Consider the following 72,089-nt stretch of genomic DNA (forward strand, 5'->3'; position numbering starts at 1 on the left):
TCAACTCACGCAAGGACTTTTCAATCTCTGGATTGATCGGTAGTAGTTCACCACCCTGTGACCTGCGCATAAGAGGAAACTACAAAAAGAATATGAGAATAGTTTAAAGAAGGTCCCTTAAACTAAGAAACGGACTAAAATAAAACAACTAAAAATTAGAACAATTGCCTCCCCGGCAACGGCGCCAAAATTTGATACCCGTCGTTGTGAGTACCAAAAATAATATTTATAATTCCTATTAAAACTAACCTAGGCTAGTGGTAACAGGGTCGAACCACAAGGAGGCGAATGTAATTGATAATTGTCTAATTCTAGTCTAAGGTAACGAATGTGGGGGTTAAATTGATTTGGTCTATAGCTAAAGGCAATAAAAGACAATAAACTAGATAAACGGATAAAACAGATAAAAGAAGGGTACTAGGATGGTCGGTTCACTATAGTTTCGGCGGCAGCATACTAAGTAGGTCTAAATCAAACACATGAGGCGGGAAAACAAGAGGTCCTCTCGGTCCACTCTTAACAAATAGCATCTTTCGATCTCGCTACAAGTCCCTAATATCACTAATATTGACTCTCGTCCTAAAAAGTGACTAATAATCTAAACTTTACCTATCTTTCGATCTCAGCATAGTTTAGTCATTTTAATTGGTGATCTAACAACTTTCCCTATCTTTCGATCTAATGGGTCAGTCATATATTAAGCATTCAACTAGTCGCATGCATTCGATTCGTCAAATACAACATTTAAAGCAATTAAAACGAAGGTAAACCTCACGTGGTCAGTCGATCGACCAGGTATGGCGGTCGATCGACTGACACGCGATTTCAGGCCAAATTAATTCTAATGCCGCCTACGCTATAATTCCCCTACATCCTAGCACGAATAAATTAGCTACTCATACTAAGAATGATAACAACAATAAGTTTGGCTAAAAAAACTACAGAATTCATGATTGATACGGTAAGATAAACAATTAACATAAGATGGCAATTCGGCTTGGGAAACTGATCTAGCTATTCTATAACTATGAAAGAGAGCAAAATAACTTGAACAAAACAGGAGAGTACCGTGTGAATTGCGAAGGAAAAGAACAAAGCCGAATTATCAAAGTGAATTGTATTCAATCCCGAATTAATCCTTGAACCCTAATTAATGATAAACTAAAACTGTCTACTAAACTTGAATAAAAATTAGATATCTATTCTGGAAACTCAAGCTGCGTTATATAGGAAAAGTACGCAGCTATTATTCCTAAACCTAATAACTCATGGGCTTGATAAATCTCGATCTTTTAATTCTCGTCTGAAGTAGCGGCTTGGTCGACCGACTAAGCATGGCGGTCGATCGATTGCCCTGAGCTGAACAGTAGCTACTGGAACCCGCAGGTTGGTCGATCGATTGAAGGCAGTGGTCGGTCGACTGAAGTAGCTGATAGTTGACTTCTATAATCTCGTGGATTTGTCTTTTTAGGTCTTGAAACGCACACCAAGCTCGTTCCTTAAGTGAATTCTTCACGTCAAATGCAATGCAGGATACTCGGGGACGGATTTAGCTCAATTTCCGTTGAATTCTTCACATTTCTGCAATAATGTACAAAAACACGAAAGTAGACGGAAATTGGGGAAATGGTAGCTTAAAATACACAAATGAGCTCTGAAATGCGTGTAAAATGAGGTGTAAAACATCATATAAATGACACGCATCAGTGGTGTCGTGGGCGTGTCCCTGGCACCGGTGGTTGTGGATACGTCTGGACGTGTCCCGGTATTGTCGTGGTGGTTGTTTGATAGCGTTTCATTTATATCATAGTCATGTTGCATACTCACACACTTTGTGTCGTGTCTTACTTTATTTATTGAAACTGCCGTGTTGTGTGTTTGTGTAATTGGCACCTATTTCCGGGGTGGCCTGTGTTGATCCATATGTTATTTTCGATCATGTGGGGAGCAAGTTGAATACAGGTTTTGCTTGTTGACGTGATCGGGATATGGGCCGCGCCTTGGACTCGGAGTCGAGTAGCGTAGCATAGATGACATAGATGGTAGTCGACTTGTAATTTGTATAGCTCACATTTATCATTTGTTTACGTTTATGTAATCACTAAACTTGTTATTTATATAAAGAGTTTCTTAATTGTAATTCGGATTTCACTGCCTCAGGAAACCGAGACGGCAACATTCCTTAATTACCTTAGCCGGGTAAGAAGGGGGTGTTACAGATGTGTTATTGGAATCTTCTTGATATATAAGTATAGTTGAGAATTCATGTGTTTAAGTTTGAGAATTATATCATTCATTGTTGAGCGCTAAATTATTATAAGTAATTTAGCGTTATTTGTTAGATTACGCATCTACAACCGTGGCTCGAACCCTTGCATTCAAGGGTAGATCATAAAGTGTAGGAGGGTAGTTACGACCTCCAAGGTACCTTAAGGTACTAATCTTGTTTTCACACAAACATTGAGAGTGATACATCACGATATGAGATTTCTCGGGCTTGATGAGGGAATGGTGACGGAGAGGGCACAATGGAGAGCAATGATTCATGTGGACTTTTAGTATTTGACGTTATTTGATATATTTAATGTTTTTATTTAATTTTTAAAATTTATTTGTTCTTTTCAGATTTATTGCACATTTTTACCCACAAATTTCTTATATATTAATACTTGGTTCACTTTTAAGGTATTCCGAATCCTTAAGTTTTACTTCGGTTTTCAAATCCTTTTGATCTTTATTCTCGATTTAAATTCTAAGTTCTTATAAAAGAAAGGGTTTTTTGAGAACTGCTACCACAGGTAATCCGTACTCTTCTTTCTTCTTCCTTGACTTTGTCTTCGTCTGGTAGATCTGGTAGAACTGCTGCTTGCCGCGTAACCAGTTACTCTTGTTGTTGCTCTTCTTCTTCGACTCTGTCTTCGAATGTTTTTATTTGAGGCCTCTTTCCTCCTCCCTTTTCTGCTCACTCGTAGGGACTTTTTGAGAACTGCTACCAATGTAAAAAAAAAAAAAAAGTTTAAAAACTGCTACCTTAATCCTTCGTTCGGTTAACAATCAGCACCAATTAACACCAAAGCTCAATTAAAATGAATCTCAGCCATTCATTTCAAATCCTTAGATTAAGTCATAATTTATATTCCTATTTTACCCTTCCCCTCCTCTTTATAACATTACAATCATCCTAATTCCTTACACCCTTTTACTCCATTAACCCCTCTTTAAATCTTTTCATTCATTCCCTCTCTTTGAATCTATCCATTTATTCCCCTCTCTTTGAATCTATCATATCAGGTAACATTGCCTTCAATTCATTCGTTGTCTCTTCTTCTACTCCATTAAGTTATGTTAAATCTCTCATTTGTTTTCAAATAAGGGTGGTGAAATCTGGGTTTTGTTTTCAAATCTGGGTTTTGGTTATTTGAATTGTGCAGCAATGTCTTCGAGCTCCTTTTCTGGGTTCAATTATAGGGGAGTTAAGTAAACAAATCAATGGAACAACTTTCAATGAAACTAAAAATTCAAAAATTAGGGTTTATGGAATCTAATAAACAATTCAATCATTCAATCTAATAAAAAAAATAACTCAGGAAATCAAAGACCTTTATGAACTTTGTACTACTAAATTAAAGGTAAATTAAGAATAAAGAATAAAGAGTAAATAAGGATGGACAACAAACATGACAATGAGTAGAAAGTGCCGAGAAAAGGGCTTTTTCAGGTAAATCAAGTTAAGTGATGGAGGTGAATTCTGTTAGGTTAAATTCCTCAAATGAATAGGTTAATTTGATTGAGTATGAGTGATGAAGATGAAAAGTGGAGTGATGAAGGTGAATTTGATAGAGTGAGTATGAGTGCTAAGTTGAAAAGTTAGGTTAATTGTGTTATATGAATGGGTAAGAAGGGGGAAGGTTAAAGAGGGGGCATTTTAGTCTTTTCAACTAAAAAATGAGTTTCGGTATTAATTGGTACTGATTTTTAACCAAACCAAGGATTAAGGTAGCAGTTTTTAAACTTTTTTTACCTTGGTAGTAGTTCTCAAAAAGTGAATTACTTGTGGTAGCAGTTATCAAAAAACCCTAAAAGAAATCCGGATTTCGATTTTAAAACCTATAAGTTTACCTAACTTTTGTATTATGTTTCACTCCCCTTTTGTTTTTCACTTTTTCTTTTCTATTTTTTCGCTTTTTTGAGGTGTGCGTTCACCCATGGACGGTTCTAAAGGATGATTCATGGCAGCCGACCCAAATCATTTTGGGATTAAGGCTCTGATGTTGTTGTTGTTGTTGTTGTTGTTGTTGTTGTACAAGTAGATGTCACATTTGATATATTTTAGTCTTTATTTTGGATTTACTCACATATTCATATCACATAATTGATATGTTCATTAACAATGAGATAGTCACATTCATAGTTGACATATTCACATTACATGATTAGCATATTTACGTAAATTGAAAATTATATTCACAAAGTAAAACTTACATACTCACAAGATTAATAGACTAACAAACATATTTATTGTGCTACTCATGGATATTCATATTCTTTTAATAAAATGTACATATTCACACAATTATATCTGTGTGTAGTTACATATTCACAACATACAAATATTTATAAAATATAATTGCATATTTAACATGTAAGTTACATATGTGCAAAATTAAATCTCATATTCACATCACATAATTGACATATTCACATACTAAAAATCATATCTATATAATTTAGTTAAAAGGCTACTAAAAGCATTTAATTTAATTCCACATGTCATTTTTCTATTGGTTAATATTAATTAATCTACATAATATAATTAAAGCCTACACATTACTTAGCCACATGACATACTCTAAACCCTCTCCTAACTCATTAAACAACTTATTGTGAAAAAAAATAATAATTCAAAGTTTAAGCAAGTTAATAATTGCCTTTTGTTAATGGCATAAATGACAAAGAATTTCAATGGGCAAAGATACAAATAAACTGCTATAAATTTTGAATTGATTACATCATCTTTTGACATGGTTTCTTGAATACTAAAGTAACCACTCTTGTTTTCCGTTCCTATAAATTGCTGATTTTTACTCCATGATTCGTACTTACTTCACATATGCATATTAAAAAATTTTGAGTTGTCATCTCATGAAACCGCTTCCAAAATTTGATTTTGGTAAATATCACATCCTTCACCAATTAGTTTGTTTTATAAACCATTGTATTTATATATTATATATACTTTGTGGTTAATTTAATAGACTTTGCAGTGCATATATAATTGGTGATTTTTTTGGTTGCAGGTTAATGTTAAGGGTTCTTTATCTCAAGATTAGCCTATTCAACCAATTTTATAAATTTGACAGATCACTTACGCCTTTGGTACATGTTAATTAATCAATAGATTATCTCATTGTAATTGATAAATATACTTGTACAAGGCCCGTGGATTTCCACGGGTTTCAAAACTAGTTCTCACATTAAAACTCAAAAATCACAAAATTAATATAGATATTCACGAATTACTTATACATAAGAATTATAGCAAAAACATATTTATTGAGCTAATAATAAATATTCATTTAATAAAATACACATATTCACACAATTTAATATGTGAATATGTCACTTAAATTTTGTCAATATATATTTATGTATCATAAAAGAGACATTAAAATATATCAAATGTGATATTTATTAATAGAGCAAAAAAAGAACATTAGTAATTATTTTTTAAAAAAAATTAAAACTGAAATTTAAAATAAAGTAATTATTAATGAATATTTAATTTTAAAAACTACCTAATTAACACACTATAACTAACAAAACATGGGTGAGTACCGCGCACCATACACCGGGTCTATCCTATAAGAATTAGAGCAGAATGGAATAAATTAAGTCCATTCAAGTGTTTGCTTGAGTGATTTTGGAATTGAATTATAATTTATCAAGTATTTAACTACATTCTAACCACCCTAAAATTTCATCCCCTGCTCTCTAGACCTGACAAATGGGTCGGGTTCGGGTCGGGCAAATTCAGGTCTGTTCGGGTCACTCATATTATCGGGGTCAAGTTGGGTTGTTTAGGATTTCGGGTATGTTTGTCGGGTCATTTCCCGGTCAAGCAAGTCGAGTTATTTCGGGTCCGGGTCATTTTTGGATAAATGATTAAGAGAGAAAAAAGTACGTTTAGTATAATTACCTATTTTTAGTTTAGTTTTGATAATTGATTCTTTATTTTTAATGTAAAATAATATTAAGTATGCTTTTAATCTAGGCATTTCAAGTCTTTTTTGGCATCAATTAGAGTAATATTTTGTCGGGTCATTTTCAAGTCGAGTGGTTTTGGATCGGGTTATTTCGGGTCGAGTCAGTTCCGGGTCAATAAAGCTAAGGTCATATTCGGGCTGGATCAGGTCAATTTGGGTTTCGGGTCACATTCAAGGTTGTAGTTTGGGTCTCGGGTCAGCCTTTTCGAGTCGGGTTGGTTTTGCCAGGTCTACAACTCTCTACCTAAGGTTCCAACTTCATCCCCAAGTATAAAATATTATCAACCAAACAACTCTGATATGGTATGGTATCTAAATACATACCTCCCAAGTATCAAACTCCAATCCATTCCATTCCATCTTTATGAACCAAACGACCTCTTAATTTGAATTAACATTTTAGTTTGTTGAAATATCAAGGAGTCAAGAGTAGTGTTCCAATGAGCTGTTAATGGATGAGACACCCTTATGAACCAAACGACACCTTAATTCGGGGCTAAAACAGCGGACTTGGTGTAATATGCGGTATTTTCGAAGTTAATTAATTAGGAGATGGATATATTTAATGTGTTAAGACGGGGGAAAGAAGAATGATTAAAGGAAAAAGGGGTTAAGTATTATGGAGTAGGATGTGAATATATTAGAAGGAAATAAGAGGAAAAAGAAATTTGGTCTCGCCGCCTGTGGAGTGACCGGGGGCCTATTCACCGGATGGGAGGTATCGGCGAGGTCTAGCAACCGGTCCCCTATCCACACGGCTGGAGCAACATTTAGGCTTCGTCGAGTTCTTTTTCCGCGCCTTTGTTATATATATGCCTTATGTTGTATGCTTAGCCTATTTTCGTGAGTTTACAATTATACACTATAACTTTATAACTTTTATTCTTTTCTCTCTAAACCTTAAGCGAAGATTATTGTTCATCCTTTTTGAATCCGTATTTAATAAATTTTACGGTAAGTTAATCTTATCTTTATTATTAATTACGTTTAATTCAGTGATATCTTTAATTAGATTAATTAGAGAGACTAGTTTGTAATTATGCCCTAGTCTGGCGATGTTAGTAGAACACGGGCCTTTGAGTAGATTAAATAAGTTCTTTGAATTGATTAGTCTTATATGTGATTATATATTGTTATTGTAAATATGGATTATTAAAGGCGACATTTTGGGTTGCTTTGCTATATGATTTGCTATTTCATTACTCTTATAGTTATTTATGTGAATTGTGTGCGTAACACCCCATTCTTACCCGATCAAGGTAATCGGGAGATGTCACCATCTCGGTTTCCTGAGACAATGAATCGAAACTACAATTAAGCAACATTTTAAATAAATGCGATGGTTTGGGTGGAGCTGATGGTGGCTAGGGGAGTCGTGAAGGACGGGTTTTGGTGGGGGTGTTGGACTCGGTTTTACCCGTGTTTAATGGGTGTGTATGGTTGGGTGTTTCACGTGGTTGTCGTGGGATTTGGGTATGTGTACGGGTTGGTTTATTAAATTATTGAGACGGGTTTTTACGTAATAATAATTTAAGCGGGAAATAATTAATATAATTAAATTACAATTGGATAATTAATATAATGAATTGAATAATTAATAATTAAGGTATAATATTGTTTAGGTGACGGTTTTAAAGTGGAATATTTCGAAGTATCTTATTGGATTGCTATTTGGGAGTATTTGCTGAAAAGGTAGGATAACGATTCTACTAGACCTATTAATTATGTATCTTCTTATTTAATTGGATGTTGTGTTTATTGAATTGGACTGTTTTGGATAATTGGATTATACATATCTTGTATATTGTGATTGGAAGAGGTTGTATTGGATACTCTTGAGACGGTGTGGTAGGTAGCCATTGTTGTTGCTACTGTTGGTTTGATAATGGGTTGGATATCAGGTTTAGCCTGGCAGACATCATGGTAAGAGCCTTCGGGTGATGTGATATAAACTTACTGGCTGAGGTAGACATCATGGTAAGAGCCTTTGGGTGATGTATTATAAACTTACAAGCAGACACCGTTTAATACCTTCGTGGTGGTGTATTGGGAGAGTAGTTGATTTGGCATTTGTGTTTGAATCTTTGTAATATTTATATTAACTGTCTTGAGATTGTTATCCTACTCAACCTCGTGGTTAAAAGTGTATTCGTGAACACCTGTGATAAACTATAAATGGTGTGGGAAATCATCTGTATGCATCCCTTTAACTTTAAGGATTATAACGAATTTATTGTGATGATAACTAGTCATAAAATAAATTGTACAAACAAAAGTAGAGAATGAAGAAACAACCTTCGGTCCTAGCAAAATCGGCCTAAGAACAATATCGCAATGATATTCACCTATCAGTTGCACCCAAGACGATATGAGATATGCCCTTTGCTTCTTGCTAGAATCGATCCCCGAATTTCAGTAAATGATTTAGGGTTTATCGTTTTTGTGTTTTGATGAGAGGCTAGGTTAGAAAATTAGGTTAGAAAAATCCCCCTTTCCTATCCCTTTAACCGTGTAAGGGGAGTGATTAGGGTGGGTTTTTCTTTTTAAATTTTCGGCCCATTTATCCGAAAAATAAGAGGATATTTCTTCTTATTTTCGGTTTTAGCAACAATCACAAATTAGGATAAAATCCCCTTATTTTTGGTTATTCTAAAATTATATATAATGTGTACATTTTATTAATTGTCATACATGTTGTCCCGTTTTAATAAGTCCCTACATAACTGATTGTAGTCGATTATTAAGTCCGACCTGACAACATATATTATAACAATCTCATGTAAAATATACTTTAAATATAAATATCGCATATTTATAATTAGCTAATTAAATATAACCGATTACATTTAATTACAAATTAACATATTAATTCGTCCAAGCTAACATTATATACATTAATTAAATATAACATATTATATTCAATTTACGAATTGACAGTTAATTCGTCACAGCTAATATTATTTAATCGGAATTAAATAATCGTCCCATCAACACGTTGACTAACTGTTTAGTCATATATGGCATCAATGTGATTACATATCCATAATCACATCTCTCAAACACATCCTTTAGGTGTGACTTTTAGGGACCAGTTGATCACCGCCATCTGTATGATAATAACGTCAAACTTTCTAGAAAGCCAACCGTTATTAGGTAATCGTTAATCAACTGATAAAATACGAAGTATACCCTTGTGAACCTGCAAGAGATTTACAAATGTTATCACACTAATTTGTGGAGGACACAAGCTCCAACAAACTCCCACTAGTCCTCACAAGTGTATGTGCGATAACCGATTCTCATATCCTAAAATTTCTCCCACTCAATGTAAAACAATTTGTAAAATCCGTATTCACAAAGGTCGTATTTTACAAGTGATCTGTATCAAGAGTGGTTTCCCCGACTAGAGAGTAACTTAACTGATAAACGAATCATCATTCGAGCATGGCCATGCATTTCGATTCAACTCCTCGAGTGGCCCCGAGAAATAACTATACCTGATAAAGGTTGGATATTTTCCTCAACTCGAATCCTGCAGATGTAAGCACAATATAAAATGACCCAGAAAAAATCTACTTAGCCTCCAGTTACGGCAAACCGTGAGAAAGAAACCAAAGTCACCCAAAAACTGCCTTAATCTCAAGAGACAGTCGATAGTCAAAAGAATCGACTCTAGGAATACAATGGATGTTCTATCCACGACCTGGCACCGAATGTTGTTAAACATTTAGGACTCCATTACGTTGTCACAAAATTTGTCCTACGAGGTATCGTTATAATCTCGCATTTATGATCGATCAGTCAACCGTTTGACTTATGGCTCGTTGAACCCACCATCAATCGACTGCACAATATAATAGCCAGAGTTATCAGCTCATATGGGCGATTACGGACCAAACAAAATATAATGTAATTCAGTTCACTTTGTGGCGTTCAAAGTTGTTAGTACAATCCACATGAAAAACAAAATATTATATTAAAACGATGAAGTTATAAATAGTATATGAAAAAGATAATGTATCAAATCCATAATCAACTACTACAACTCAGGAACGCGTTTAATTCCCATGGAAATAACGTGCCCTACATGCTTATCAAAATTCAACGGTTTAGTGAGAGGGTCCGCGATGTTATCATCCGAAGCTATCTTGTCAATCACTATCTCTTCTTGCTCCACGTAATCACGGATCAGGTGAGCTTTCCGATGTACATGTCTAGATTTGTTGCTAGACTTTGGCTCCTTAGCCTGGAAGATGGCACCTCTATTGTCACAATAGATGGTGATCGGGTCATTCGAACTAGGAACTATCGTAAGTCCTTGTAAGAACTGACGCATCCATATTGCTTCCTTAGCTGCTTCCAAAGCGGCATAGTACTCGGATTCAGTGGTAAAATCTGCTACAACACTCTGTTTGGAACACTTCCAGCTGACCGCAGCACCATTAAGAGTGAAGACGAACCCGGACTGAGATTTTGAATCATCTCGATCCGTTTGGAAGCTAGCATCTGCGTAACCGATTGCGCATAGTTTAGTATCGCCTCCATAAGTCAATACCCTATCCTTAGTTCTCCGTAGGTACTTGAGGATATTTTTAACAGCTATCCAGTGTGTTTCACCTGGATTCTTTTGGTACCGACTCGTCATACTCAATGCATATGCCACGTCTGGATGTGTGCATATCATGGCATACATGATTGATCCAATTGCAGATGCATAAGAAACACGACTCATGCGCTCAATCCCTTCAGGCGTCGTGGGTGACTGAGACATGCTCAACTGCATCCCAGACGTCATTGGAAGGTTCCCCTTCTTGGAGTTGGTCATGCTGAACCTCTCAAGAATCTTATCCAAATAAGACTCCTGACTAAGTGATAATGTCCGTCGTGATCTATCTCGGTAGATACGGATTCCCAAAATGCATTGTGCCTCACCCAGATCTTTCATCTGGAAATGGTTCTTCAACCATTCTTTAACCGAAGATAGGAGAGGAATGTCATTTCCAATCAAGAGTATATCATCGACATACAATATCAAGAATACAATCTTGCTCCCACTCAACTTGATATATAAGCATGGTTTCTCGACCGATTGAGTGAAACCATACTCTTTTATCACCTGGTCGAAACGATGATTCCAACTCCGAGAAGCTTGCTTAAGTCCATAAATAGAGCGCTTAAGCTTGCATACTTTCTTAGGATGTTCAGGATCTATGAAACCTTCGGGTTGCACTATGTACAACTCTTCCTCCAAATAACCGTTTAAGAAGGCGGTTTTCACATCCATTTGCCAAATTTCATAGTCATGAAATGCGGCAATCGCTAAGATTATCCGAATGGAACGTAGCATGACTACAGGTGCAAAAATCTCATCATAATGCAATTCGTGCACTTGAGTGAAACCTTTTGCCACTAGTCGTGCCTTATAGGTATCTGGTTGCGCGTCTACATAACGCTTTATTTTGTAAAGCAATTTGCACTGTAGAGGTTTTACCTTATTAGGTAAATCAACAAGATCCCATACGTCATTCTCTTACATGGAGTCCATCTCGGATTGCATGGCTTCGAGCCATAGCTTTGAGTCGGAACAGGCTATAGCACCTTTATAGGTAGCGGGTTCATTACTCTCTAGGAGCAAAACGTTATTCTCCTCGACCATACCAATGTATCTGTCCGGAGGATTAGAGACTCTACCCAACCTCCTAGGTTCCTCAGGAATATTAACCGTATCATCAGTTGGGGGAACTACTTCCTCCATCTGTTCCTCGGTTGTTGGTTCTTGAATCTCCAACAGCTCGAAGGTTCTATTACTTGTCTTGTTCTCGAGAAATTCTTTCTCTAAGAACGTCGCACTAGCCGCAACAAAAACTCGATGTTTGGTAGGCGAATAGAAGTAATGACCAAATGTTCCTTTTGGATAACCTATAAAGTATGTCTTGACCGATCGCGGGCCGAGCTTATCCTCGTGTCTCCACTTGACATAAGCCTCGCAGCCCCAAACCCGAATAAAGGACAAGTTAGGGACCGTTCCCTTCCATATTTCATATGGAGTCTTGTCGCTTGACTTTAGTCGGACTTCGGTTAAGTATAAGAGCAGCTGACAAAAGAGCAAAACCCCATAATGAATCAGGTACTACCGTGTGACTCATCATGGAACGAACCATATCAAGTAAGGTTCGATTTCTCCGTTCGGACACACCATTTAGTTGAGGTGTTCTAGGTGGAGTTAACTGTAAAACGATTCCACAGTCTTTAAGGTGTTGATCAAACTCATTTGAAAGATATTCGCCACCTCGATCTGAACGGAGTGCTTTAACCTTTCTACCCAGTTGGTTCTCAACCCTGTTCTGGTATTCCTTGAATTTCTCAAAGGACTCACTTTTATGCTTCATTAAGTAGTCATATCCGTATCTACTCAAATCGTCCGTGAAAGTGATAAAATATCTATAGCCATCTCTAGCGGTAATTGACATAGGTCCACAAAAATCAGTATGTATGAGTCCTAATAGGTCACTAGCGCGCATTCCAACACCTTTGAAGGAAATTCGAGTCATTTTGCCAATGAGACATGATTCACACGTGCCATATGTAGAAAATTCGAATGCGGGAATAGTCCCATTATCGACGAGTTTCTTTACACGTTTCTCATTTATGTGTCCCATTCGACAATGCCATAGATAGGTTTGATCTTTGTCACCAACCTTTAATTTCTTATTATTCACGTGTAATACTTCTGTGGTTTGATCTAAGATGTAAATTCCATTCATGGAAACTGCTTTGCCATAAATCATTTCATTTAAAGAGAAAATACAGCTATTATCCTTTATTAAAAATCAAAATCCATCTTTATCAAGTATTTAAATCGAAATAATGTTCTTAGACAAACCGGTTACATAGTAATGTGATTATTTAAAAATAACTCAAAACCACTAGGGAGTTGGATTACATATGTTCCCTTCGAGACAAAGAAGAACTCGGCTCCATTCCGACTAGCAGGTCCACATCACCCTTTCCGAGAGGTGTGATGTTTCTTAGGCCCTGCAAATGATTACACAGATGAGAACCACAACCAGTATCAAGTACCCAAGTTCCGAAACTTGCATGGTTAATCTCAATCATATGAATATGAGATGACATACCAACAGGAACGACGCGGCCTGCTTTTATGTCCTCACGGTACACGGGACAGTTCCTCCTCCAATGTCCAGTCTTGTGACAATGGTGGCATTCAATGTCACCGCCCTTGCTCTTTGCCTTGCCCTGTGAGCCACTAGTCTCACCAGTCTCACTCTTACCGTTTCCTGGCTTCTTGAATTTTGGCTTACCTACAGTTAGGTCGCCTGGAGCTTTGCCCTTACCTTTACCCTTGTTGGAAATCGTGAAAACATCCCGCTTCATGCTCCCACTCAATTTCATATCCTTCTCGGTCGTATTTAAAAGTGAGTGTAGCTCATGAGGACTTTTCTTTAAGTCATTCATGTAGTAGTTCGCCCTGAAAAGGGCAAAACCATCGTGAAGAGAATGAAGCATACGGTCAATGACTATGCTCTCACTGATTTTACAATCAAGTGCCTCCAATTTCTCGACATTCTCAATCATGTTAAGAATGTGTGGGCTAACCGGTTGGCCCTTTTGGAGTTTCGCATCAAATAAGCGACAGGTATGCTCATAAGTAACGATTCTCGGTGCTTTTGAGAACTCGTTAGTGAACGTGGTGAAAATCTTGTTTACACCCTGGGCAATGAAGCGTCTCTGGAAATTGGTTTCCATTGCAAAGATGAGTACGTTCTTTATCGCACCCACTTCCATGACGAAATCACTATAAGCGAGTGACTCGTTAACTCCCGCATTGGGGCCTGGGTTTACCGGTATTGGCTCGGTTAAGTACTTGAGCTTACCGTCAGCAATGGCAGCATTCCGTAGTCTTGCCTCCTCGATCCAGTCCGCAAAGTTGGACCCATCATTCTTGATCGCGTGTCCGATTCATGTTGTCCATAAAAACTTTCAGCCATGACTCGCGTCCAAGTGTTGCACTTGGCATTGGGATTTCGTTATTTCCAGCCATTTGTTGTAACAGTAAAATAAACGTGTTCTACACTGCGAAAAGAAGAATAAATAATAAGCATGTGCATCGATTTTAATTTAAGTCTAATGCAATACTGTTATAACGCGAAGACTCAAGCATTTATACAATTGACCTTCCTCAAGAATTATATAAATGATCCCAAGACTCGATTATCATAATTGATTAGAACTTTTGTTAAATTGAGTTATATGCCAAAAAAAACAGCAAAAACAATTCATCAATCCGACAAAACCGATTTCCATTTACATCTCGATTTATTAAATCGAAACATCTACAAATTATCATATTATTATCTTAACTGATTAAAACAACAATATGAAAGAATCAAATGAAAATAAAACAACAACAAAAAAAACAAAACAACTCGGCTGTAAAAAAAATTTGTTCTCGGCATAAAAAAAATTTCAGCCGAAAATTATTTTTTTTTTCGAAACCTTAATGATTGTTTACATCCAATTTTATGAAAATCATCAAAATAAAATTCGTGGCCTTGGCTCTGATACCACTTGTGGGAAATCATCTGTATGCATCCCTTTAACTTTAAGTATTATAACGAATTTATTGTGATGATAACTAGTCATAAAATAAATTGCATAAACAAAAGTAGAGAATGAAGAAACAACCTTCGGTCCTAGCAAAATCGGCCTAAGAACAATATCGCAATGATATTCACCTATCAGTTGCACCCAAGACGATATGAGATATGCCCTTTGCTTCTTGCTAGAATCGATCCCCGAATTTTAGTAAATAATTTAGGGTTTATCGTTTTTGTGTTTTGATGAGAGGCTAGGTTAGAAAATTAGGTTAGAAAAATTATCCTTTCCTCTCCCTTTAATCGTGTAAGGGGAGTGATTAGGGTGGGTTTTTCTTTTTAAATTTTCGGCCCATCTATCCGAAAAATAAGAGGATATTTCTTCTTATTTTCGGTTTTAGCAACAACCACAAATTAGGATAAAATCCCCTTATTTTTGGTTATTCTAAAATTATATATAATGTGTACATTTTATTAATTGTCATACATGTTGTCCCATTTTAATAAGTCCCTACATAACTGATTGTAGTCGATTTATTAAGTCCGGCCTGACAACATATATTATAACAATCTCATGTAAAATATACTTTAACTATAAATATCGTATATTTATAATTAGCTAATTAAATATAACCGATTACATTTAATTACAAATTAACATATTAATTCGTCCAAACTAACATTATATACATTAATTAAATATAACATATTATATTCAATTTACGAATTGACAGTTAATTCGTCTCAGCTAATATTATTTAATCGGAATTAAATAATCGTCTCATCAACACGTTGACTATCTGTTTAGTCATATATGGCATCAATGTGATTACATATCCATAATCACATCTCTCAAACACATCCTTTAGGTGTGACTTTTAGGGACCAGTTGATCACCGCCATCTGTATGATAATAACGTCAAACTTTCTAGCAAGCCAACCGTTATTAGGTAATCGTTAATCAACTGATAAAATACGAAGTATACCCTTGTGAACCTGTAAGAGATTTACAAATGTTATCACACTAATTTGTGGAGGACACAAGCTCCAACAAATGGGGAGCAGACTTGCAGGTGCTTAAGATTAGCTGACTTGGAAGCATTGGGACGTGAGCTCGACTTGGACCATAGTTGCTGTCTAGATCACTTAGTTGAATTATACAACTTTATTTATGTAATTTCCGCTGCGTAGTAAATTGTAATGCTAAGGTTTAAATTTAATCGGTTGGCACTGTAACACTAGTAAAAAAAACACCTATTGCGTCACTTGAATTACGTCAATTTTGGAAAACACGACGCAAAAAGTACTCACTTTTAGCGGGAATGCAATTTCGTCCTATAGGTAAGCTTAATGCGTCAGTTCTTGAAAGAAACTGACGTTTATAATGCGTCAGTTCTCAGCAAAACTGATGTATTTGATCAAATACATCAGTTATGTAACTAAACTGATTTATTTGATATTATTTTTTTGCATCAATTATATTTAAAACCGATGCAAATGATGTTTAATTATTAAAAAAACGACAAAACACTCGTATACCTAAAACCTTTCATCACCAAACAAAAATCCAGTTATCAGCGCTCTACACCTCTATTCCCTTGGCTCTACTCATTCCTTTTTTCCCTAATGATAACCAGGGCGACCACCATAACCGACGACGAGTGTCTGACGGCGGCTCATCCCGCCTCTGCAATTGTTCTTTCTCTTTCCCACCACGGTATAGTCTCTAACTTGAATACATTTAACTAATTAGGGTTTTTAGGTGATTCGATTTTTTTAATTCGAATTATACAAAATTGATTGTTGTGTAATGCTTGTACTGTGATTTGAAGTTAAATATAACATAATTTCTTTTTCATTATAAGTATTTGGCTTAGACGGAGTAGATTTGATGATTAGGGTTGATGAAATTAGGGATTTTCTCTTCAATACAAATTAGGGGTTATTAAAGTACTTTGGTTTGTTTTAATTTGTATCATTTACCTCGGGCAACCGAGATGGTAACAGTCCTATTTATTGGGAATGTCTTGCTAAGGGCTCCTAAATAAATGGGGGTGTTACAATTATGGTAAAGGATGCATGTTTGTTATAGTATAATGTGTGCTTATATATAACATGGGATATGATAATTTGTGGAAGTTGCATGAATACATGTGTGTTGTGATTCGTAATAGGTTTATTGCATGATAGAATCGTTCATGTGGAATATGATAACGTGTGATAGATGGATGAGTGGACTAATGCGTGTAATATGTTTTAGAAAAAAATTAGTGCGTGATCGTATGAGGGACGTTATTCCCGAATCTTGACATGTAGATATCATATGCGTGTTTGAACTTATTAGTGATATCGTTAAAGCACGAATGTCAATGATTGTTGGTAGAGTAGTTATGAGTATGAAGGTAATGTGTCAAAGACGGTGAGTATGATGCCTTATGAGCTAATTCGGGATGGATCACCGGTAATCGGTGGACTCCCGAACCTTTCTTTGTGATGCAGGGAATACCGTAGTTCAATTTAATAGAGAATTGAAAGCCGTAGAGGATCACTCGAGTGAGTACGAGGCCACACTCTGCCGAGTAGAGTAGTACTCGACCAAGTAGATCAGTCACTCGACCGAGTGGGCAAGTTCCAGAAACTGGAAAACTTCTGAAAAATTGCCACTCGACCGAGTAACCTGTCACTCGACCGAGTTGAGCTGGACTCGACCGATTGAGTCTGATAGGCTGGGAAACTCATGAAAATTTTGTTTTTCTCTACCTTATCTTCTTCATTTCTACCTCATAACTTCGACATCGGTTTATCTTAGAATAATTCCAAATCTCCATTTGTGATTTGTTGTCTGAATTATACATTACTATTCCACTTTTCTTCATCCGTCTTCTCAAATTTGACCATGTATGAGTGTTGACCTTCTTCATTTTCCCCAACTTGATTTGGGTAGACCTACACATATTTGTTCGAGTTTTATCAAGACTTTTATGTTGAAATTTGTCCACCATGGACGAGCATAAAAACTTGTGTTCTTGAGTCAATAATTGAATTTTTGTGTTTGTCGTTGGGTCTAATTGAACAACATAGGCTTAACATTATTTATTATTAATGTTGGATCTTATCTTGTATGCGAAAATTTCATCTTAAAAGTTTACCTTAATATTTGGATTTTGGGATGTTACAGGCCAAAAATTTGATTTTTTATAAGTGAAACTTGTTTTAATCGTCTTACAAGACTACTATCTTCACTAGTAGTGTGGTATATTGTCTTAAAAACGAAGATTTCATCATCGATTTGGCCCAAAATTTTGAACTAAGTGAGGAATATGAACAATTTTTGATTTTATCTTAAACCTGGTTTAATAGTATTGTAAGACCATAATATTATTTGGGAATTGCTATAAAATGGTGTGAATCAAAATTTTTTCTGTCTTAAAGGTTGACAAATTTCCCGAAAATGTTGTGACAAGTATACATAAGCTTTGATTTTACGCTCGTGACATACTTCATTTACTCCTTATTATCCTAATCCTTGATTATAATGCTTTGTGAAGTCGTGCATAAGAGATTTACCTGTCTTAAATTTTTTTGAAAATGGGTGGTATACCTACCCGGATTTTGACTTTTCCAAGTTACGTTTTATCCTAATCGATTCGTAATGCTTTGAACTTGCCTTATAGTGACATGTGCCATCTTACATCGGCTTATTCCGTATTAAAGTTTTCGATAAATTTAAGACAAATGATCGTTATGTTAAAGTTTTAATATAATAATAATTCGCATTTTAGTCAAGTTTGAGTAAAATTGCATAATAAGGAAGAACATTTTACAAAGTTGCTATAGTTGATTTTTGAATTTGCACGATTTTATTACAAAGTTCATCATATTTCAAGTGTGCTATTAAGACAAGTTTGTGGTTTGATTAAAATACAAAGGAAGTCATGCCATAATTTTTTTAATTCCATTCTTCGGGTTAAGTAAACTTTATCTCAATGACAAGCTCGTGTCAAGGTTTATTTTAAAGTGTCTGTCATTGATCTAAAGCGTTGGTAAAATTTTATATCCATTCCATGTTATTTGATTTCCTACCTCTTATGTATCCGTTCCAGATTGTTTTAATTCTCGTCACTTCTATCCGGAGTTTGACATGTGAAATGGTTTCGCGGCGTGCCGAAGCCATCGAGGAACGCGAGGAGCAACCAAGCAAGGAAAGTTCGTCAAGAGCTGGTGGTACCCTCGGTGATTGAACCCCCGGGATATCCGGCCATAGAATTTGTGTGTGAGCCCAATAGATTTATTTTCTCACCCGCCTTAGGTCCATGATCCCGATAAGGTATATGGTATTATAGTCATCGAGTTTGAGAATTTGGAAACGCTAGGAAGATATGTTAGTCTATGCAAAGTTTTGAGTTGGGTGAGTTGATCATGAGAGACAACCTATAAATGATGATTGAAGTGCGACCAAGGTTGGATATTTTGCGGTTGTTTGGACTCATAGTTAGCAAACGGAATTTAAAGGACATGTGAGAGTGACCTTATTAAGTATAACTCGAGTATTTTGGGATATCATATGTTTGAGTTGGGATTTATGGAATGATGAGAGAATAGTGAGGTACCAAGAGTGAAAAGAGAGTGACGACATGAGTTGATAAAAGTTTTGGAAGGCGTGAGATTTGACTTAAGGAATGGTATGAATCGAATAAATGGCGACAAAGATTTATGAAACCGGAATATGAGAGTGAACACGAGAACGAAGGATGAGTTTGAGTTTTAATAATTAAGATATATGATGGTGAACTTAGTAATACCAAGCTTGGTTTTCGCGGTCATGAGAGAAAGAGTGTACCATGTAATGCTTGAGAACTCAATCATATTGTTGGGGTATTTGATCATTTGTGTTATATAGTATGATCGTTTAATTTAATTGTGTATGCATGGAGTGTAAAAGTAGTAGGGTGGAACTTTGGCCTATGAGTGATAGTGTAGATGTTGTTTGTGAAGTTGCCTCCTAATCGTTAAGTGAAGCGCCCACGATGTACATCGTGATCTTGTTGTAGTGCTTAATTGAGTGATGATGTTGTTATTATTCCTTGAGAATAATGAGTGGTTAGGCCGTGCCCATGAGATAGTGTAAGTGTTGTAGATACCGATGTGACTATGGTGTCGCACTACGGTGCGGTTGTTGGTGACGGTATGGTGATACCGCCACCGGTTGTAGGGGAGGAGATAGAACGGTTGCAAAAAGAACTACGAAATGGTATGTTTGTGTCGGTAGTATGTCTCGGATTATCTTAATTGTGTAGTAATGATGGCTATAAGGCCAAGAGTTTGTGTTTAAATTCGGTTATTTAATGGTATGTTAGTCACCATCGGAATTTATTAGCATTTGTGTGATGAAATAGGAAAGCTTGAAAACAGGTTTGAGAACGAAAACATTCTATCCAGGTGACACTCGACTGAGTGGCCGTCTACTTGGCCGAGTGGCCTTCTACACTCAACTGAGTGACCTGCTTTGACCCTTGTTTTGTCAATACTCAACCCAAATATTGGGTGCATACCCTTATTTTCACGATTTATAATGGTTGGTTTGTGTCGGATGAACATGTTGACCCCTTATAGATGAGACCTTGTGAATTGTTTGCGTTAAGTGGCCTTTGCTATCTAATAGTGTAATTTAAATGAAAGTTGTTAATTAACATGTGTGATTGGATGATAAAGATGATGTAAAAATTGTGTGTGGTGCACGTTCATTGCCATGAGTCCATTTTATCATGATAACAATGTCCATATGGTGTGAAGCTTTGTCATGATGTGTGTGTCGCATAGTAATCTTGAATGTCTAATCGGAATTGTATGATACTAGTAACGGAAATATTTTTGATGGATGGAAACGGATGTGGAAACACATATGTGATCATGTGGTGAATTTGACGCGGTATATGCGCGGCGTGGTATCTGGAAATGGGAATGTTGAGCATGGTTGAGTCACATAACGAGAAATTTTGCATTATTTGATTGTTTCATGGAGTCCGTATATTCATGATTGATGTGCATACATGTGAATGTATGAGACTTTATGTGATATAGATACGTAATAATAATCGAGTTATACCCCGCGATAGATACGTATACATAACCAACTTGAGTTGGGAGTTGTTGTGGGATTAGAGTTTCGAACCATAGGCTAGACTTTGTGCTTTGACATTTGGGGGCTCGTTGAGTGGGATTAGATCGATGACGTTATGACTATATTGTGATTTAATTATGGATTTGCAATAAGTAAGAGAAAGTCTTGAACCTGGAACATAGACATTTGTGGAATTTAGTAATGAGCGTATGAGACTGCATTATGAAGTTTGATAGTTGAATTTCGGGTTGAAGTTCTCTTTTAGGGGGAGTGGATGTAATAATTCAAAAATTTAGGAAAGAGAAAGTACGGAATGAAAGGAAGTAATGAGAGTTGCGCAAAGCACCTCCCTTAGGAGGAGTACCTGGGAATCGGTGATGATACTTCAGAGTACTTGAGAATCAGTGATGAAACTTCAGGAGTAGTTGGAAAGGAGAGAGTGAGGTGAACTTCGGGGACAAAGTTCGTTTTAATGGGGAAGATTATAATACCCCGTATTTTATAATTATATTATTTATATTATATTTACGAGTTATGTATGAGATGGATAATAAAATAATAATGATAATAATAATAATACATGATATACATTTTTATACATATATATCATTCACCTCACCTTATCATCTACACTCACCTTATCTCACCCTATCCATAATATCATAATATCACATTTCCACCATACAAATTAGAAGAGAGAAAGAAAGAAAAAGGAAGGGAGATTTGAAGATTTTGTCCCTCCGCCTCGAGATCGTAAAGTAAGACCGCCTTATACTAATCTATATCTTAATTACTTTATACCGTTTACTCACCCGCAACTTGGACCCACCATGTGACCCACCGTGACTGACCTTGACCGCCGTTTACCACCATATAAGGGGTTTGACCGAAATTTGCAATGTACTTGTATTGCTGTTTTTATACCATCTTAAGACGAGTTTTTACCCTTATTTTCGTGGCTGACTTGGGCTGGCTTTTGGTGGATATGGTCATGGGTTGAGAGAAAAGTCTAGTGGTGGTCATGAGTGCTGGTTAGGATGGCTGTATGTGGTGGAAAACATGTGGTTTTGGAGGGTGGACGGGTTTGTATGTGTTGTTGTTAGTGGTTATTATTGTTGTCATATGTGGGTGCTTAGGGCGAGTGTTGGTGGCGCCACTGGTGACTGGGCAGGCCGTGGTCCACTATGTCTAGGTGGGAGTGGTGGTGGCCCACGGTGGTGGCTATTATGGTGGTTTTGGTTGTGTTTAAAGGTGTGTGTCGTGTGTGTATGTTGTTGTTGTTGGGCTATTTTGTTGCTGCTTTTTGTTGGTGTTGTGGCGGCTAATTGGGGGTCGTGTGTGGTGTACGTTGAGGGTGAGGGTGGTGGTGTATGGTGGTGATGACGGGTGGTGGTGTTGGCCGTGGATGTGGCGGTTTATGGGGCTATTTTGGAGATGTCCAAACGTGGTTTAACCACATGTGTTGTGTGTATGTTACGGGTTTCGGGTAGAATCTCAAGACGGATTTTAATTATTGTATAATGGGTATGAGTCGGGATTTGAACCATGTGGTTGGCGAGTAATTGATTCGGGATTTGAATTTAATTATATTAAATTATATATTATAATTTAATTAGATTAGTTAGTAATTAGACGTATTTAATTATTTTATTTAGGTGACATTTTTGTGGAAGATTATTATTATTCGGATTGCTTATGGAGTATGCTTAAAGGTAGGTTAATCCGACTCACTTTTAATATAATTGAATGGTCATGTGAGTCGTGTTTTAGTGGTCAATGCATTATAACATGGTATTGGTTAAGACGACTTGATAAGTCGATAATTGACATATTGTGTGGTACCTTGCATTTATTGTGTTTGTCATGCATAATGGAGAACATGACGGTTTATATTGGTTATTTGTTAATGACGAGACGCGAGGCGGTTGAGAGACCGTCTCATGCTCGAGTCGCCTCTTGGAGCTTCCCACTCTGAAGAGTCTATCGATCTGAAATACTCAAGAGGGGAGGGGGGTGAATTGAGGATTAAAACTTTTACCTACTTTTACGATTGTGTATGTAGAATTAATTATTTAAAGTTTATTGGTTAAACTTTAACTAATTAACTAATTAACGAATTAAAAGAAAAGCAAATAAACGAAAGAAAGAGAGACACACGGATTTTTGAAGTGGTTCAGTTTCACAAGTCAAAATCTACATCCAATATTCTCGATTAATAAATTTAGTACCTTTCTGCGGATTACAAATTTACTAACCCAACTCGTACAACTAACTCTAGTTGTAACTCAATGAGTATCGTTAAATACTCGAGTGACTAACTTACGCTAATAAGAAAGCACTAATGATTCATGCAAAGGTTCACGTTAATGAACAAGTAAGAAATCGATTGAGCACTATTATCTTATAACGATAACTAACAAACGAACATACGAGTTTATAAACACACGACCTTTTTCGAAAGTTGCAAATCGGTTTTCTTGCTTTTGAAACACACGGTTTTGCTTTTAAAATCAAATCAATTTTTATGCTTAAAGGTCTTACTTTAAATGTTGCAAGATGTAAAGTATTTATAGTGAAGAATGAAGCATGCCTCACGGTTTAGTCGAAAACCCTAATGGCCGAAATAAAGATATGAAAATCATATCTTATAATATTTCTTTCCTTAAAAACCCTAAGAGATAATAAAAGATATTCCAAAAGATAGAATATAAATTATCTTCTATTATCTTTTCCATAAATCTTAAGATATGATAAGATTTCCATAATAAAAATATTTTTATCATAAATCACCATATCAAGTTAAATATAAAAGATATAATAAGATAATTCTAGAGAATAAGATCTTATTAAAAATAATCTTTTACACCTTAGGTTGCACGAAAACAACACACTCATAAGCCTCGTTTTTCGTGTCAACCCTGCTCAATTAGGTTTAGATTTTTAGGGTTTAGAGTATGCTATATTAAAACCCTAATTAGTAATAGGTCTCAACTCATAAGTTGATCCAATACAATTACTAATTACATGTTTTAATCATAAATCCACACTTCGTATTAAACCGGGCTTACTAGATAAATACTTTTGCTAGAACATTTAAAAGAGACAAAAACATTTTTCAAAAACTATTTTGAAAACATTTTAAGTCGTGTAGTATAAACTCAACATCTCAATGTTATAGTAGAAGAGCTATAACATTGAGCTCTTTTAGCTGCCAAGCTATAACTTTACCAGTACAAGAAATTCACTCTTAGCTATCATTACGAGATAATCACCTATACTATTCTAATCTTCTTAGGAGATCTTCGAGTATAGGCTACTTCATCATCCAAGCTTGATTTAATCTTTAGACGGACTTCGTCTTCTCATAATGCTTGAATAATTCTTTCATAATCTTGATCTTTGATTGAGGCTTGATCACGATATACTTCCACCACAAATCTTCTTAATTGCTTGTAAGGGATAAGTCTAATCTAAAAGACTAAACAAACAATTACGCGCAACGAGTATATAAAATATAAAGACTCTTGACATCATCAAAACATAAACATATATACTATATGGTTCAACAAATTCCCCCTTTTTGATGATGGCAAGTCTCCTAAAATTGTGACTAAGTATGTAGTTCCCCCTCAATATAATACCGTCATCTTTATAGATAAAGATCAACGCAAGATCAAAACAATTATGTTCAAGACCAAAACATTAATGACTGTAAGAGACAATCGGTCTTGACTCTTGACAAGGAGCAAGCTTAGGCAAATACTAAAACATGGTCATTTCTTCCCCCTCTTGACATCATCGAAAAGACGAGAACAGACATAAAACGACTAGAATGATATCAACCGAGGCAAGAAATATATATATAAACCAAAGCATATATTATAGCATAAGAACGACTTCAACATAAGCAAGTCCTACATATAAAGTGTGTAATATAAACCAAGTTTAGTACAGATTTTGTAGGAGAGAAGGGAAGTAGTCACTCACCTAACTACGACCTACAGAAGCATGCATGCAATCTAACATGATAGATATCTCTAGTAACCGTACATATACACTCCAACCAATCGAGGTCCAAAACACATGCCGAGGACTTACAAAGTAATGTGAGGTGAGGTAATTGGGTATGAAGGGGCAAAATAATTTGGATATGTGGAGGTAAAAGTCAAACTAGCACCGATCACAACCAAAAGTAACCATATTCCACTTTCCAACCCAACATAACAGATGATGCACCATGCCAAGTATGGCAGAAACTCACTTACATCAACAAGTACTTCTCCTTAAGTAATATGAAAATGATAAGAATAGGAGTAATAAGAGATTCTTGCTTTTCCATCTTTTATAGTATCATTTTTCTCCTTTTTGTTTTCGTACTCCTTTTTTTTTCATTTCCTTTTTCTTTTTGTTTCAGTCCATCTTTTTCTTCTTCCTTCCAATATTCATCACAACACCAATGAAATTTACCACAACAAGACATCCAAATATACCAACAAGACTAGCTTGACAAGGGTAGGCAATATAGAATGTAGTTGAATAAATAGGTCAAAACAAGGCAAATTTGGCTAATGTGAGGTTAGTAGGTAAAACGTAAAGGAATGGTCGCCTCTCCACATGTGTCACCACCACAAACCCGAGTGTATACAGGCAATAAGAGACAAATTTCATGCGTATGCAATTTGATATTACATGCCATGTAAGGAGTACTACTCACATTCTAAATAAAACCAATCATGAATGTCATTGGTTTATGAAGCTCTAAACCTTAGAATGTATATGTGATAAACAGGAGTTATGGTTTGTATACAACACAAAATATAATAGACTAGCAAACGAAATATTCTTATAAAATAATAAAATGCTATATAAGAATGTACTTGCAACGGAAAATATGAACATAGACATACAATCTCGTCTTAACTAGTCAATCATACGGGAAATAAAATATTTATGACAAGTTTAGTTGCCACCAATTAAACCAATTCCCAACCGTAAAGTCTCAAATCGTTCTCTAGCTAATGATTTTGTCAAAATGTCTGCCCATTGTTTCTCAGTACTACAAAATTCAAGTTTTATATTCCCTTTCTCAACATGGTCACGTATAAAATGGTGTCTAATTTCAATATGTTTAGTACGTGAATGTTGTGCGGGGTTTTTAGAAATAATGATCGCACTAGTATTATCACATAAAATAGGAATGCATCATACGTCAACACCATAATCACGTAATTGTTGTTTAAGCCATAATAATTGAGTACATACCAATCTTGCAGCGATATACTCGGCTTCAGCAGTTGAAATGGCAACTGAATTCTGCTTCTTTGAACCCCACGTAATAATGCAAGGTCCAACGAATGTGGCAACACCTGACGTACTTTTCTTGTCTAGAGAACATCCTGCGTAGTCGGCACCAGAATAACCGACCAGGTCGAAATTACACTCCATTGGATACCATAAATAAAGCTTAGCCGTTCCAATTAAGTATCGCAAAATCCTTTTTACGGCCGTCATATGCGACTCTTTGGGAGATGATTGATATCTCGCACAAATGCATACGCTAAATATGATATCTAGTCGACTTGCAGTTAAATATAGTAACGACCCTATCATCCCACGGTAAGTTATTTCATCAACAGGTTTACCGTCTTCATCTAAAGTTAACTTCTTATCTGCAACCATCGGAGTAGGTATAGCATGAGAATTTTCCATACCGAACTTATGAATCAATTCCTTGATATATTTTTGTTGATGGATTTTAATGCCTTCCTCAGTTTGTTGAATTTGCAAACCTAAGAAGAATTTCAATTCTCCCATCATACTCATCTCGAACTCGAAAGTCATCAACTCAGAAAAATATTTGCACAAGCTTCGGTTGGTCGATCCAAAGCTGATATCGTCAACGTAGATTTGAACAACCAAAAGGTCAGAACCCTCGAATTTTAGAAATAGAGTTTTATCAACAGATCCTCTACTGAATCCACTGTCAAGTAGAAACTTTGATAATCTGTCATACCATGCCCTTGGTGCTTGCTTTAATCCATATAGGGATTTTTCTAATTTAAAGACATTGTCTTCAAATTTGTTATTCTTAAATCCAGGGGGTTGTTCTACGAAGACTTCTTCATGTAGATACCCATTTGGAAATGATGTCTTGGACATCCATTTGGAAGAGCTTCATTGCTTTATGAGCTGCGAACGCTATCAGAAGTCTAATAGCTTCAAGACGAGCAACAGGTGCAAAAGTCTCGTCATAATCTATTGCTTCTTGTTGATTATAGCCTTGGACCACCAATCTTGCTTTGTTCCGAACGATGATTCCGGCATCATCTAGTTTATTCCTAAATACCCATCTTGTTCCAATAACAGACCGATCTTTAGGTCTAGGAACTAAGTGCCAAACTTTGTTCCGTTCGAACTGTTGAAGTTCTTCTTGCATGGCAATAATCCAATCCGATTCTGCAAGAGCTTTTTTGATATTTGTTGGTTCGATCATGGATAAGAATGAGTAGAATGAACAAAAATTATTCAAGGATCGTCTCGTTTGAACACCCTTCTTAATATTGCCGAGAATATTGTCCATTGGATGTGAGCTCTTGTACTTCCATTTAGTTGAAGTACTCGACTCTTCATCATTATTTGAACTTGACCCAATTTCATTTGGCTCAGAATTGGAGGAAGTTCCCCCTGAATCCAATCCAGGTGTTGTAGTAGAGCCGTTTATAACTTCGGACGCTGTACCTTGATTTGGATTCAATGTTATAGTAACATCCCCTATAACATTGGGTTGGGAATCCTTATTTTGAGACAATGTTATTGTATCATCAACTATAACTTTGGTTTTCTCTTTCTTGTCCTTTGAAGAATGATCAAGTTCATCATTTATTCCTTCAATCTCATTATCTTCCAATTCTAATTCTGGGGGATCGTCTCTAGAAAGACGAAAGTCAGGTTCGTCCAAGTCTTCTTCCTCATCCTGTAAGGGCTTATCAAACACGTTATCTTCATAAAAAATAACGTGAATACTTTCCTCAGTACAAAGTGTTCTTTTATTGAAGACCTTGTAAGCCATGCTATGATCAGAATACCCTATAAAAATAGCCTCATCACTTCTAGGGTCGAACTTACTTAACCTATTTTTACCATTGTTGTGAACAAAGCACTTACTCCCAAAGCAACGAAGATGGAAGATATTAGGTTTGCGACCTCTTAGAAGTTCATAAGGAGTTTTCTTAAGGATAGGTCTTATCATACCACGATTATGGATATAACACGAAGTACTAATAGCTTCAGCCCAAAAGTTACGAGGTAGACCACTACATAAAAGCATTGTACGAGCCATATCTTCTAGTGTTCTATTCATACGTTCAACGACACCGTTTTGTTGTGGAGTTTGATTGGTCCGTTTTGCATTCACAAATAAATAGATGTGGTCGTTGGTTACGGTCGAATCAAAACACAATTTATAGCTTAACAAGCAACTCTACAATTAGTAAAGAGGCAAGTAAAAGTCGGATCCCAAGGGACGGGAGTTGAAATGAGATTTCTATTGTAACTAGTGGTGTCTAAGGGGTGTCACAAATTGGGTTGATGTAGAAGGTTACTAAACTAGAATAACAATGAAAATAATCAAGCAAGATGAATAAAAAGGGGTGTAAACAATTGATTAAAGGCACTAGGGTGTCATGGGATCATAGGGGAATCATGGGATATGATCATACAAACATGTTCTCAAATTATAAGCAAGCAATTATTGTTGTGATGGATTGAGTTAGGTTATATCTTACAATCCTAGGAAAGTTTGGGTCCCGGAGCCGAATCGATTAGATTGTACAACACCTACAAGTCGACTTAATCTTCCCTACTCAACAACATGCATGGTCTAATGAGACTCGAGTTGGGTTATGTCTTACAAGTCTCATTGAAAAGATAGGAGATGATAGTAAATGCAAGGATTCATAGGCTTAGCATTTCATCAAATATAACATGTGCATGAGTTGAGATCAAAACAAGCAAGCAAATAAGATATGAAAGCATATTAATTTAAGCATGAATCATTCCCCATGTTGGTTTTCCCTAATCACCCATTAACCCTAGCTAAGAGACTACTCACTCATTATCATGTTGATCATGCTAGCAAGGTTGTCAATCATACCAACAATATGAAACATGATGAATAAATGAAAGTAATTAACAATAATTAAAAAGGGATTAAGAGATTATACCTACTAATGATTCCAATAATAAAGCAAGAATAATAGAAGTACTTGAATGCTAGATTGAGAGGTTGTCAATCTCCCAATAATAACCCAAATAATCTTCAATTACCCAAAATAAAGGATGAACAAAGAGATTAAAGAACTAAAACTTGGATTAAAACTTGATTAATACTTGATTACAATATTGAAGAGAGATTTGATTGATATTAACTACACTAATTATTGATAAGAAGAACATGCTCCTCTAATTAGACTAATGGGGTATTTATAGTGAAAATTAGGGAGGATGCATTAGGGTTAACTAAGGGCTAAACTAGTAATTACACTTTTTAAGTAGAGCAAGGAGAAGCCGGTATTTTTGGAGAGAAGGGCTTCTCTTTTCGTAGCTTGAAGAAGACAACCCGCGCTGTGAAGGAATCCGGGCGGATTAGGGTCGGGGACGGCGGATTTGGTCGAAGGAATCCGAGCGGATTCGGGGAATCCGGGCGGATTCTTTGAGGGGAATCGAGCGGATTCACTGGGGACGCTCGGATTGTGGATAGGCGGGACGGGCGGATTGCCGATAATCCGCTCGGATTGTCGTCGCGTGATACTTCTTCTTTTTCTTCCCTTTTCTTCATAAATTCCTTGGGGATTTCCTTGGGGACTCAAGGATCCTTTCTCAACATTGCTCTTCTACTATGATATGTACAAAGGCCTTCTAATCTTGTCTCTCCTTGATGCTTGGTCATTGAATTTGATCAATTTAGTCTTGATTTGCCATGAAAATGCAAGATTCTTACTCCTTTCCTACCAAGGGATCAAAATCTCAAAGAATATGCAAAACAAAGAACTAAAGATAAGAAATGACCCAAATAAGCACTAAAAAGCATGGAAACAAGGGTAATTCGGGGGCTAAATATGCGCCAATTATGGTCACATCAGAGTTCTTGGTGCGGAAAAGTTATGTCCTACACCATTAACTTTACAATATTCTATGAAGGCTTGATTATCAAATTCAATGCCATGATCCGTACGAATAGACACAAGGTTAGTCTTATATTTATTTTGAACAAGTTTTATAAGACAATCAAATTCATCAAAGGTCTCATCTTTTGAATGAAGGAAGATAGGCCATACATACCTTGAGTAGTCATCTACGAGGACAAAGACATACCTGGATCCTCCTCGACTTCTTACCTTCATAGGACCACAAAGATCCATGTGTACCAATTCCAAAGCATGATTTGTACTTACTACTCTTTTCGGTTTGAAAGATAATCTCACTTGTTTGCACCTGGCACACGTGTCACACATCTTTTCTTGGTCGAACTTGATCTTAGGTAACCCTTCAACCAAGTCCCACTTCCTGAGTTTGTTCAAGGTTAGTGAGCTAATGTGGCCGAACCGTTTGTGCCACAAACAGGGATTATCAAGAGTAACTTTTATGCATGTAAAAGAGTTAGTAGGCATAACATTTAAATCTACCATATATACGTTCCTTTTCCTATGGCCTTCAAGAATAACATTACTAATTCCTTCAATGATAATGCGATAACCATCAGTATGAAAAACAACTTTGTTACCTTTGTCGCATAGTTGAGATATGCTAAGTAGATTATGCTTGAGACCATCCACTAAATAGACATCGCTGATTGCGTGTGACTTAGAAATTCCGCTTTGCCAACACCGATCACTTTTCCCTTTTTATTGTCCCCAAACGTCACCTTTCCTCCGTTGAAAGGTTTGAGTGAAAGAAACAAATTCTTGTCTCTAGTCATGTGTCTTGAGCATCCACTGTCAAGATACCATTGATTGTTTTCTTTCACTATTACCCGCAGAAAGGATTAGATACAGTTTTTAGGCACCCAAGCTAAGTTGGGTCCCTTATGATTAGTTACTCTATATACCAAATCCTTTCGAACCCAAACTCGTCTAATGGTCATTTTTCTAAACCTTGGGTGACTTTGTTTAGGAGGAGTTCTAGGTTTAGGGATTTCTTTAGGTCTAGGAATTTTTCTAGGTCTAACATGACTGTTTTCCTTGTGATTAAGTTTGTTATGTTTAGGTCGACAAGGAGTTTGTGAAGTGCTAGGTTTCTTGGTGTAGTCAAACGCCATGTCATAGAACCAACGATAGTTGTTGTTTCTTTGTTCGTTAGGTTCATTTATAGGAGATTCATCATCCTCTATTGTTGTATCAACCGTTTTAGCATGGTCGGTATTTTTCCGTATATCATGCGCTCTTTTGACACAATTGTCTTGGATGTGACCCGTATGACCACAGTAATTACAAATCAGATATTCAGGAAGATCAGCACATTTCCTTTTTCTGAAATTAAAATCCGAAGGTGTTGATTTGCATTTAGAGTGATCTCTACGGCTGTAGCACTCATGTCCTAACCCCATCTTCATATTATTGTCAGATTATTCGGTTAGGAAGTTCATGACTTTTGCGCTACCTTCCCACTTATCATGGACTTTCCTAGCATGTAAGAGTAAGTCTTTTAGGATTTTGATTTCTTCTTGACATTTCGTGTGATCATTGTCGTTTTCTTTCTTATAATTGTCACGAAAGCCTTGGAACCTTTTGTTAAGAATAAGTAAAACATCCGAGTGTTGTTTCTTAACATTGATTATTTCAGTTTTAGATTCCTTTAATTGCTTTGAGAGAGAATCTATCTCTTTCTTTTGGTCTAAGATCACTGCTTCATTAGATGTGACCTTAGTCTCTAAGAGTTCTTTGCCTTTTCTAAGTTCTAAAGTTATAGCTTCATTAGCTATAACTTTGGCTTGAAGGTGCTTAATATTAAGCTTTAGGTTTGAAGTTATAGCTTCATTAACATAACCTTGGACTCTAATTCCTTCTTTTCAGCTATAGCAATATCTAATGTTGTAGCTTTATCAGCTGTAACTTTAGATTTCAGCTTCTTAGCTTTGGCCTTTAGAGTATGATTCTCCTCTGCAATATCAAAAATCTGTTCCTTCAGATCTTTTAACTCCAAATTCTGTTCATGACATTTATCGAGGGATTGCTCAAAAAATTCAATTAGGCCACTTTTAGATAATTTCTTAACGTGTTTTTTGAATTCCAGATAACTTACCTCTTCATCGTCATCTTCGTCCGATTCTCCAAGAAGGCAATAGTTTGATTGAGAATCCGTGCTTTCATCATCGCTGTCGGAGATTAGGTCAAGACTGACACTGCTGAGACAAAGGTTAGCTACTTCGTCATCTTCGGATCCTTCATCATCTTCTGAATCAAGATCACCCCAACACGAAGCCATCATTACTTGTTTGAACTCCTTTTTTGTCTTCTCGCGTTTTGCCTTGTCCTTGATTTTCTCCCATGTTGGACAGTCCTTGATCATGTGATTATATTCTCCACACTTGAAGCAACCTCTGTTTGCAAATGATGACTTTGATTCTGTTACTTTCTTGTTAGACGACTTATTATTGTTGTAAGATGATTTTGCTTGTTTGTTTCGAAAGATCCTATTTTTAAAACGGCGTGCAAACAAGACGATTTCATCTTCTATGTCGGAGTTAACATCTTCGCTTTTCAAAGCCATACTTTTACTTCTGCTTGGTTCAGCGTCATCTTTATTAAGAGTAATTTCATGTGCCATGAGAGCACCAATGAGCTCTTGGTAGGATAGGTTTTCAAGATCTCGTGATTCCTCCATTGCTGTGACTTTGGCACGCCACTTCTTAGTCAGGCTCCTAAGAACCTTCCTTGCAATGTCCTCTGTATTGAACTTCCTTCCTAGGTTTTTCAGTTCGTTTATTATACTTGAAAATCGTGCAGACATCCTATCCAATGACTCATTAGGCTCCATAATGAATAGCTCATATTTCTGCATTAGCAGATCTATACGGTGCTTCCTAACAATGGAAGTACTTTCATAAGCTAGTTCGAGGCCATCCCATATCTCCTTGGCCGTTGTACACGAAAAAAACGGATCGAACTCTGTAGAGGTCATGTCGTTCTGCAATAGACTTATAACTTTAGAGTTCTTCTCGACTTTCTTGTAGTCGGCCTCGACATAGTCGTCTTCCTTCTTCTCATATGTAGTGCCTTCAGCGGATGCAACAAGGATTTTGTGCGGCCCGTTTTGGATAATCCTCCAGCACTCCCAATCATGACCTTTCACATAGTGAGTCATGATGTTTTTCCATAACCCATAATTCTTCCCATCAAAGACGGGACACTTGAGGTATTTGAAATCCATTTATCACGTGATAGGCAGCGGAATATAAAACGATAAGATAAATAAGAAAAAGATAGATCAGCCTCTTTGTAGTTAGGCAATCAAGAGCATGAGGCTCTGATACCAATTGAAGAGTCTATCGATCCGAAATACTCAAGAGGGGGGGGGGGGGGGGTGAATTGAGTATCAAAACTTTTACCTACTTTTACGATTGTGTATGTATAATTAATTATTTAAAGTTTATTGGTTAAACTTTACCTAATTAACTAATTAACGAATTAAAAGCAAAGCAAATAAACGAAAGAAAGAGAGACACACGGATTTTTGAAGTGGTTCAGTTTCACAAGTCAAAATCTACGTCCACTATTCTCGATTAATAAATTTAGTACCTTTCTACGGATTAAAAATTTACTAACCCAACTCGTACAACTAACTCTAGTTGTAACTCAATGAGTATCGTTAAATACTCGAGTGACTAACTTACGCTAATAAGAAAGCACTAATGATTCATGCAAAGGTTCACGTTAATGAACAAGTAAGAAATCGATTGAGCACTATTATCTTATAACGATAACTAACAAACGAACATACGAGTTTATAAACACACGACCTTTTTCGAAAGTTGCAAATCGGTTTTCTTTCTTTCGAAACACTGTTTTGCTTTTAAAATCAAATCAATTTTTATGCTTAAAGGTCTTACTTTAAATGTTGCAAGATGTAAAGTATTTATAGTGAAGAATGAAGCATGCCTCACGGTTTAGTCGAAAACCCTAATGGCCGAAATAAAGATATGAAAATCATATCTTATAATATTTCTTTCCTTAAAAACCCTAAGAGATAATAAAAGATATTCCAAAAGATAGAATATAAATTATCTTCTATTATCTTTTCCATAAATCTTAAGATATGATAAGATTTCCATAATAAAAATATTTTTATCATAAATCACCATATCAAGTTAAATATAAAAGATATAATAAGATAATTCTAGAGAATAAGATCTTATTAAAAATAATCTTTTACACCTTAGGTTGCACGAAACAACACAGCTCATAAGCCTCGTTTTTCGTGTCAACCCTAGCTCGAATTAGGTTTAGATTTTTAGGGTTTAGGAGTATGCTATATTAAAACCCTAATTAGTAATAGGTCTCAACTCATAAGTTGATCCAATACAATTACTAATTACATGTTTTAATCATAAATCCACACTTCGTATTAAACCGAGCTTACTAGATAAATACTTTTGCTAGAACATTTAAAAGAGACAAAAACATTTTTCAAAAACTATTTTGAAAACATTTTAAGTCGTGTAGTATAAACTCAACATCTCAATGTTATAGTAGAAGAGCTATAACATTGAGCTCTTTTAGCTGCCAAGCTATAACTTTACCAGTACAAGAAATTCACTCTTAGCTATCATTACGAGATAATCACCTATACTATTCTAATCTTCTTAGGAGATCTTCGAGTATAGGCTACTTCATCATCCAAGCTTGATTTAACCTTTAGACGGACTTCGTCTTCTCATAATGCTTGAATAATTCTTTCATAATCTTGATCTTTGATTGAGGCTTGATCACGATATACTTCCACCACAAATCTTCTTAATTGCTTGTAAGGGATAAGTCTAATCTAAAAGACTAAGCAAACAATTACGCGCAACGAGTATATAAAATATAAAGCACTCTTGATATCATAAAAACATAAACATATATACTATATGGTTCAACACACTCCAAGAGGGATGCGCACATTAATGACTTGAGTACGGAGGGACTCGTGTGGTTGAGACACGCCGTCTGGCAGGGGATCCGGTTGGCTTCTGGACCCAGTACGTCTGGGCGTGTCCAGGTACCTGTTTGTGAGATGAGTTGTCGTGGGCGTGTCCCTGGCACCGATGGTTGTGGTTACGTCTAGGCGTGTCCCGGTACCGGCTTGGTGATTGTATAATCGTGTCTCATTCATATCATTTACATGTTGCATTTTTATTTATTACGTTGTGTCTTATGTTTATTTATTGAAACTAACGTGTTGTGTGTCCGTGTAATTGTCACCTATTTCCCGGTGGTTTCAGGTCGATCCATATGATATTTCCGATCATATGGGGGAGCGGTGTTAATCTGAGTTGTATTTGGTGTCAGGCGGGAGACGGACGAGCTTCATACTTGGAATCGAGTTGGCATGAGATAGTCTTTTTTAGAGGGTCGTAATAGTATGACTTGTATTCATTTATTCATTTGTTTACGGTTATGTAATTCACTAAACTATCATTTATAATAAATGTTTCTTGATTGTATCTCTGATTCACCGCCTCGGAAAACCGAGATGGTAACATCTCCCCAATAACTTGGCCGGGTAAGAAGGAGGTGTTACACGTGTGCTCCACACAACCTTCCAAGACGAGTTATTAACAATCCTCGATACTAGATACCACATTTCATCATTTCTCGTCTCGTTGTAACGTTGTTAATCGACCAATAACATGTTACAAATTCATTCAATGAACCAAAATCGCGTTTTAACATCTTTACTACGTTGTAAAACGGTTGCATCATCTTTTAATACCTTATTCAAGGTGCCACGTCATCAAATGTACGCCGCCTTGATCCGCGCACCAAGAATAGTGTACTTTATTTACTACCGCTAACATTTCTCAACTTTTTATCTGGAGATTACGTTTTGTTTTGCAAAAGAAAATGCTTTATAAATTTCTTAAATTTGTTAACGAAAAATTACAAGCAAATTTTAGTTTTAAAAAAAATTATCCGGTTATAGGCCGAGGTGAGTTTGGGTCGAGTAAAATGGATTCAGCTTTGACTTACAGGTCAGTTCAGCTCGGTTCGCGTCAGGTCGGGTTTGTGGTGAAACGGGTTTCGGGTTGGTTCAAGTCGAGACACAAGTCGGTCCCGGTGCTTTTATTTCGGGTTCTATCGGTTTATAGGTTAACATTCAGGTCGGTTCATGTGGGTTTTGGTTAAGCGAATCTTTGCGTTCCACCGAGTCGGTTTTCGGATAAGTCGGGTTGGTTTTTCGAGTTGACATCAACTTTTGTTAGTCTATTTATAAACTATGTTTATATAAAAGTATTGAACATTAAGTAATTTTAAAAGTCGCTAGATATCTAGAATTCAACTCCAACTAGTTAAAAATCAACCTGAGAATGAATTGAGAAGCCAAACCAGCTAAAATCTATCTCAAACCTGAAATGATCCCATCAGTTAAATAAAGAAAGAGAAGGAAACAAATGTTTCGATTATTACAATGCGCTAGCACTTGTACTACCACTGCCATTGTTCCACCTTCCCTCTACTTATCAATTATCATCACCCATCAGATTCAGGTAATCTCTACTCTCTGAAAATCGTATACAAATTATACACTACTTATTTAAGTGCCCAATTTTGCTTACTATGATTGTTTCAGGTTCAAGTTTAATCGACATTACAACTCTTCTCAAATGGGTTTTCTTAGTGTCAACTCTGATCACTCTATTAAAGCAAGCCCTCGTTTCTGCAATTTATCTGGGTATTTTTTTTCCTTCTTTTCGTTTATTTCCCTTTCCTTGCTAATTTCACGCGTGATTTTACTAGCTAGATTCATCTTACAGTAGTTATTGTTTATGGATGCAATAAGTCTCTTAAGACCGGTCACTTTTCGTCTTAAGCTGAAGACGGAGTAAATGTGACCCATTTACAATAAAAAAAAAACCATTTTTTGATGAAAAGTTACCAGAACAAATTTTTTAAGTGGTAACATTCTGTCCTTAAAATGGTCACTTTTTGTCGTTAAAATGGCGACATTTGCCCTCGCATACAGCTGTAGACGAAAAGCGCCGTCTACAATGAGAATTTGGGGGATGGATAAACAACACTACTACACAAACATACCCATTAGAAAAAGCTGTTTTCGAATGAATAGAATGAAAAATGTGTCGGGAATTGTATGAAATGACTTCCACTTCACAATAATGAAAAAGCGCAACCAGTATATGGAGCCCTTTTTCTGTATTCCATCACAATCCATAACCAAAGAACCAAGGAATAACGAGTCATTGGATTCACCCAAAATGGAAAATGCGTTACCAATGACGCGAAAGTGGTAAACAACCCCCTTAAGTTTACTTCTACGTGAGATTAAGCCCCTTAAGTTTGATTTGGAGTAAATAACCCCCTTAACTTTGATATAAACTGAAATCAAGCCCCTTTTATTTTTCCAGCCAAAATTTCACCTGATTTTTCAATTTCTCACCAATTTCTCATATCGGTGTACATATTAGGTATAAATTTCTCTCGTATACGTTTACTTTTTCATTTGTGTGCTCCTGTCATCAAGTAAGGGTGGTGATGATGATCCTCAAAAACTGTCGAGTTGTTTGCTCGGTAATCTAAGATCAAATCTATGGTTTGCCAACTTGGTCTTCCCCTCCAAAATTACAAATTAAATTGTTCAAGATGCAGCTATTATTCTTAGCATCATTCAAGGGTGTTGGTAGGGAAAAATATGTTGTACGATTATTGAGTGTGCGCAATTACTGGAATTCATAATTATTCTTCATTCACATTTTAGTCGGCATTTTGATTGTTAATATCAAGAGTTATAATCATGTGTTTTTTAAGAAGCTATAAATATTGCGATACATCTACATGTATAAAGTAATAAGGAGTGAAATTTATACCTAATATATACACCGATATGAGAAATTGGTGAGAAATTGAAAAATCCGGGGAGATTTTGGCCGGAAAAATAAAAGGGGTTTGATTTCACTTTATAGCAAAGTTAAGGGGGTTATTTACTCCAAATCAAACTTAAGGGGCTTAATCTCACGTAGAAGTAAACTTAAGGGGCTTGTTTACCACTTTCACGAATGATATACTGTTTTATGTAAGTTAAATAAATCACTGCTTGATATGTTTTTATTTGGTGGGTGCAGTCATATGACTGAGTTGCTGGAAATTCACTCTCCAAATCCCACATTGCACATCTTATTCATACCTGGAAATCCAGGTTCTTTTTTCTTCTTCATCATCTTCTACTCTTCTTACCTCTTAGGGTTGGTGAAGAAATGACCTTGGATTGTACTGATTTGAACTGCAGGTATTATTAATTTTTACAAGGACTTCGTCGAATCATTGTATGAGCTACTTCAAGGAAATGCATCAGTCACAGGTATGCTATTAGTTTTCCTTGTGCTTTAATACACATGACAGAAATAAGTAACAAACATTTCTCAATAAAGTTCTTTTGTTTGATTCTCAGCTATTGGGCACATATCCTGCATTTACGACTAAGGTATGTACTTGTCAAAGCCCAGCATTGCTTTAAATATATTAACATCGTTAACTGTGGTATGAATATATGACCATTAGCGTCGAGCCTTCTAATTACCTAAGCTATCAACTATGATTTGTGTCCCATGATTATCTACTCCCTCCATTCAACAATTATCACCCCATTTCAATATAATACCTCTCACATATAATAGAGAAATGGGGTGATAATTGTTGAATGGAGGGAGTATTATTTTACTGTATATACCGAAAGTTATGTTAATAGTTTGAAGACCGTATGTTGCCTAAGGTAGAAATTGTCACTTTTGGCATCTTTTGCTTTGTGTGGGAAATGCATGCTTTGCTTAATATGGGTGAACTGATTGACCTACAGAAACGTTGCCCCGTTGTCTCATAGACTCCCGCCTTAGGCTCCAAAGGGAGTCAGATGTACGAAACATTGCCTGTGTGCTGAAAGTGTTTATGGATGACCTGTAGCCTATAACAAAAATGGAGTCAAGAATTGCATCGACGAACTATTACTTTACTATATAAAAATTGCAAGCAACCTGGGGATTACTTTCATTAATTTCATCACACTCAAAAGCCCATGAATATAGGGTCCACCATTTGTGAACGGTTTGAGACTTATATGAAGTCTTCTGTTATGAATTTTCGAAAGGCTTGTTTCTGCAAAAGACAATGAAGTGTAAGTGTAACTAGAGGGCTTTGTGCTATTTATGTGGTTATGAGCGTGCTTTTGAAATTTTTGCGAAGTGTGTAGATTTTCTTATTATACTTGGTGAAGTTTCTTTCCAGGTTAATAATACTACTTCTAAAATGTCTCCCTTTCTCCATTCTGTATGTTTTATAGGATTGGGAACATGGGCGTTTATTCACATTGGAGGAACAAATCAACCACAAGGTATTTCTTTGTCTTTTATTGGCAACAGCTGTATGTATCTCTCTTCACATATCATTTCCAATGGAGCCAAAGACTCGTTACTCTTTGGTTCTGGTCCATCTAGATTACGATGGAATAAAGCAAAATGGCTCACTAAAGTGGTTGAGCTTCTTTCTCTTGTGAAGTAGCAGCCCTTCGATGCAATTCTCAACGTAATTTTCATCTTGGCCTGTTTTGAAACAGTCTTCTGTGTTGCTAACACAAGGGCAAGATTGCATACATTCGACCCCCCTACCTCCCAATTTGAGGGAGCCATTGAGGCAATGGGGTAATGTGGTTGCTGTAATCAACTTCATAATCAAGATAGTTGAGCTGAATATCTCAATTAAGGGTGCCTTCTGGCTGCCAGTGACGATGATATTATAAAAATTAATTATCCATTTTGGCAAACTAGCTAATGATGTGTAGTCTAATTACAATATTATATTTGCTCCTGAAGGTGGATTTTATTACCCATGAGCTCCAGAACAGTAACATTCCAGTGATACTGGTAAGTAAACCCCATTTGAATTTTGTTCTTGCAGCTATCTTTAATGATATTAAATGCTTTTTGGCTCGGAGGATTTTTCACCAGTGAAATCATTATATTGTGATATTATGCCTTTCGGTATCTGCGTCACCTTGCAATTGGGTGTATGTTAGCATTACCTAAGTGGTCGTTTGGTTAATATAGGAATTGGAAGTTTAATGAAATAATTTCCTATGTCCCAAATCATGTGAATTTGCAATCCCTCATTTTGTTTTGTTTTTCTTTTCTAAAAATAACACCGAAAACAAACTTTGTTTCCGCAGTTCATGGGAATTTTAAATTCCATGTCTTTCAAAAGCCAATCTATCCCCACTAAGTAGTTGAGCAAATGTAAGGACAACGCTAACAGATGGAGGACTAAACTTGTAACACCTTAGTACAACATTACTTGGAACAAAAGGAATCATTGTAATTTTGCTGACAAAGCTTCTACACTACAACAATTCCAATTTCGTTTCTTGAGTGGAGTTAAGCACTTCATACTCACCGGGACTCATCTTTCGCTCTCTTTTTACCTTTTTAGATAAGATTACTCATGATAGGTTGAGAGCTTAATCCCCTTGTCGTCAGTTTCTATAGGTGTGACATGTTGTGCTGACATTTTGTACATGGGCGGTCACCCCTTTGATTTATTATTTAATCAAGATACTCCATTAGCTTACAACAAACATGCTCTTGAACTCTATATTTGTTGGAATTTGCGAGAACATTGGTAATATGCTCACAATAATGATGAATAAATAAAATATATTGAAGAGTCTTATCTCGGTTGTGTTGGATATTTATTTTGTGATGTTTGCAAAGTTACTATATCAAGCCATTAGCTTGAAAATGTAATTCAGAGGATTCAGGACACTTGTTCTGCCTGTTGGTGGCAACAAGTTATGTGTATCACTCTGAAGTTTTGAGCAACTGTTTTTGAGTATTCTGCAGTTTACTACGGGATCTGATTTCTAGATATTTTTGAAGGTTGGACATTCTGTTGGATCTTATATATCAATTGAAGTTTTCAAAAGAGCTTCACACAAGGTGCTCAGTTTAATTGCAACTAAACTTTTACATGCTTTTTTTGTATTTTCTGTAACACAATTAATTATTTTTGATTAAATTCGTGTCTTTCAGGTTGTTTATTTTGTTGGGCTATATCCATTTTTAACTCTAAATGCTGAATCGTCAAAGCAAACTGCAATCAAGAAGCTAACAGCGTAAATATCTATCTTCATACTTGTACGAAATATGATCATCATTTGCTAGCAGCTGTCTATCATTCCTCTACTTTATATAGGGTTCTTCCAAAATAATAGCTTTATACTTTTTATTGTTTACAAACTTAATTGCCTGGCATCTTGACAATCCATCGCATTAAAGTCACTGGTCAATTTTGGCTCACTTCTCGCATTGGAAACATCCTCTTTACCTGCACTTCCTCAAGTAAAGATGCAGTGCGGTATGAATGAGATTGCTATTTTACCTCGCCTGTGGTGAGAGCCATATGAGAGAATTAATTGGTGGCAAGAATTTAGTAATTTGTAGATACAGTAGCAAGAATTAGTCTCAGACTCTCAGCTTGGAAAGCTTCAAGGAAGCGTCTTTTCTGCACCCATTTTTGTTTAATAGAACAATGAAATAGCTTGAGATTATTAAAAGAGCAACAGAGAACATGGAGTTCTCATATTCAAGATCTTTAGTTCCGTTGTAGAAATGTAATTCAGATACCCTTAAAACGCTATTGCTTTGGCCTATAAATATGCTAGAAGTATAACCCTTCCACAAGTATAATCAAAAGAATGTCTCGACCATGAATATATATCATAATTGCGGTCTACCTAGATACATCAAGTAACAAACTAACACATCATATCTCCATATCTGTTTTCCACTTCACCACCTTTTGTACTGCCCAAGCCTCGAAATTAAAATGCTATTAAAACTTCGGTTGAACAGGGATCACCCCAAATACTAATCAACCTCAACCACAAATTATAAGCTACATCCACGAGGCATGAAGGCTTGCATTTCTCACAACTATACCAGTACATGACACATGCATTTGGAGTTTGGACTAGTAGATGTGCCGGGCTTGTGCCTCTGAATATTGTCGGAACTCTCGGAAGTGTTTATTCTACGTTTCTACCTAGTACAATAGTCTAGCAAAAGCCGCCTAGCTTAAAAATGCCTTTCATTATCAAGCTTATATAGATGATATTGGTGTAGTGAGATGATGAATGAGCCTACCAAATGTTAACTTCAGCACCTCCCATCAAAAGAAAAGCATCCTATATAGAAATTGACGCCATTAGCTAATCCATCTCCCATCATTAAGGAAACCTTTGTAAAACAAATTCTAAGAATCCCCATAAAATTGATGAAATTTGAGATGATGGCATTGTGTAATTAGAAAGACAAAAAATGTTGGGAAATAAAGTTGAGAAGGTTACATTTGTTTTGTTCCCATCATCTTAGAATCGAACGTGTTCCCCCATTTCCGACCTTATGTTTAATCAAACCTAACCATTGATCTGAAAACTTGGAAATGAATAAGCGGAAGCATATGTAGCCTAAGTTCTGGATGAAAAACTCCAAACCAGTACTTTGGATGTTATATTGACTTCTAATTACGTATTCTATTTGGGACTTCAAGTCGAATTGAGCATTAGTGAAATCTAACGGATAAAACAGATGACTTACTCGGTTTAGTTACCTTCGTTAGTCCTTGCCATGTGCGCACTCACACCAACATAACGTACAATGTACAACGCGAACTGCTTAATCCAACACCTGATACAAAGCCAGAAATTGCATGAATGATCCAGCACCCTATACTAACATTCTAAATGCTATTTGATCATGCTTGGCATATATTTCATACTCAACAAATGACACCCAATATTCGTCCTTTTCAGGTCTCCTACACTGCGTTTAATATTTAGCTTATTTGTTGCACTGATGGGGCTTATCCCTGGTTGGTCAAGGTTTATTGTGACGAAGACCATAGGGAGTTCATGGTCTGACACTGCAATTGATGCTGGTTGCTCTCACTTGTTAAAGGTACACCTTTTACGTCCTGTAGTAAGTTTAAGGCATTTCTCTCAATGGAAAGGAACATGTTTGCATAGGTTTGAATGTGTAAAGACTAAAGTTGTGAATGAATGCCAACAGGGTTCATTTACTGTAAAGAGCAGCAAATAGCTGAATTGAGATATCTCTTTCCTCCAAACTTTTATAGGACCTGGGTTGCTAATTCTGCTATGTTAGTTAGACTTGGCTACAAGTAGGACTGACAAACTCGATCCAACCCGTACCACACTGGAACAGAGGATCCAAGTTTGACCCGCAACCTTATTGTCACATACTAATCATTATACCTAAATAGCTTGATAATAATACACTCGAAATTAACCTGAACCCGAAAAGAATCAGCAAAACCCGAATCCTTGCAAATACTACCCGACCTAACTCGACCCAATTGACCCGTTTGCTAGGTTTAGCTACATGTCTCCAATAACGGTGTGAGTTAAGGTGTCTTGAGCCAGCTACAATCAGGAAAAAAAATTCAAATTATTTTTGGTTTAAACGAAGCACCCTCACCCATTCTTAAGTGTCAAGCATGATTTAAAATCGCGCCATCGCGGTAAACGACGTCTCGGAATTGTCCTCAACTCGGCCGTTGCGCTCTAAGTCGCGGTATATATAATGTTTTTATCTTTTAGTAAATTACTTAATACATTTTAAATTGGCGCCTCATCAATTTTCATATTTTAGCTCATTGTATTTGAATGCAAAATTAATCAAGGCAAATTGAGTAATATCATGAAATGTGTATTTTAATGAAAATACTCCGTATTATCTTAACTCAAAGCCAATGATTTCATTTTATAAATTTTCTCAATTATTTTACGTAGTTGCTCTTTCATGGACAAAGATTACTCTTTTATGGACTTTTTGTCATCACTTTTCCATAACTTACCCTTCCCTCAAAAACAAAGTAAACAAACTCTCTCTAATTCTCTTTTCCCAAAATTAATCAAATCCGTTTAAATTACTCAATTATGTACGTTAGTTCTCATGTCGATCGAGTAATAATTCAAATTTATTAACTATCAAATCAGGGGAATTAAATTGATATAGACTAATGAAATTAGGGTTTAAAGAAATTATTGGGAACGAAAAAGGGAACACGCCTGTACAAACTACATGGCATACAGAAATGACGGGGAACGGACCATGCTCATGGATTAGTATCAATAACATACTTTGGGAGGCTCGAATGTATGCCAACTAAGTTACTAAATTCTTACTTTGCTTTACAAACATCTGTATAATAAGAATTGATAAGTTTGCGCATGGATACCGCAACCTGTGATGCTCGGACTCTTCACCTGACCCTGAGGATCCGGACACGGAGCCGGACATGGATCCTTGACGGATCCTTCTATGAGAAATCGGTGTGAGAGTGTTTTGTTTTTAACATCTGTTTTGTACAGCCCTATATCAAGAGTGATCTTGACATGAATTTAATGCCGTAATAAAGTCTTCATTCATGTTAAAAATGAAAAAACTACTTTTCCTTTCTTTTCTTTGACTTGTTTAACTAATAATCAATTTATTTTCAAAAAAATAAAACATTAGCCGAGTCCAAATCAAATTAGGATCCTCGTATCCGAGTCCTTGTTTTTGAGATTTCAAGGATCGGACCCTCGGATCCGTGTCGGATCCTCGTATCCGAGTCCGAGCATCATAGACCGCAACAATTGTGACGTAAATTGAGATGAGATAATAATGGATGAGGGTTGAGAAATCTGGCTTAGTACTTCTCTCAGATTTTAGGAAATGACCGACTCGGTTGAAACGGGTGGTGCGGTGGTGTGAGTGGTGCGGTGGCTAGTCTGGTCGGTGGTTGGATGGTGGGGTAATTGAGAGATTTATTATATTCAATTAAGATGGAAAATAAGGGGTAGAAATGACAAGGGTATAATGGTCATTTATGTCCATGATTGAGTAATCATGTCCATGAATGAGCATGACCCTTATTTTAATTAAAGTTTTTTTTGGTTGCGTACCTAATAGTAGCAATTTATATTTTTGTTTTTATTTATACGAAGTAAGTATACGCTCCCAATGACAGTTTTAGCAATGTGCCGTTTTTAATTTTATTCCAATTTTATTTATTTTATTAATTAAAAGATTATATTTTAGTTTTTTAATGAAAAGATTATAGTTTAATAATTAAATTATATTTAATGGAAGTGTAATAGTTTAACGAAGGAAAGTTCCATTTGTTTCCTTATTTACGTAAGTGCATTTTGGAGGGAAACCAAATTGGTTAGAAATGCTTGTTTTTCCATTTTTCTATGGAGTCAAAGATTCATTACTCTCATTTGATGTAGTTTTCGACGCAGTTTTCATTTTTGGTCATTCGGAAACAGTCTCTTTGTCTTGCTAACACAAGGGTAAGACTAGGGTAAAACTGCGTACGCACTGGGGTAATGTTGTTGGTGGTGGTGGTGAGAAATACTTGGCATAATCTCTCTACCCTTCAAATCAATCAATTGCAAGAGGTCACTTAATAAACACAACTTGCTTTACTCTTTCTCTTTAATCAAAAATTATACTTTCCCTTGTCAATAACAATTTTAGAGGGATTCGGCATCTTAAACTACCCTAATTATCAAATAACTCAACCAAAGCAAGTGGGTTTAATTCAATTAAAGCATTATAGACAATGACTTGGGAAAGGGGACAATGTTGATTAGCAGTAAACTAGCATTTAGTCCTTTAACCACTAAAAGATTCTTATCCTAACCCAAACACATTCATGTTCAACAATCCAATGAGGGGAAGATTCACCACATCATTAATCAATCAAATCTAAATATCTAATATGAAGAATAGTAAATGATTGAATGAATTCAAACAAAGATGATCAAGCAATGAGAGAATTTCAAACAACCATTACATTAAGAACATAAGGAATCAATGTCGAAACAAGAGATGAAGATTAATATTTTCTCACAATCGCAAGATTAGAAGGTTTGACAAATTACACCAAGATGAGGGATTAGTTCTACAGAAAGATGATTAACAGAAAACCATAGGAAAACCTCTCCAACCAAGTATTTTTCAGAATATGTAAAACCTCATGAATTAGGCCTATTTATATGAAAGAACGAAAATGGGCGTGAGAAACACAAAAGTAGCTTTAAAAATGTCTGTGACGGCGCTTAGGCATGAACTGCGCCTTGTTTCTGGCTAGTGCTCCGCCCTTTTATTGCTTGCCCGCTTTTACTTTAGTTGACCCCGTTCTTTTGGGCATCCTTGTCTTTCATTCTTGGGCCTCAAAGTGCATGGTTCGTTCTTTCTTCTTGGTCTTGTTGAAACATGTCCAAAACCGATCATTTACTTAGTTAGGATGAAAGTCGGGATTTCCTCAATTTTGCTTGCAAAACTGCTCCAAAACCCCCTGTTATTTGCCTAATTACTTCTAATATACTCCCCTATTAAATGCTATACATCAGGTTGCTCTAAAAGCCTAAATCTATCATGAAAGATCATGCCGTCAGACCATTGTTACGTGTAGGAATGTAGGATTGCCCTCCTGATTGATTTGATATTCTTCTCTAATTGAATGCAGTTGGTTTGTTCTAACCGTTAAACGCCCTGAAATTTGGACAGTAAATTTTTATTGTAATCTATTTTGCTACTGTAAAGAAGCTGAGTAGTCGAGGGTCTACACTGGGTTCATTTATCAATAGTGAAGCCCCAGCTCAAACATAAAAGGGGGGACATGTCAAGTTCGAGTTGTCTGTCAAGTATGTCAACCTCATTCTTCAAACTCAACTCGAGTTTGACTTGTTTGGCTAATCAAACCCTGAGTTGAGCAGGAGCCGATTTTGTAAATGACTAATAAACAGGTTAGGTACAAAATACTTGATAAACTAGTTACAAGTAGGTTTTTGATGGTTAATACTTAATGCGCGAGTTACATTTGAAGTGTACATACTTTTTGAAAACATAATTGAATTTGTTTCCGAACATAGGTGAAGTGGGGTCCACCTCAAGCGTCACCTATTTATCAAACGAGTCACTTTGGTCGCACGTGGTTGTGAGCCATTAAGTGCTTATTTTCGCCTAGACCTCTAAGTGTAATGATGAACTGCCATGTCATTGTAGGAGTCACTCTTATCAGAGGCTCGTTGATACACAGTTAGATAGCTTTCAATTGTATTACATATTTCCTGATGTTTCTACCCGCTATTAAAGGCCTTGTTTTTGACAAGTCACGTGTATGTGTTTGCTGAATAGAATTTTAATTCCATGTGGTGTATTAAATATTTCTTACTGGGCAATGCAGTACCATACTATCCGGAATGTTCTCTTCATGGCTATGACAGAGTTCCAGAAGGTAATTTTCCAATGTTTGTCTTTTTATTCTCTTGTTTTTGGTAGTTTTGTTTATACAGAACATATAACATCCCCAATCATTTTCGTCTTGGTTATTGCAATTATCATCTTATATATTTTATTTCGGTTTGGATTTTTTGTCAAAAACTACCTTATATTTAGGGGTATTTGTAAAAATACTACCTTATATTATTTTTCTTGTTTTAGACTACCTTTGATTTCTCATTTTTTGGTCAATAACTACCTACGCTAAGAGTCTAGACATATTTGGTCTGTTTTGCGGCTTTAACCTGTCTCACATGACTCTTTTATGTTTTAATCTTACTTAGGCCTGATTTTGGGAAGTGACGCTTAACTTTAGTAGATGTTTGTAGTTATTATTGAAATGTGAAATTCATAAATTTTTCTTATCTGAAGTCAAATTGTCGATTGAATGTGATTGATTATTGTTGTTTGGTGTTAACAAAGACATATGAGATAGGTTAATGTCGCTAAATAGACCAAATCTCGCTATATTTTCGGCATAGATAGTTATTGACCAAAAAATGAGAAAACGAAGGTAGTCTAAAACAAGAAAAATAATATAAGGTAGTATTTTTACAAATACCCCTAAATATAAGGTAGTTTTTGACAAAAAACCCTTTCGGTTTCTCTAACATGTGCCCTAAGGGCACACATTGAGAAAAGAATAGAAAAAGTTTCAAGTTTTCCTGCCTAAAGCACATTTCCTATTTTGATAAAATCTCTTATTTGCTTTCCTATTTTGACATAATCCCTTATTTAAAATTCGTCTTTAAGATTTTTGTGATAAAAAATTCGTTCATTGTATGCTAAATCGTACCTAAAAGATATGCTAATAAAAAAATTATAAACAATTTCATTAATTTTGTTTAAAAAAATACACATTTCATGACATTACTCAATTTTTTGGATTAGTTTTATAGTTATTTTTTTTTTCTAAAAATAAACACTCTATAAATACCGCGCATTCATTGCGCGGGATCTAAACTAGTTAAAGAAACATTTACGAGGTTATTTAGTTAATTATGGTAAATATTAGTTTGACATCAATTTCTGATGATATATTCTTAAGAATCTTTTTTCTAATTAAGCTTCTTATCGTGTGCCCTTAGGTACACGTTAGAAAAACCAATATTTTTTTTAAATAAAATGATCGATTGGTCTGACTATGGTCAGTTTCATATCAGTTCTCCGAAGAACCAGATTGGAAGTTCTTGAGAGGAAATCAAGATCAAATTGCGTTTCTTTTTGGCATAGATGATCACTGGGGCCCTTTATTCTTGTTTGAAGAGGTATGCCATTTTCTGTTTGTCTACCGAAGCCGTTTGGTTGGAATTTGCTTGCAATGTTTATTGAGGAATATTTGGTCGGAAAGTTCTGCCTTTTCCTCATTGACATGTCAGTCACTTTATACAAGTATAGCTAAAGTAGGCAACTAAGATATGCATGCTTAAAATTATCTTAATGTACACCATAGTAAATTACAATGATGGAAGGATATCACCAAAACTGCCAATAACGTTAGGAATGACTATCAGCCATACCCTTGGGCAACATGCCGAGAGAATGGTGTCAAACTGAGCTTTACCAGGGACCTTGGTCACGACTTCCAACATTTGCAGAGTTCCGCAAGAAAATCATGTTGCTCTTCGAAGAACATTCACAATGTGTAATGTGATGGGAGCAGCAGGGGAGGGCCTTTTATAACGAATAATGAACTGTTTCTGTAACAAAGTTGCAGAGAAAAACATTAGTATACCCTAGGTTGTGATCGTACCATTGTATAATCTGGATCACGATTTTAATTACCATTGACCTAAGAACCCATCACAGAGAGATCTCTAGAGTGTGTAAAGGCAGAATCATGCAAGTATGCAACTACTACAGTTTTGCCTAACTCATGAATAGGCGAGGAGCTAGAGATGGTAGTGTGACCAAAATCTGTAGTAGTTGACTGATTACGTATTGTATAGTGGAGTATGAGGAGAGGTCCATTGAATGAAGACTTCTCGAGTTGTCATTGAGCGTCTGTAACTCCCAAGTAAGCCGGCTTATCTGAATCCCCTAAGATTGCCTTATGAGCAGAACACAGGAAGTATGCCATATTTTCACAAGCATCTGTGTGGCCATAACACACACAAAAAAAATGACACCGCCTGTGTTACCCTGACTCTCCGACACGGGTGTCAGATACCGCTATATTGTGCTAATATTTCAATTTTTTGGTCTAAAGTGAAGTGTCGGTGTTGGACAAGTAGGTGTCGGACACGCGACATGGCAGCTAAGTGAAGTGTTGGAGTAACATAGGACGCCGCGCACTACCAGTCAAAAGAACCTGTGTGCATATTCTTGTCCATGCTGCCTGAAGATTCAGCAGCAAGCAAAGTATAGGGTAACATGTTCATGCAACACATCATCAAGGCCCATTAAAAATTGATAAATTTTTGCATCTTGATTTTTCAAGTTGAGGTGAGATTATCTCACAGTTGCCACTACATACAGGAATGAAATCAAGATCACATTCATCCAAGGCTTCCCATAGTGAAATGCCACGAGCATAATAGTTAGAAACCAACATACCTCATTGTTCTGGAGTATGGCTTGTCATACCAAGGCATGTTTTCTTGTTTTAAGCCACTGATTGAATTTTTTCCTGAACTAATTGCTTGCCTGTGTCATTCAGCAGGGAATGATGCCCATATTGTGTAGTTGATGACATCAACTTTTTCAAACATTTAATTTGATTTATATTGTCAACAGATCAGCAAGAATGCTCCGAATGTGTCATTGTCGATAGAAAAGGAGGGTCACGACCATGCATTTTCATGCACAGTGGCTGGTTCAAGATGGGTGGCTCAGCATGTAGCTACCTTGATTCAGAAGTGCTTATCTACTCTGTAGCCATGTCTCTGTACCCATTCGTAACTGAAGAAGATTGAAGAGTAAAAAAGCCGTGGGACAAAAATTGTGCAAGAACTACGAATGACGCATAATAATTGGTGAAATGTGGAATATGACAAGCGAGCTAGATGGTCTAGAATCTCAGCACGTTGTGAGGTTTGTGGAGTGATTCGGCTCCAAAAATGTGATCGCACTGGTGTATTTGTTGGGCCAGATCTGGATTGAGCGGTTGGGCCAAACCTTATCTAGGCCTGCGTCAATTCTGTACCTTTTTTTTTTTTTAAATACATTTGAGTACATATGCTATGAATGTGACAAAAAATTCTAACCAGCAGCTAAGCTAACATCAAATACATTTGACTACATATGCTATGAATGTGACAAACAGTGTGGTACACCGTAATTGGGACTGGTGTGATGCATCAGAACTGATAATAGTCGTTTGAGGGTGTAAAGAACCTGATCATCATGTCGCCCTGCATTGTTAGAAGGAGCGTGACTGCTGAAGCCATAAAAGAATGAGCAGGGACATAATCTTACTAATCTTACCGATGACCCTGAGGGATGATTGCTCCACTGTGGTAAGAAGACTCCTGTAGAACTTGTTTTACAAACAAACGTATAAAAGAAGAAAGAGAACCATGCCAGGGGTGATGAATACCCAGTCGGGCAAAAAGAGATTTGCCGTAGATTCTTTGGACAACCTTGGGAACGGGATGATGGACAAACGTTACTATCTCGTCATTTATTGTCTTATTTTATTTTAGGGATTAGGTTGTTCTTTTTATTTTAAGAATGAACGCAATTTGATTATTCACACTTAATTTGTTCAACTTGTCATTTGGTAATTGGGCCCCTCCTCTTTTATTGGTCTTTGTGCTAAAATCAAAGAGTAATAATTGACCGGGATGGAGGATTATCCAGCAAGCGTCGGTGAATATGAAATAATGTTATGGTCAATGTTGTTAAAATCGCGATCCGGATCGTAGAATCGTACGATTCTACGATCCGATTCTACGATCCAAAAATAAATAAACGATCTAAATCGCTCATAGGATCGTTATGGGGTAGAATCGTAGTAGAATCGGTCAGAGAATCGTAGAATCGTTGTAAAATCGTACGATTCTATGTTTTGCCGGCCAATGGGCCACATGTTCTTACAACTTTTTAAGGTCTATTACACTCTTAATTCCATTTCTTTCATTGACTTATGTGACCACTTAGTTATTTAACCCGACTGACTAACAAAAATATGAAAAATGAAATAAAAAAGACGTAAAAATAACCCCCAACTAAACTGTTAATCTCAACTTCGTAATTCTATTTCTTTTGTCAAATACCCACGAACTCTAACGCCCAATTTAAAATTCAATAATCTGCTATCATTGCTCATCACCCATGAACCCTAAATAAGCTTTGACGACTAGTGTTGAATTAGTATGTTGTCCGAGACTCCAATTGTCCCTGTCACTATTTTTTCAGCAATAAGTTTGATAACTAGTGTTGATATTAGTATGTTGTCCGAGACTATAATTGTCCCCTTTCACTAATTTTTCAACATTTTGGTCCTTAGTTGCCGTAAACTAGCAATGGTGACATTAGCGGTTGAATTATCAATTCTTTTGTTCAAAAACACTATAGTGACTTTTATAATTATATACTTAATACTTCATTTATGTTATTTTATACTTAATTTACACATTTGTGAGCCCCATTCCATCAATCATGCCTAAACTAGCGAGAATCGTAGAATCGTACAATCTTACGATCCAATCCCACGATCCGATCCCACGGAAACCGAACGATTCAAAGTAGAATCCCGATTCTGACAACATTGGTTATGGTAAATCCAAATTCCCTTAACTAGACATAGGAATTGAAGGAGTTGTTTCTAAGTTGCGGGTTAATGGCCATCTAGGTAGCATAGACACTCCTCCTAGCTAGCCGTCCCGTGTTCGATGTCGTGTCGGACACATGTCTAAAAATATTATGGTATAGACGGGGAATAAAGTGTCAAAAGAATTTGAATATTTGATTAGAAGATGAATTTGGGTGGTAAATGAGAATTAGTTATACTCAAGATCAAATTTGACCCTCAAATATTTAAATTTAATATCAAATACATTACAAAACTAAAATCATAATCATAGTTATTTATAACCATAAAATATATACCCCTCCATTATTTTATATATGACGTTTTTGTTTTACGTGGTAAGCCTTTGACTTTCAATTATGTAAAAATATACTCTAGAAAAAATTATGAAAATTATATCATTAGATTTGTCATAAAATTTGTTTTCAAAAGAGTATACATTTCATATTATTAACGTATATATTTTGAGAGATATTGAAAAGAGAAGTGTGTCTTGAAATGTGAGGATGACATATATAAACTAATGGAGGGAGTATTTTATTAAATTTAATTAGCATATCACGTGTTCGTGCCGTATTCGTGCCCGTTTTGATGCTACCCAGATTAAGTATTAAATCATGTCGGCCATCCATTTGAGGAAAAGAATTGTGAGATTATGTTGAACATTTAGGCCGAGCGTGCCGGATTTCCAAACATGCTGGGTCACATCACAAGTTCGGATTAAGAGGTCGATTGAATCCCGGATTTCTCCGCACACTACACATAGGATAGAGATGCGACGACCACGTTTTAAAAGGGAAGTTTGTGTTGGTAGAATATCATGGGCAATCTTTCAGAAGAAAATTGAAAGGTTAGATAGTGTAGATACCTCATTTCTGAACCTCCCGCAAACCACCCGGTGATGATTGGGCCGCATGTTTGGTACGCGGAACGATTTGTGACAGTTCGTAAGTTTATCGTCAAGTGATCGCTCAAACACTTGTGTCTACCTCTTAATTGTCATCTACGTGTCGATATGGTCGTTTTGGCAGTAATTAGAGTACATTTGGAGTCCGGGCCTAAAACCGTCTTCATTTTCTGATAACCGTTAAAATGCCGAGTCAGAATGTTCTGGAATGTTCCGGATATTTCTATTCCATATTTTATAAATCTTTTAGTCTTTGGTAAACAATTTCCCGTAATATTCACACAAAATATTAAGGAAAACAAAATTATTCCGTTATTTCATAAACCAAACACGGAAATCTTTCTTCCGCAGGAGGAAACCACTTGGGAAAATACGCAGCAAGTGCTGCGCCTCTTCCAAGAGACGTAGTGCAGCACTTGCTGCGCCTCTTCCCAAGTCCTTTTCTGCGTATTTTTCGTATCTTTTCATATCTTTTCAAGATTCACTTCCAAAGTTTTTCCGAAAACCCTACTTCCTCCGTGTGATTAGTATAAATAGAGATCTTCGGTCTCACATATTTCTCACGCGAGTGTCCGCCCTTCTCTTCTCCCTTTGCATTCTAGACCACGTTCTTACTTTTTGGCGCCTACGTGCTTGAACTTTCGACCACGTAAGCTCGGATCTCTCAGAGTACCAGCCTCGTTTTGCATGACCGACCAATTTGACCAACTCCACCATAATCAACTTAATCAATCTTAGTCTTTTTCCTCTTACGAGGGCACTTTCGTCTACATTCGAGTAGAGCATCACTAATCGTAAACTTAGTTCATCTCGTTTCGTCAAACATGTAAGTCTGAGGGTGTAAATCTCTCTTTTATTTATTGTTCTTTATTGTTGTAATCATATTGTAAGATTTATGTCGAAAATATAATTAAAACCGATTTCTAAAACCCTTTGTTTAAACCCTTTTTACGGATTAACAGGAGACAGACGTCGAGAAGGGACGCAGCAACTGCTGCGCCTCTTGGAAAGGACGCAGCACTTGCTGCGCCTCTTCCTGAGGTTGCCGCCGTTCTTGGTTCTCTTCTTCTTCCTTCGTCTTCTGTTGGTTTCGTCCTTTTGTTTCCTTTCGTCTTTGTTTGTTATTATTTCATCCACATGATAATTTTAACATATTGTGCATCATTATTAACATATAATTTGTCATTAATTCCCGACTTAAATCTTAAATAACCAATATTTGCGGGTTTTTGTCATTAAAGTCAAATCCGGGTTGTAGAAATTCGATTCATTCATATTGAGTTTCTGGAATTCGATCTTTGATATATTCTTACCTGTTTATTATCATATTCATCATTAGTCCATCATTAATTCATCATATTTAACCTAATTTAATTTGTTTAGTTCATTAATTCACTAATTAACCCTTTTTTTATGTAATAATTCGTCCTAATCGGTTTCATCCATGTTTATTGCTTTCATGACCATTAATCACATGTAAATAATCTATTAATCACTTTCACCCGAGTCAAATAGTATAATCAAGCCTTAAAATCACCAATTAACATTAACGATTTGCAATTCCGGCTTCACAGCCAGAACAGAGCCAAGGAACAGACGCAGCTACTGCTGCGCCTCTTCGAGAGGGCGCAGCTCTGCTGTGCCTGTTCCTGGTTGATTTCTGTCTCTGAACTCCCATTTTGCCTTGACCTAGTTTTAGCTTACGTATTAATTAACTATTATTCGTATTATCACCCTTAATTCCTGTTCGTTAATTTGTTTTTCTTTCTTTTCTAAATTATCCGTTTTAGATGTATTTTCGACATAAATCATCTAATCCAATGTAATTATTGTAATTTTCTTTGTTGTATTTATTTTTATTGTCTTGTATTGTTTGCGTGCCTTCACATGTAATTGGGCCTAAATCCCGACTTCGATATTAATTGTATGTTAAACTATGTGATAACCGACTTAGTTAATTCTCACATGCTAGGATTAAAACGTTGGATGTTGCATTGCATGCATATAATCGACAATATATCGAGTATGAATAAACTTCCCTAATCATTAGTATAGGCCGCTATCGAGGCGGGCGGGATTAGGTGTTCGATCAAAAGAGCTTCGTAATACGTACCCTCACCCCTTACTCCAGATCTCTGTGAACATCCGTATTCATTGGCATCCACGAGAGTCATTCTAGACATAGAATGCTAAGAGTAACGAGTTCTTGGTGTTCATGTCACTACTTTGTGTCTTGACATGGCACGAGGTATTCGAACGGTTTCCAATTTTCCACAATAAATTGGTGGCGACTCCACAAATGCAAACCCTTGTTCTCCCCCAAGCGCCTCTGTGGGCCCGCGTCCACAGTTTGGCGACTCTGCTGAGGATAATACACTTACGTGTAGCCAAAAGGGTGAAACTTGAACAAGGTTAGGGAATAGTTTGTACGAGACAATTGTTGGTTTTCATAACTCGGTCTTCCTAGATCGTTTCATTCGGCCTTCCTAGGCCCAACCCAACCCATTCGACCAATCGTCCCGTCTAAACGGTCCTAATTCTTATTTGGGCGTAAGGATGGATAGCGATTGACGTCATCCATACCATGGTACTTACTCTTGTTTGTATCAAGGACTTTCACTACTTGAGAAAATGGACTAGGAATCGACCTTACTCTTGTTTGGTACGAGCCTCTCCACAGACTTCGGGTTTGATTGTTCGGTATGGCAACCCACCCTTTAAACCAAAACCCTTCTAAATGCACTCAGCATCCCTTATAATGCTTGTATATTGTTTGTACCATACGTGATCACCATTTTCTAAACGAAACCATGACGATTTTTGTAAAAAACAAAATCCTTCTTTAAAATACAAAATTTCGAAATTTGGGCCTAATATTAGCGCAAAACAAGCCGAAACTTTGTCCAATTGTCGAGTCAAAATTCGGGCCTCAAAACCTCACTTCGAGTCCACTCCTACAACTACACTAAAGTCGACTAGGACCAACATTTTTCAAACTTTGTCATTTCCTCAAACCTCACTGACACAAGTGGCACACTCCCACTTCACAAGTCAAAACATTTCTTTTCAAGTAAGTGTGCTAGAGTGGTCGATCGTGTTTTGATTCATCGTCGCTCTTATTCAGTTTCCAAGATGCCTGAAACAAGCGACGCGAACTTCAACCAACTCCAGAACGGTAATGATCAAATCCTAGCCGCGCTAACTCGTCTCCAAGTTACTCAAGACCAAGTGTATGATCGCCTTGACACCATTGAGGGCCGAATATATGCCGTAGAAACGAGGATGCCTCCTCGAGAAAGTGAAATAGCCGATGACTTCGTGAACAACTTCGGGGACGAAAACCCTCCCATAGGCTTGACTGCAGCTGAGAAACGACTCCAATACTTGGAGGAACAATTGATGTATCTCAAAGGGGATGACATTTACAGGGAGAATAATCGCAAGTATGAGGCTGTGAGTTCCAAGTTGCCAACCAACTTCAACATGACGGATATTCCGAAATTCAAGGGGAACGAAAACCCTTTGAACCATATCCGTGCCTTTAAGGATTATATGTCTATCAAAGGCATTAAACCCGAGATGTTCTTAAGGATCTTTCCTTCATCTCTTGACACCATTCCAAAACAATGGTTCTATTCGCTAGAACATAAGAAAATCGCTACTTGGGACGATGCTGCAATCGAATTTGCTAAACAATATGCGGATAATGCTGAAATCCAAGTCAACATGCGCACTTTAGAGGTTCTTACCCAAAATGACAAAGAAGGTTTCACCGATTTCCTAAGTCAGTGGAGGAAGACTAGTACTCAACTTGTTGAACGCCCGGATGAAGCCACCCTCGTGGAGAAATTCGTGGACAACCTAAAGCCCATCTATGCAAATCAGTTGAGGTATCAACACATCAAAACTTTCAAAGACTTGACCGTGCTAGGGACAAGGATCGAAGATGACATTCGTAAAGGGCTCTTGTCCAAAACGATAGGTCGTGGATATCAAGGCTCAACAAGTCGTTCTTACGGCTCTACTAGCAAGACTGATGAAGTTAACCTCCTCGAGCCATCTAAGAAGAGTACCCCTCCAAGGAAATTCACAAATTTAGGGGACACATATTCCAACGCTCTGAAAAGGTTGATGAAGCTGGGCAAACTTCAACCCATAGGCCCTACACCCGAACCAGAAAAGAAATCCAAATTATGGGATGAGAATTCGTACTGCGAATACCATAGAGGTAAGGGACATGATACAGAGAAATGCTACAAACTGAAAAATGTACTTCAAGATATGATTGAAGACGGTCGCCTACCAATACCACCTGGAGGTAAGCCTAATAACACTCAGAATCCTCATGGAATTCTGATGATCACAAGTGACGAATCTATCTTAGATTGCTCACATCTTATCTCCCCAAAGGAAGAGGTGATCAACGGGATATGGACGGATAACGAGGAGGATGTCTACCTCCAGGATCTTCCCTTAATTAAGAGTGCCAAACGCATCATAGATGAGATCATTGCCACACTGGACACAGAAACCAACACCAATCAGCAGAAAGGATGGAGAAAATCAATCAAGTGGACAAACAATCAAGGAAGACTCTTCAAGCTCACTACTGGACAAGGAGAGATGTTCAAAGGAGAACCAGAAGACGATGAATTCGAATCAGAGTCAGAGTCGGAGTCAGAGTCGGAGTCTAGAGAAGTTCCTAGAGAGTCTCCTCCTGTCGTCATTCCCACACCCCTCGTTTCTCCTAACCTAGTGTCTAATAGCAACAGTAGTTCGGGAAATGTCCCAACCGCTGTCCCTTTACCGCCACTGACCCCAGATCAGATGGCTTCTTTGTTTCAACTTTTCTCAAATCTTAATATGAATAAAACAGGTTTTGCTTACTCTTCGTGTTATCTTGAATGCAATTTTGTTTACGATGATGATGAGAATGACCCAGACCCTGACTCAATCGAAATACCTCCCTACATAGCCAAAGAAATACTACAAGAGGGGAAGGGGACCGGTGATAGAAAATCTTTGAACCCATCAACGTAGGGCGAACTAGAACCCCAAGAACTTAGGATAGGGACAACCTTGAACCCCACCGAAAGGGCCAATTTCATAGACCTCCTACACGAGTTCAAAGACGTTTTTGCTTGGTCCTACAAAGATATGCCCGGGATCGACAGGGACATTGCAGAGCATAGAATCCCAATCAAACCAGGTTTCAAACCCGTGAAACAGAAGCTTCGTCGAATGAGGACAGAATGGGCTCTCAAGATCAAAGAAGAAGTCGATAAACAACTCAAAGCCGGGTTCATCAAAGTTTCCGAGTACTCAGACTGGGTAGCTAACATAGTACCCGTACCTAAAAAGGATGGGAGAATCCGTGTTTGTGTTGATTTTAGAGACTTAAACAAAGCAAGTCCTAAAGATGACTTTCTGAAGGGAAATATCCGTATAAAACCCTTAAAATTTAGGACTATAACGCAAATTTTACATGTGATAATTGTCATAAAACAAAATTACAAGAGAAAACGATAAAGCATAAGAATTAACCTCGGGTCCTAGAGAATTCGGCCTAAGATAGAAATCAACGTAGATTTCCTCCTAATCGATACACCCAAAACCGTCTGAGACTATGCCCTTGTGCTAGAATGTACTCTCTAATTGCCTTGCAATATTGAGAGAGTTTTGTGTGAGTTTTGCTAGATGTGAGATCTAGGTTATTGAGAGAAAATGTTCTCAAAACCCTAATATTTTTGCAAATGAAATGAGCTAGGGCAAAAGGAGAGAAAGCTCTCCTTTTGTTTGCCTTGGTTCGGCCGTGAGCTTCAATAGGGGAGAGTGGGCTTTCCACTTTCTCCTTATTTTTACTCGTGGTCCGACCCGAAAATGCTAAATGTATATGACGCGATTTTATTATAAATCGTCATCGGTTATCGGTTATTAAAATATCGTCTAGTAACATGAATTAGTCGATATAATAATACATGTCCGATAATGACAATATTGTATAATTAATTTATTCAATATACATTAATCAAATATAATCGTTTATATTTAATTTACGAATTAACCGCTTAATTCGTCTTAGCCATTATTATTTAATCCGTATTAAATAAAATATCTCAACATCGCGTTTGACTAATTATTAGTCAATAACTCCGACTAACTGCTTAGTCAACTTTGGCATCAACATGACTGTATTTTCATACCGTCACATCTCTCAAACGTATCCTATAGGTGTGACTTTTAGGGACCAGTTGATCACCGCCATCTGTATGACAATAACGTCAAACTTATCTAGCAAGCTAACCGTTATTGATAAACGTGGACCAACTGATAATAATACAAAAGTATACCCTTTGATCCTTTTAGAGATTTAAATGTTATTGCACTAACTGTAGAGGACACCAGCCCCAACAAGCTCCCACTTGTCCGTACAAGTGTATGTGTAATAACGTTATCTGCACTAACTGGAGGACACAGCTCCAACAAACTCCCACTTGTCCGTACAAGTGTATGTGCGATAACCGATTCTCATATTCATTTAAAATTTAAATATCAAAACGATGATGTCGTATAGAGTACAAAAGAGAATGAATCTAATCCATAAAAGAGTACTACAACTTAGGAACACGTTTAATTCCCATGGAATTAACATGCCCTTCATGCTTATCTTGTCGTAATGGTTTAGTGAGAGGATCTGCTATGTTATCATCTGTAGCAATCTTTTCTATCACTACCTCCTTTTGCTCCACGTAATCTCGGATTAGATGAGCTTTCCGTTGTACATGTCTAGACTTGTTGCTAGACTTAGGCTCCTTAGCTTGGAAGATGGCACCTCTATTGTCGCAATAGATGGTGATCTGGTCATTCGAACTAGGCACTACAGATAGTCCTTGTAAGAATTGACGCATCCATATCGCTTCCTTTGCGGCCAGGACGCGGCATAGTACTCGGACTCAGTCGTAGAATCTGTTGTAACACTTTGTTTGGAACTCTTCTAGCTGACTGCAGCGCCATTAAGAGTAAAAACGAATCCAGACTGAGATTTTGAGTCATCTCGATCCGTTTGGAAGCTAGCATCTGCGTAACCGGTTGCGCATAGCTTTTGTTCGCCTCCAAAAGTCAATGCCCAAGCTTTAGTCCTCCGTAGGTACTTAAGAATGTTCTTGTGACCATCAATGTGATTCACCTGGATCTTTGTTGGAATCGACTTGTCATACTCAATGCATATGCCACGTCCGGACGTGTGCATATCATGGCATACATGATTGATCCTATAGCCGAGGCATAAGGAATCCGTGTCATGCGCTCTTTCTCTTCCGGTGTCTCGGTGCCACGAGACTTGCTCAAATGCACCCCTGGAGCCATAGGAAGAAACCCCTTTTTGGAGTTAGTCATCTTTGAATCTCTCTAGTATCTTGTCTATGTAAGACTCTTGACTGAGAGATAACATCCGACGTGATCTATCTCGATAGATACGGATGCCCAAAATTCTTTGTGCCTCACCCAGATCTTTCATCTGGAAATGGTTCTTTAACCATACTTTTACCGAAGTTAAGAGAGGTATGTCATTCCCAATCAGGAGTATGTCATTGACATACAATATTAGGAAGACAATCTTGCTCCCACTCGACTTGATATAGAGACATGGTTCCTCGACCGATCGAGTAAATCCATTTTCTTTTATCACTTGGTCGAAACGATGATTCCAACTTCTAGAAGCTTTCTTAAGTCCATAAATGGAACGCTTAAGCTTGCACACTTTCTTAGGATGTTCAGGATCGATGAAACCTTTGGGTTGTACCATGTACAACTCTTCCTCCAAAAAACCGTTTAAGAAGGCGGTTTTCACATCCATCTGCCAAATTTCATAGTCATGAAAAGCGGCAATCGCTAAGATAATCCGGATGGAACGCAGCATGACTACGGGTGCAAAAATTTCATCGTAGTGCAAACCTGGCACTTGGGTGAAACCTTTAGCAACTAGTCGTGCTTTATAGATGTCTTGTTGACCTTCCACAGAATGCTTTATCTTGTAAAGCCATTTGCATTGAAGGGGACGAACCTTAGCAGGTAAGTCAACAAGATCCCATACGTTGTTCTCATACATGGAGTCCATCTCGGATTGCATGGCCTCAAGCCATAGCTTTGAGTCAGAACTGGTCATGGCACCTTTATAGGTTGCGGGTTCACTACTCGTTAAGAGTAGAATGTCATCTATGTCATGTTCCTCGACCATACCAATGTATCTGTCCGGAGGAATAGAGACTCTTCCCGACCTCCTAGGTTCCTCAGGAATATTCACCGCAGCCGGGATTGAAGGAATTGGTTCCTCCAATGGTTGCTCGGTATTTGGTTCTGGAACCTCCGACAGCTCGAAGGTTCTATTACTCTTTGCATTCTCGAGAAATTCCTTCTCTAAGAATGTCGCACTAGCCGCAACAAATACACGTTGTTCGGTTGGCGAATAAAAGTAATGACCAAGTGTTCCTTTAGGATAACCTATAAAGTATGTCTTGACCGATCGTGGGCCGAGCTTATCCTCGTGTCTCCACTTGACATAAGCCTCGCAGCCCCAAACCCGTATAAAGGACAAGTTAGGGACCGTTCCCTTCCATAGTTCATATGGGATCTTGTCAACATGACTTTAGACGGACTTGGTTAAGTATTAGAGCGGTGACGAAGAAGAGCATAACCCCACAATGAGTCGAGGCAACACGGTGTGACTCATCATGGATCGAACCATAACAAGTAGTGTTCGATTTCTCCGTTCGGACACACCATTCAAGCGAGGTGTTCCGGTGGAGTTAAGCGTAAGGCAATCCCACGATCTTTGAGGTGTTGATCAAACTCGTGAGAAAGATACTCGCCACCACGGTGCGATCGCAGTGTTTTAATCTTTCTACCTAGTAGGTTCGTGCCGATTCGGTATTCCTTGAATTTCTCAAAGGATTCACTTTTGTGCTTCATTAAGTAGACATAGCCATATCTACTTAAATCGTCCGTGAAAGTGATGAAATACCTATAGCCTTCTCGTGCGGTGATTGACATAGGTCCACACACATCCGTATGTATGAGTCCTAATAGGTCAGCAGCGCGCATTCCAACACCTTTGAAGGAAATCCGAGTCATCTTGCCAATGAGACATGATTCACACGTGCCAAATGATTTAAAATCAAAGGCCGAGATAGCTCCATTCTTTATGAGCTGTTTTACGCGTTTCTCATTAATGTGTCCCATACGGCAGTGCCATAGATACGTTTGATCTTTGTCACCAACCTTTAACTTTTTATTCATTACGTGTAATATTTCGGTGGTCGGATCTAAAACATAAATTCCGTTCATGGAGGCGCCTTGCCATAAATCATATCGTGTAATGAGAAAATGCAAGTATTATTCTCTATTACAAATGAAAAACCAAGTTTGTCAAGTGCAGAAACTGAAATAATGTTTTTAGAAAGACTGGGTACATAATAGCAGTTATATAAAAATAACTCGAATCCGCTTGGAAGCTGGATCACGTATGTTCCCCTCGAGACGGCAGCCACTCGTGTTCCATTCCCGACACGCAGGTCCACCTCACCCTTTACGAGGGGTTCGATGTTTCGGAGCCCCTGCACATGATTACACAGATGAGAACCACAACCAGTATCTAGTACCCAAGTTCCGTAACTTGCGTGGTTAATCTCAATCATATGAATAAAAGTAGAAGAGGAAGAAGACATACCAACAGGTTTAACGCGACCTGCTTTTATGTCCTCATGGTAAACATGACATATACGCCTCCAATGCCCAGTCTTGTGGCAATGATGGCATTCCATGTTTTCGGTCTTGCTCTTTGTCGCGCCTGATGAGTTACTTGCCTCACCAGGCCCACTCTTACCTGATCCCGACTTCTTGAACTTCGGTTTACCTACCGCTAGGTCTTCCTGAGCTTTGCCCTTACCCTTGCCCTTGTTTGACACAACGAGAACATCCTGTTTCAACCTCCCACGGAACTTCATGTCCTTCTCGGTCTGTACGAGAAGGGAGTGTAGTTCATGAGGACTTTTCTTCAAATCATTCATATAGTAATTCGCTCTAAAGAGCGCAAAACCATCGTGGAGTGAATGAAGCATGCGGTCAATCACGATGTTCTCGCTGATTCTACAATCAAGCGCCTCCAGTCTCTCGACATTCTCAATCATGCTGAGAATGTGTGGGCTAACCGGTTGGCCCTTTTGGAGTCTCGCATCAAAGAAGCGAGTGGTATGCTCATAGGTCACGATTCTCGGTGCTTTCGAGAATTCCTTGGTGAGCGTGGTGAAAATCTTGTTTGCACCTTGGGCTATGAAGCGTTTCTGCAAATTGGATTCCATTGCAAAAATGAGTACGTTTTTAATCGCACCCGCTTCCATGACGAAATCGTTATACTTGGCGATCTCGTTAGCTCGGTACCGTGGGACACGGGTTTGGCGGGATGGGCTCTGTCGAAATTTGAGCTTCCGTCGGCCCGCGACAAAGCATTCCTTAATGCCGCCTCCCAGTCCGCGAAGTTTGATCCATCATTCTTCAGTCGAGTTGACTGATTCATCTGATTCATGAAGATCCGAAGCCAGGACTCACGGTCCAATGTGGCACTTGGCATTGGGTCATCAGCACGGCCAGCCATTTTGTTATTAGCAGTTTAAGTGATCGTGATCTATACTGAAAAAGAAAGGAAAAACAAAATGAAATAAGCAACTCATCGAGGTGATTTAAGTCTATTAAAAATTCATTTTAATCGTGTAGACTCATTGCACTTGCATAATTGATCTCCCTCAAGAATAATACAAGTGATCCCAAGACTCAATTTCCGTAAATTGATAAGCCAACTGTTTAGCTAGTTCTATCGTTAGAACTCTTGGTCGATAGATTTCCGTAAATCCTATCTATAGTCCACCATAATCACAGGATCGTACGAGTGACCATAGTGTTGAGATAAAATAGGTCAATCAGTTCCAACTTACCCGACGTAGAAGGGGTCATATTATGCCTACCGATGAAGAAGGGATTCATTGGAGTTTGACCTATAAAGACTGTTCTCAATTTTTGTTTATACGAGGAAGATCCCATCAACTTAGTTTTAATTCATTTTAAGTGAACGAAAAACTAGCATTGCGTGAATGAATTGACTTAGGTGATGGCTTAATTAAAAACATGTGATATCTGTATATCAAAGAAAACTAACGCGTGACCTCTATATGAGTCAGTTTTCATGCAATTATTAGGTGGTTTGGTTTTAGGCGGAAAATGATGCAATCTATCGTTACGATAAAATAAATAAAAGAATGCAAAACGTAAATAAAAATTCCTAGTGTGGCCTATCCTAGTAAAAAGAACATAATACAACTTTGGAATCCACCGTTGGACCCTAGAAGCTTGTCTTGATGTTCCATCTTTGTTCAAGCAGCGTGAGTGAGCATCTGATCTCCATCTTTGGTCTTCTCAAAATTACAATTAAAATTTACAAAATAAACCTATTTACATTCTAAATAAAAACTGTAATTACAAGGAAAAAATCAAAATGGAGATGCGAGATCTCAAAATACAACCAAGACCGTGTTCCATCATTACGGTAACACGTTCTACTAAGGCCACACTAAGTTACAACTGTTTGTAAAAATTAAATACGTAATAAAACATTCAAGGCATTCAAAATAACGATAAATAAAAATGCATCAACTAAAATAAAATTTATTCGTGACATAATTCCGTAATTATGTTAAATTTATCCAAACCACCTTTAATGATTAAAATTATGTGACAAAACCGCTTTAATCAACTTAATTTTAATTCATTACAATCCGTTACTTTAAATCGCTTTAAAATAACTAAATGGTACGTGAGTGAACCGTTTCACTATTAAGCGAATGCATAAAGTCCGTATTATGCATATGTTATGGCCAAAAGAACAAAAAATTTTTTTTTTTTATTTTTTTTATTTTTGCTGCAAATGCCGAGAGAAAAAAAAAAAACAAAAACATAATTAATTTTTTTTTTCCTTCTTCTCACGGCCAAACCGAGAGGTGCCCAAAAATTTTTTTTTTTTTTATTAATCAATGGCTCACGCCGTGAGCAAAAACACGAAAAAAAAAAAATTATGTAGGCTGCCTCATGCCGTGAGCAACATAGCCAAAGACAAAATCGATATGACAAAACCCAATTGCAATTTGAACATAATCCGTATTAAAACAAAATTACAATTGACAGGATCTTAACATATTGTTATAATTATCGTTTAAAACAACAATATGCAAAGAACAAATTGAAAGCAAAACATCGTCTGATCAGCATAAAGCCGCGTGGCACGATTACCAATGCAAAAAAATTGTCACGGTTTGCTAAAAAAAAAAACAAACAGCCGAGACATAGGAAAAAAATCTGCCGCACGCAATTTTATGCAAAAAAAAATATCGATTCAATTTCGTTTGATGAAAATCACAAAGAAAAATTTATGTGGCCTCGCTCTGATACCACTTGAAGGGAAATATCCGTATAAAACCCTTAAAATTTAGGACTATAACGCAAATTTTACATGTGATAATTGTCATAAAACAAAATTACAAGAGAAAACGATAAAGCATAAGAATTAACCTCGGGTCCTAGAGAATTCGGCCTAAGATAGAAATCAACGTAGATTTCCTCCTAATCGATACACCCAAGACCGTCTGAGACTATGCCCTTGTGCTAGAATGTACTCTCTAATTGCCTTGCAATATTGAGAGAGTTTTGTGTGAGTTTTGCTAGATGTGAGATCTAGGTTATTGAGAGAAAATGTTCTCAAAACCCTAATATTTTTGCAAATGAAATGAGCTAGGGCAAAAGGAGAGAAAGCTCTCCTTTTGTTTGCTTTGGTTCGGCCGTGAGCTTCAATAGGGGAGAGTGGGCTTTCCACTTTCTCCTTATTTTTACTCGTGGTCCGACCCGAAAATGCTAAATGTATATGACGCGATTTTATTATAAATCGTCATCGGTTATCGGTTATTAAAATATCGTCTAGTAACATGAATTAGTCGATATAATAATACATGTCCGATAATGACAATATTGTATAATTAATTTATTCAATATACATTAATCAAATATAATCGTTTATATTTAATTTACGAATTAACAGCTTAATTCGTCTTAGCCATTATTATTTAATCCGTATTAAATAAAATATCTCAACATCGCGTTTGACTAATTATTAGTCAATAACTCCGACTAACTGCTTAGTCAACTTTGGCATCAACATGACTGTATTTTCATACCGTCACATCTCTCAAACGTATCCTATAGGTGTGACTTTTAGGGACCAGTTGATCACCGCCATCTGTATGACAATAACGTCAAACTTATCTAGCAAGCTAACCGTTATTGATAAACGTGGACCAACTGATAATAATACAAAAGTATACCCTTTGATCCTTTTAGAGATTTAAATGTTATTGCACTAACTGTAGAGGACACCAGCCCCAACACTTTCCTCTACCACATATCGACATATTAGTAGACAATATGGCAGACCACGCGTTGCTATCCTTCATGGACGGATACGCGGGATATAACCAGATCAAGATGGCCTTAAAAGACATGCATAAGACCGCCTTCGTCACTCAATGGGGAACCTATTGCTACACGGTCATGCCGTTTGGGTTAATCAACGCCGGAGCTACATACCAAGGCACCGCAACTACACTCTTACATGACATGATGCATAAAGAAGTTGAGGTATACGTAGACGACATGATTGTCAAGTCCAAGGAAAGAGAGGGACACATTGCGAACCTTCGCAAATTCTTCTCAAGGATACGGAAGTACAACATGAGGCTCAATTCTCAGAAATGCGCATTCGGAGTAACATCTGGCAAACTCCTGGGATACGTCGTTAGCCAACGAGGTATAGAAATAGACCCTTCAAAGATCAAAGCTTTAATCGAAATGCCGTAACCTCAAACAGAGAAAGAAGTTAGGGGATTCCTGGGCAAGGTATAATACATAAGTCGATTCATATCGAAGCTCACCATGATCTGCGAACCCATATTCAAGAAATTAAACAAAACAGATCACACCATGTGGGATGATGACTGTCAGAAGGCTTTCGACCGAATCAAGGAAATACTAGCCAAACCGCCAGTGCTCATGCCACCCCAACGAGATCAACCTCTTGGTTTATATCTCACGGTAACTGAAACGGCCATGGGCGCCATGCTAGCTCAAACTGTAGGAAAAGAAGAAAGAGCCATCTACTACCTTAGTAAGAAGTTCTTGGGAGTACGAGTGCAAATACACGCCACTCGAGAAAACATGCCTCGCTCTTGTGTGGGCAACAAAGAAGCTACGCCATTACATGCTTAGCTACTCCGTCAAGATATTCTCCAAAATGGATCCTGTCAAATACCTCTTCGAGAAACCCGTTCTCAATGGACGTCTAGCGAGATGGACCTTGATGCTCTCAGAGTTCGATCTCAAGTATGTACCTTTGAAAGTCATAAAAGGGCGCGCCGTTGCCGAATTCTTTGCAGAAAATCCCATCAATGATACACAAGCGATAGACACCTGGTCGTTTCCGGATGAGGATATACCCCAAACAGATGTAGACTCCTGGGACCTCCATTTTGATGGGGCATCGAACTTAAGAGGATTTGGAATAGGAGTGTTGCTCATTTCTCCTGAAGGCAAGCATACACCAATCTCTGTCAAACTCGACTTCGAGGTGACAAATAACGCTGCAGAATATGAAGCCTGTCTCATTGGATTGCAAGCGGCAATAAGTTTAGGCATCAAGAATATTCGATTACATGGGGATTCCTCTTTGATCATCAATCAAATTACGGGATCTTGGAAAATCCGAAGCGAAAGCCTGGCACCTTATCAAGCCAGAATAGACCAAGTCGCCCAATTCTTCGATCAAGTAACCTACTTACATCTACCTCGAGAAGAAAATCAATTTGCGGATGCTCTTGCAAAACTCGCATCTTTGATTAATATGCCAGATAACATGGTAGAAATGCCTTTATGCATCGAACGACGGTCAGAACCAGCCTACGTGCACCAAATCACCGATGAAGAGGAAATTACAGAGGAGCCTTGGTTCCAAGCAATCTTAAACTTCAAACTCCATGGCACCTATCCAACAGAAATGGACAAAAGGGGACAACGCGCCATCCGTTTGCTAGCTTCCCAATACGTCCTCATGCAAGGAGAGCTATACAAAAGAACACCTCTTGGTGTAATCCTACGTTGTCTTGATCATTCACAGGCACGAAAAGTGATGGAAGAAGTCCATGATGGAGAATGTGGCCCTCACATGAGTGGACCCATGATGGAAAAGAAAATCACACGTTTAGGATATTATTGGACCACGATGGAATCTGATTGCATCAAGTATGGGAGACATTGCTATAATTGCCAAATCTTCGAGAACGTGCAACATGTTCCTCCTTTATTGCTTTACACCATGACATCTCCCTGGCCATTTTCTGCTTGGGGAATTGACATAATCGGTAAAATCACTCCAGCCGGAACAGGAGGTCACTGTTTCATCCTAGTAGCAATCGATTATTTCACCAAATGGGTAGAAACGGCTTTCTACACCAGTCTTACGGCCAAGAACGTGGCAAAGTTCATACAAACCAACATCATCTGTCGAAATGGTTGCCACATGAGATCATCTGTGACAATGGATCACATTTCCAAGCTGAGACTGAACAATTGCTAGCCAAGTACAAAATTAAGCATCACCACTCCTCGCCATATAGACCACAAACCAATGGCGCGGTAGAAGCTTCAAACAAAAATGTTGTCACGATTCTCAAGAAAATGATTGACAACTATAGAGATTGGCCAAGCAAGATACCCTTTGCTTTATGGGGATACCGTACATCCGTTAGGATGCCCACTGGGGCTACTCCTTTCTATTTGACCTACGGCATGGAAGCTGTACAACCAGTCGAGCTAGAAATACCATCCTTACGTATTTTACTCGAAAGTCAAATACCCGAAGCCGATTGGAAGAGGGATAGATATGAAGAACTCATCCTCCTGGATTAACGAAGGTTACGTGCATTACATAATGTGCAAACATACCAGGCACGTATGAAACGAGCCTTCAACAAAAGGGGTAAGCCAAGGAACATCAAAGAAGGAGACTTGGTCCTCAAATCCATTAGGGCTCTTTTACCTGTCGATCCACGAGGAAAATTCAAACCCAATTGGGCCGGGCCTTTCCTAGTCAAGTCCATCCTTCCAGGGGGTGCGGTTAGGATCACAGACCTAGACGGGAATGAATTTGCCAACCCAATAAACCTTGACCAACTGAAACGTTACTACGCCTAGAATATGAGCAAAAATGCGCCTCGCGTGACCTCACGTGTCGCTCTTGTGGCACGAAATAAATGGCCCCTGGCCAAGCTGAATCAAGCTAATGTCATCTTGCTCCTGCACTTTGACAATTTGTCATTCTTATATCATCAAATAAAACTAAATTGCATTTTAGGAGTAAGTAAAGCTCATGCTTATTTTCTAAAGTTCATTACAAGCTCTTGCTTAGAACAATTATTCTTTTACATTTACTCGAACTACGCGCAAGGGTTTGATTTTATTTTTTTTAAAATGAATACGTAGGCAATCCTTCACGGGATACAACCCATTTCATCATTTTAAATGTAAGTAGAAGGACATTTTCGAATGCATTTGAAATTCAACAAGAATAATGAAAAGAAAATCGCAACGGTTTCATAACCATTTAACCTTTTTTATTTCATTAATAATAATAGTACGTTACATAATAAAATCGTAATAAAAATAAATAGGCTAGGATTCTAAAAACCCCACCCTCTTATTGCACTAATAATAATAATAAATAATAATAAAGACTTAGGCTACTCTTCCATTTTCCCTTTGCCTTTGTCATTTTTATCATACTTCCTGTCACGACCTCGAGCCGGACGCTCTTGCGCCACTTCCGACCTAATCACCAATGGTCTCTCTCGTGGTCTCGCTTTGCCATTCTTGTAAACCACCATCTCGACGGCAGGAGAAGTCTTCGGTTTCTTCGAAGGATGAACAACTCGAAACCCGACTTCTTCCTCTTCTTCGGTCAGATGCTTCTCCTTCTCATTTTCCACCTCGCGAACCTTGTAGTCGACAGGTTCACGCTTCCTCAATCTCTCGCGTTCCTCCGGAGTGGTAGCTTTCCTTCACCGCAGATAGAAATCTGACACCCATAGAGCACGGACAGATCGGGTAGGATCCAGGGAAGATACTCCAGTGACAGATTTAAGATGCCACCATGGTACGATCCATCTAATTGAGGGGCCATCTTCACTTTTCAATTTATTCTCCCAGTAGTTGAACACTCGAGTGAAGTCCACCATGTAAAGCCTAGTCCTCATTGCAATCGAGCGAGCATGATAAGAAGGAACATTAACTGGGGGCTCGATCAATCGAAGACGCTCCATAAGCCAGACCTACCAAAAGCAGGTATAAAAAAAAAAAACAAAAAAAGAAAAAAAAAAACGAAACGAAAAAAAAAGAAAGAAAAAAAGAAAAAAAAAAGAAGAAAAAGAAAAACGAAAAAAAAAGAAAATTCTTTTACCTGCAAAATAATGGGACTTCCCAGATAAGGTAGGTCGCGATTAGCTTTCCTGTTATCCAAGCCCAATAGGATCTCTCCTAAGCACAGACAAGTTGGGCTTCTGCGCAGCTCTATTTGCTCAATCAAGCTCAAGAGACGAGGGTCGCCTCTCATACCCTCATCAACATGCCCTTGAAGGACATACACATGTAATAGGCAAAACCCGAATGCCCTTCGCCTTGCAACATAAGAGACAGTGGGATCAGCCCTATTGATAAAGCGATCGATGAAATCCAACATTCGCACTCCTTTAGAAGTCATAAGACGGTCAACATCAACTCTGGCCAATCCAAGCAAGTCTCTAAACTTATTCTTATACCCTTGAGAAGTGAAGGGAATAGCAGGCAAATGTTCCGGATCCCATCCACCAATCGTAGCAATCTCCTCGGGAAATGGGCAAATGTCGCCTCAAGGGAAGGCTAATACATGATGATTCGGGTCCCAATAGTCAAGACAAACATCTAGGAACGGTTTGACTACCTTGACCAACTTCAAGCTCAAAAGTGCTCCAAAATTATAAGCACCCATGTCGTGTTTCTCCACGTTGGAGAACTCATTTGTCCATTCTTTTAGACGAATCTCAAGAGTATTCATGATGTATGCTTATTTTGGGAAAATTTATGTAATAAGACGAAGAAAGACGGAAGAATTATGTGAATAAAACCTCCCTCGACGTCTCTATTTATACTAAAAGCTGTTTCCTAAAATCCGTCAGAACGGACACACTGGGGAACAGGCGCAACAGGTGATGCGCCTCTTCGAAGAGACGCAGCTCTTGCTGCGCCTCTTCCTCAGCACCCTTTCTGTGATTTTCCACGTTAGATCTTTCCTAAATATCTCAACGAATAATTTCCTATTCATACGGGTTATTATTTTGGTAAAGGCGTCAGGTTGCCATATTTCGTGTTTCCTAATTTCGCGGACGCGCATTTCGAGACGATATCAACATCTTCGTAATTTTAGCACACTTGTACATTTCTTTTTTAATTTTCTTTTTTGGGGAATCATTTCACCAATTTAATTTAATTTATTCATTTTTTTACTTTTTTGTATTTAATTTATTTATATCATTTTTTCGAACTTTACTTTTTTTTCCTTTTGAGGAATCATTTCACTCTCCATTTCAAACTTATATGTTTTTATTTTTTCTTTTTTTTAGGGGGTAACCCTCCCTACCGTCC

At 37.3% G+C, this 72,089-nt stretch overlaps 1 protein-coding gene across 1 annotated transcript; it reads left to right on the forward strand.

Moving 5' to 3' along the window:
• The first annotated feature begins 36,562 nt into the window (after positions 1-36,562).
• On the forward strand, positions 36,563-50,852 carry LOC141590251 (uncharacterized). The gene is made up of 14 exons (XM_074410855.1): positions 36,563-36,744; positions 36,828-36,929; positions 38,335-38,408; positions 38,499-38,570; positions 38,661-38,678; positions 39,456-39,490; positions 39,546-39,596; positions 40,075-40,125; positions 41,134-41,193; positions 41,287-41,369; positions 43,068-43,212; positions 47,516-47,566; positions 48,774-48,878; positions 50,347-50,852. The coding sequence occupies exons 2-14, from the start codon at positions 36,862-36,864 to the stop codon at positions 50,485-50,487; spliced, it is 954 nt and encodes a 317-aa protein (XP_074266956.1). The 5' UTR covers positions 36,563-36,744; positions 36,828-36,861; the 3' UTR covers positions 50,488-50,852.
• Positions 50,853-72,089: the final 21,237 nt, after the last annotated feature.

Source organism: Silene latifolia, chromosome 7 (genome assembly GCF_048544455.1).
Source record: "Silene latifolia isolate original U9 population chromosome 7, ASM4854445v1, whole genome shotgun sequence".
Lineage (NCBI taxonomy): Eukaryota > Viridiplantae > Streptophyta > Magnoliopsida > Caryophyllales > Caryophyllaceae > Silene > Silene latifolia.

Excerpts from the sequence above, each read along its gene's own strand:
- LOC141590251 (XM_074410855.1), top strand. The coding sequence starts at position 36,862 with ATGGGTTTTCTTAGTGTCAACTCTGATCACTCTATTAAAGCAAGCCCT. Across the intron at positions 39,491-39,545 it reads TTGGTGAAGTTTCTTTCCAG|GATTGGGAACATGGGCGTTT; the intron begins GTTAATAATACT and ends TATGTTTTATAG. Across the intron at positions 41,194-41,286 it reads TCAAAAGAGCTTCACACAAG|GTTGTTTATTTTGTTGGGCT; the intron begins GTGCTCAGTTTA and ends CGTGTCTTTCAG.